Source organism: Triticum urartu, chromosome 7A, assembly GCF_056163025.1.
Source record: "Triticum urartu cultivar PI428250 chromosome 7A, HENAU_Tu73, whole genome shotgun sequence".
Taxonomy (NCBI): Eukaryota; Viridiplantae; Streptophyta; class Magnoliopsida; order Poales; family Poaceae; genus Triticum; species Triticum urartu.
In genome coordinates this window covers 640,206,992-640,279,080 of record NC_141879.1, presented here as the reverse complement: position 1 = coordinate 640,279,080, position 72,089 = coordinate 640,206,992, and positions in this window count along the sequence as shown.

The window sequence follows — 72,089 nt, the reverse complement described above, 5'->3', positions numbered from 1 at the left end:
CTCGGTTCGAGGGGCTCGAATTTCACCATATAGCCCGGGAAAATAATCAGGTGGCAGATGTCCTGGCACGCATCGGCGCAAAACGCGATGTCGTCCCCCCCAACATCTTCTTGGAAAGGCTGTTCAAGCCATCCGTAGTATGGGAAGGGGAGCCGAACAATAACAGCCCGGACCCAACTGCACTGCCCGACACCGAACATTCTGACACAATCGGAGGCTCTGCCAATGAAATAACACCTTCAGCCCACGTAATAATGTCCGTCATCGCCCCATGGACAGAACCATTCCTCGCCTACCTTATTAGGCAGGAACTCCCCGAGGACAAAAATGAGGCACCCTACATCGTGCGGCGATCCAAAGCCTACAAAGTCCACGAGGGAGAACTTTATAAGAAAAGCACTACCGGAGTCCTTCAAAGGTGCATCTCCGAAGAGGAAGGGCAGAACCTCCTAGCTGAAATTCATGCCGGACTCGGCGGTCACCACGCTGCAGCTCAGTCCCTTGTGAGCAAGGCTTTCCGCACAGGCTTTTACTGGCCGACTGCCCGGGCAGACGCTCAGGACTTAGTCCAATGATGCACCGGTTGCTAGCTCTTTGCAAACCAAAGTCGTATGCCACCCACCGCCCTCCAAACTATCCCCATCACTTGGCCCTTCGCGGTCTGGGGGCTTGGCATGGTTGGACCCCTTAAAGGCGGAACCCATAAGCAAAAATACTTACTGGTCATGGTGGATAAGTTCACCAAATGGATAGAAGCCAAGCCTGTTAAGACGGCCGAATCCGGACCTGTGATAGACTTCATATCCGGGGTTGTACACCGTTACGGCGTCCCCCACAGCATCATCACTGATAACGGCACAAACTTTACGGCCGACGAGGTAAAACTCTGGTGCAAAAACATGGGCATCAAGCTCGATTATGCTTCTGTCTACCACCCACAAACTAATGGCCAGGTCGAACGTGCAAATGGTCTTATCATGAGCAGCATTGAACCCATATTAGTGAGGTCCCTCACAGAATCCAACACGCACTGGGTAGAGGAGCTCGACTCCGTACTCTGGGGGCTGCGGACCACGCCGAATCGCACCACCGGATACACACCATTCTTTATGGTGTACGGCGTAGAGGTAGTTTTTCCTTGCGACATAATTCATGACTCACCTCGAGTGCGCATGTACGAAGAAAGAGAAGCCGAGCTCGATCGGCAGGACAGTTTGGACGCATTGGAGGAGGAGCGTGACGTGGCAAAAGCCCGTTCCGCATTCTATCAACAGCAGGCTCGACGATACCAAAGCAGAGAAGTACGGGCCAAAAATTACAATGTTGGCGAATTAGTTCTATGCCTGCCGGACAAGAAAAAGGACAAACTCAAGCCCAAGTGGGAAGGTCCCTTCATAATTGACCAATTTCTGACTGGTGGAGCGTACCGCCTGCGAAATGCATCGGATAACCGACTCGAGCCGAACCCATGGAACGCAGCCCGTCTCCGAAGATTCTATGCCTAGCACCGGACTCTATGTTCGTCTCCTTCCTCTGTCCATTATTTATATACTTTCTGTATTACATTCCTCTTCTTCTCTCTCCATCTCTTATAGCCTTTAAAAGCTCATAAAGTGACGCGCTATCCGCGCTCAATAAACCTGGGGGCTTCTTTAAACAGAAGCTTATTTATACGGGCTTCACGCCCAAAACATGTGTCACACTTCCGCATGTACCTTTTATTCGCCATTATATGCGTCGATATGACTTAAGTTTTGGCCAAGCTGGGTTGCCTGGCTCCTGTGCTTACCCCTACGTTCCCGATTGTTCGGCTAGGTGGTAAAGGGAGCACCTCTGCGATTGTTACTGCCAGGTCAGCCGGACGTGTACCTCAGACTGGGTGAAGCCGAAAGCTAGCGTTCTTAATGGAATATTCGGTCGGTGAACTAAAGATGATCTTTTTTATTTATCTATATGCCCACAGACGTTTTTCCTGCGTTTCTTTTCACAGCATGGACATGCACTTTAGGGCATGCCTCCCAGGGAAAGGAACCCCTAACGGAACTATTCTCCCTGGAAGATGTTTCTTACTAACCATGTAATATAACATAACTAGTCGGGCACTTGTCTGTTCACGCACTAATGACCCCTACGCCTGGTCTCCATGCATTCCTCGGTTTCTATATAACCGCATGAGAATTCGGACACACTCCGGACCGTCAGGTCCCGAGGCTGAAGCAACAGGGTCGGCCATGACAAATGATCTACCATCCGGCTAGAAGGCATCATAAATGTCAATTAAATTACATAGTCATTTTGACTGACTGTATTCCTCTTCAATACCATCTAATAGGCTGTCTAATTTATAGTCCTGCTGGGAATACTTTGCGGCCAACTCTACTTGGTCGTATACTAAGCTTACAGGGATCTCCTTCCCATCGGGTCCTATAGGACCGACCTCGGCCATATGGTTGGGGTCAGCCTTTGAGTACCGCGTCTTCACCATGGCCCAGGCCTCCCTAGCGCCTTGATGGCAGGCTGATATCTTCCACAAGCGGAAGCGCCGCCGTGCTCCATTTAGCTTCTCCGCAAGCTCTCCAAGACCTTCGGGCATGGAGACGGATGGCCACAGGGCCTGGGCGACGCCTTGCATCGCCTGCCGAAGTCGATCGAGCAGTTGCGGGAGCTCGGGAAGAAGGTCACCCATAGAACTGGGCATCTCCTCTGCAGGACGACCTGTTAGCACACCTACAGACATTGCTCTGTTAGTCGACTTCCCCGCCGAACTTTCTTTCAAAGGTTTGTTCAAGAACTTACTAAATATGCCGCGCCGAAGCCGCTGATTCTCCTTCACGGAGTCTGACAGCTGGGCACGAACATCTTTCAGCTCGACGCCCAGCTTGGTGTTGGCATCTTGGAGATCGTTCTTCTCCCCCATCACCTTTATCAGCACCCTCTCACCAGCCTTTAGCTAGCGTAGGAGGTGTTGCCTTTCCGGATTCAATCCGGCGCCATCTGCAATTTCATTTGTCAGATTCGCACCAAAGTCGTGCTTTGCAAAATACTTATCTTTCGAAGTATATATTACCAGAGGGGGTCTCCTTGGGCTCCCCTACCGCGGCTAGTGCGGCCTCAAGTTGGGCTTTGCACTCTTCCAGCTCCTTGGACAGTAGGGAATTCTTTTCCGTAAGAACCTACATCACAAATGATCCTTAAATCAGTTATTCTAACTACTTCAAGTCTCGGCGGCTACTAGTATATACATATAAGTACCAGAATTTTCTTACCCGTATGTCTTTTACATACTGCTCCGTGGCTCTGGCTAGACCATTTTGAGCGGCACGGAGATACGCATCTCCCGAGTTGAAGGCATCTAACGCCCCTTGGGAGAAACAAGCGTCGCGAAGAATTGTCCGGCGACGCCTGTGTTTCATGGCACTCTCCACCTCAGAGTTGGTGGCAGACAACCCGTCCACATCTTCCGTCGGAGGAGCGTCTAGCGCACGCCTTGCGTTCGCCTCCGCCTCCTGACCAGGCTTTGGAGCCTGGCTGGTGGAGGCGTGATTGGCAGCCTCTCCGGATGTAGTCCGGCGAGGTCTCTTTGTCCTGAAAAGAGCGCGAGTGTCAATATGCCTCGAAGGTATAACACCTGGGATAAGGGGGCATGCCATACCTTTGCGCTGACGCCTCGGTCCGAACTGCACTTCTTTTCTGCCCGCGGGGCCCTACGGCCCCTCGTTGGCTTGTCGCCGCAGGTTCGGCCTTCCGCCTTAAATACCTCCCCTGCAAAGTTCGGTTGCAATCAAGAAACTGAACACGAGTGGGAGGATACCTATTCGAGGTACTGGGACTTCGATCTCAGGTACCTGGGGGGTCAGGATTAGCCCTGGGTAATCGGCCGTAATGGCCACCAAGGTGTTGTCCTCGCTCAATTGATGGAACACTCCATCAATCAGCTCCACAGATATGTCTGGATCCTCTTGGGAGGCCGGGTCGAGGGACCGTCCTGGGTCCTCGGGTTGTGGAGGAGGGCTGCTTATTTCCTTACCAGCCCGACGCAGTTCCTACGTTGAAGTCATCAGACTGAATATTTAACAATGGTAATACAAAACGGATGGACAAGTAAATACGGCTGCTTACCCAGCTTGGGGGATTGTGCATGGAGAATCCGCCCTGAGGGTTGACGCGGAGAAATTCCTCCTCTTCTCCCTTATACAAAGTGGACAAGATCTTCAGTAGAGCGGCAGCTGAATCTGGACCCTTACGGCCGTAGCGGGTGGCGTTGTCCTCCCCGTTGAAATCCCACATGGGGTGGCTTCTATACTAAAGCGACTGCACCCCCCGCATAATGCATTCGTCCATAACCCCGATCATGGTTAGTCCGGAATGGGCTAACAATCTTATTCGGCCCATCAGGTAAACGATATCCCTGTCACCTCCCCTCTGAGGACTTCGTGGGCGCCAGCTTAGGCGCTTCTTTAAGGGAGCACTGTTGAATTCAGGAAGGCCGATCCGGACAGGATCCGGCAGCGGGATGTCTTCTATATAAAACCACCCCGAGGGCCAGTCTTCGGATGCCTTCTTTGGGGTTCCGGACAGATATTCGGTCCCGACGATGCGCCATACTTCGCCTCCGCCTACTTGATACATTGACCCCTTCTTGGAACGGGGCACGAGGCAAAATAGCTCCTTCCATAGTCCGAAATGAGCTTCGACACCCAAGAACAGCTCGCAGAGGGCTACAAAGCCCGCGATATGCAGTACTGCGGCAAGCGTGAGATTATGTAGCTGGAGGCCGTAGAACTCTAGCAACCCCCGGAGAAACGGATGGATTGGAAATCCGAGCCCCCTTATTAAGTAAGGGATGAGGCACACCCGCTCTCCTTTGGAGGGATTAGGGGCATTCTCTGCTTGCTCTCCGCCATTGTAGATGGCAAGACCGGCTCGAACCGGGACCATATAGGCCGGGGGGAGAAATCCCTTGGTCTGGAGTGTCACTAGCTCACTATGCGGGATGGAACATCTCTCCCAATATCCAGGCTTAGGGCTGGAAGGGCGAGAGGAGGAGTTGCGACGGCTGGGCATGGTGGAATGGACCTTTGTCGGATGCGCTTTGATGAACACTCGCGAAGGGGAGAAGGTGTGGATTGGATCTAAATCCTCGTCTCCTCAAAAAGGGCAGCTCATTTACGCGGCTAGGGGTGTGAATGTAAAAACACTCAGACTTTTCATATTCGTTTGACACGTGGGAAGTGGCCATTATTGGGCGTAGAAGCCGAGGAGCGCAACATCTACAAGAAACCAGACTTTATTCAAAACAGGTACACGGAATTTGGAGGAGAACCCACCTTGCAATGCCGAAGACAATCTGCGCGCCGGACTCATCATCATTGAAGCCTGGTTCAGGGGCTACTGAGGGAGTCCTGGATTAGGGGGTGTCCGGATAGCCGGACTATATCCTTTGGCCGGACAGTTGGACTATGAAGATACAAGATTGAAGACTCCGTCCCGTGTCCGGAAGGGACTTTCCTTGGCGTGGAAGGCAAGCTTGGCGATACGGATATGTAGATCTCCTACCATTGTAACCGACTCTGTGTAACCCTAACCCCATCCGGTGTCTATATAAACCGGAGGGTTTTAGTCCATACGACAACATAGACAACAACAATCATACCATAGGCTAGCTTCTAGGATTTAGCCTCTCCGATCTCGTGGTAGATCTACTCTTGTACTACCCATATCATCAATATTAATCAAGCAGGACGTAGGGTTTTACCTCCATCGAGAGGGCCCCAACCTGGGTAAAACTTCGTGTCCCTTGCCTCTTGTTACCATCCAGCCTAGACGCACAGTTTGGGACCCCCTACCCGAGATCCGCCGGTTTTGACACCGACAAGGAGTTTACGCAAAACCTGAGAGTTGTGAAGGAATGATAGTTGGTTGCCTGGCTTGCAGAATCTATGGATTCATCCGAACCTTGGTTCGTCGACAAGAGAAATTCTACAATGCTTGTGAGGATTACCGAGTGTTAGAATGCGAGATTCGCTAAACCATGTACAAGGTAATGATTTGGGTGCGGAATTGATTGATCACCATACCGACTTACTCTTATTATTCGCCTTGCTATGTGGGATGGTAAATCTGAGTGACTTACCTATAGTAGAGAGACGACGATGAAAACCCTGTTTAAACCTTAGAATGGTATAGAAAAATTTCCTTGTACAAGGCAGCTTTTTCCAACCGTAGGTTATGCGGTGAGGTTCAGCCCAGACTCATTTCCTGCAGGAGAAACCATAAATTGTTGACCAGCATGAGATATCCATAGTTGTTTAGCATTGGCGCCAGACCCGTCAGCTAAGAAGACCCACTCTCGGAATAACCTTACCAAGATGAAAGGACAGAAGAATTGTGGTAAAGGTTATGCCACTACCGGAAGAGGCCAGAAAAGGGATTATCCTGAAGATCTAAGAAGACCAACACTGTTAACAATAAGGATGGAGTATATGAGTATTGATGGAACCGTATCAATGGTTTTAAGGGTGGTAGCACCCCAGACCCCTGTTTTCGGTGTCAAAACCGGCGGATCTCGGGTAGGGGGTCCCGAACTGTGTGTCTAAGGCGGATGGTAATAGGAGGCAGGGGACATGATGTTTTACCCAGGTTCGGGCCCACTTGATGGAGGTAAAACCCTACGTCCTGCTTGATTTATTCTTGATGATATGGGTATTTCAAGAGTTGATCTACCATGAGATCAGAGAGGCTAAACCCTAGAAGCTAGCCTATGGTATGATTGTATGTATATGATCTATCGACTAGCCTGGCCTCGGTTTATATAATGCACCAGAGGCCTAGGATAACAAGAGTCCTAGCCGAATACGCCGGTGGGAGGAGTCCTTGTCTTGATCACCAAGTCTTGTAGAATCTTCCATGTATGCGGCAGTTGTCTGAACTGGCCCATGAGTATACGGCCATGGGGGTCCTCAGCCCAGTCTAACAGATCGGGAGACGACGTGGTGAGTACCCCCTAGTCCAGGACACCGTCAGTAGCCCCCTGAACTGGTCTTCAAGTTAGTGACGCTCCTCGATTCTACCGAACTATTCTTCATCTTCGGTTGTCGGTCTTGGAAACTGGTTCAACAAATCTACCCATATTCGATCTTGAGGATCGCCGAAATGCATTCGATGAGTTTACATGTCGGGTATCCGAGGAACCCCTTTAAGTTTCCGGCCTTTATCAATGCCTTGTTATCTTTATGCCACACCTCGGGTTTGAAGTTGTTCCCGGGAGGCAGTGTCCTCTTGCGTCCGAGCTCTAACGCCGGACTGCATTCGAGGTATCTTTTGCAGCAGAGCACCAATGTCGGACTGCTTCCGAGCTCTAACACCGAAATGTATCTGAGCTCCAACACCGGACTGTGTCCAAGCTCCAACGTCGGACTATATCCAAGATGTCATAGATCATCTTGGTCCAAAAGAGTTGAAGGAGTTTAGCCAAGCTTAATGCTGGAAATGCCCTCTATGGAGCCATCCACTAGCGCCCGAGCTTTATGCCGGACTACTTCTGAGGTGGTGCACCACCCCGACTGTGGGCCAATTTTTTGTCAATATTTTTGATTGGTGCAATTTATTCTCTGCCAAGATATATAGCTAGTAGCCCTCAAGGTGTGTATCGGTCTAAAACCCGAGATGCACCTAAAGGATGACATAAGACCGCTGATCCCAGTAGCCGCTGAGACTCAGGTTGATTTGCAAAATTGTTCTGAGGATCAACTCCTAGCTCAGCAAAATACTTCAGGATACAAAAAGTAGTGTGCAGAGTCCTCAAGACTCAGGTGGGGTGCTGCCGACCAACCTGAGGATCATAATCTCCTCGAAAACTATATTGCACTTAAATTTTATGCACTGGATTGCCAATGCAGTAGCCCCTGAGACACTGGTCGGGTGGCAGCACCAGATCAGGGGATCGATACGCCCCTTTAAAATTAGTAAGTGATAAGCCTGAAGCCCAGTAGCCCCCGAGCCTTAATGCGGGCACAGGTGGCCGAATTAAGGATCGATATCCAGAGTAAAATCACAAATTATGTGTAATGATTCTATGTATCCAAGTACTTTACATCATTAATGCTCAGATCCACATTGTACAAAACGGTGTTGACCGACCATCGGCTTCCACCTCCTCGGCTAGTAGCCGAGGAGTGTTTGTCCTACTTTATAAAGCCTTTATGAGGGCAAAGATTTACGACAAACAAGGCAATCTGGCCATACGGTTTTATAAACAAAGGTACGCAGAGAGATATGTTATATTACTGTTTAACATAAGAAATGCCTTCCAAAGAAAATAGTCCCGCTTTCGGTTCCTTTCTTTGGGTTGTCATGCTAAGCATGATCATGAAACCTCAGCTCTAATGTAAGAGCAAAATATCAAGGATTTAGTTTGGGAGGCTAGGTAATAGCCCCCGGTAGTGTTCGGCGACAGTCAAGGTCAAGCCGTAAACACGTCGGTCATTGTTATGAGTGGCCCGTCGTTTAACACAGTCATCGGATGGCTGACCAGTTTACGCTTATTGTGACAGTCAGTTTTTGGCTTTCTCCACTGGGGTGATTAACTGTGTGAGCCGGAAGCACAATCGCAGTGGTTCTCCCTTTGCACGCCTAGCCGAACAAAGCGGAACGTAGGAAGCAAGTGCAGGAGCTGGTCAACCCAACTATTGACCGAAGACACAATTCGAAACCGATGCATATATAGCAATATCCGAGAATATTTTTGCTGAATCTATAAAGGTGTCCGGCATTGCACTGCGAGACTTGTGCTGAAAACACACAAATAGTTTAAAAGTGCCATAAGCTTGGAAAACCAAAAAACGTCAGTAAAAACTTGACGTCCGAACAAGATCAAGTGTTCGGTGCCAATCTGAAAATTGGTCTTAGAAAAAAAAAAGTGCTTCTGTCATGCTTTAACATTACACATCCGATCTCAAGACTTCAAGTGGGTCAGCCTACGGCTGCAGCCTCCTATCCCGAAGGCGGAGTGCTTCTCATTAGACCAGTTAGCGAACTAAACTCGAGCAGTCACTGGAGAGAAAATGGGTTATCTAGCTATTGACCACACAGTCATGTTGAAAAAGGAGCGATAGAAAAAGACTTTGCAATGACCAAGAAGAAAACACATTTACTATAAAATAGCTCATATAAATTTTAAGAGCCCCCAAGTGACTTGGGTAAAAGATTTTATGTATAATGATTGTATGTACCGAAGTACTTATATCATATCTTTGTTCAACCGAACTTTAAACGCGTCTTAACCGACCGTCGGCTTCTCCCTCTTCGGTCAAGGACCGAAAAGTGTTATGTACTCCACATGTCGAGAATATCAACAGTGTTTCAGATAACCAGGCAACCGGGCCATAAGGCTGTAACAGACAAAGTGCGCTCAGAGAACTTATGCTATATTACAGACGAAGTGTAAGAAGCATCTTCGAAGAAAATAGTTCTAACACCCTCGATGCGGCTATATCTCCTACGTGTCAAAGCACGACTTAGAGGCATAACCGCATTGAAAGCAATGCTGCAAGTAAGGTAATCTTCACAACAACCCATGTAAATAGATAAAAGGGGAAAGAATACATAGTTGGCTTACACTCGCCACGTCACACAAATACATGAACAACATTACAAACATCCAAAACACTCATGGTCCGACTACGGTACCAAAAAAAAGAGCAACCCCCACATGCGACAAAGTCCCCGATCGCCCCAACTGGGCACCACTACTGATCATCTGGGAAAGACACATAGTAACGACGAGAGTCTTCATCGAACTCCCACTTGACCTCAAGCGCATCGTCTGGAATGGTATCATCGGTCCCTGCATCTGGTTTTGGAAGTAAACTGTGAGTCACGGGGACTCAGCAATCTCACACCCTCACGATCAAGACTATTTAAGCTTATAGGAAAGACAAGGTATGATGTGGAGCTGCAGCAAGCGACTAGCATATATGGTGGCTAACCTATTTGCAAATGAGAGCGAGAAGAGAAGGCAAAGCACGGACGAATAATTATGATCAAGAAGTGATCCTAAAACAACCTACGTCAAGCATTACTCCAACACCGTGTTCATTTCCCGGACTCCGCCGAGAAGAGACCATCACGGTTACACACGCGGTTGATTCATTTTAATTAAGTTAAGTTTCATGTTGTCTACAACCGGACATTAACAAATTCCCATCTGCCCATAACTGCGGGCACGGCTTTCGAAAGTTCAAATCCCTGCAGGGGAGTCCCAACTTAGACCATCACAAGCTCTCACGGTCAACGAAGGATATTCCTTCTCCCGAGACATTCCGATCAGATTCCGCATCCCGGTTACAAGACATCCTCGACAATGGTAAAACAAGTCCAGCAACACCGCCCGAATGTGCCGACAAATCCCGATAGGAGCTGCACATATCTCGTTCTCAGGGCACACTCAGATTGTCTGAACTTCTGGTAGGCCAGCCCGGAGTTGCCCCTGGTGGCCACCGGCGGCTGACGAGATGGACCAACACTCGGAGGAGCACTGGCCCGGGGGGGTTTAAATAAAGATGACCCTCGGGCTCCGGAAACCCAAGGGAAAAAGAGGCTAGGTGGCAAATGGTAAAACCAAGGTTGGGCATTGCTGGAGGAGTTCTATTCAAGGCAAACTGTCAAGGGGTTCCCATTATAACCCAACCGCGTAAGGAACGCAAAATCCGGGAACATAACACCGATATGACGGAAACTAGGGCGGCAAGAGTGGAACAAAACACTAGGCAAAAGGCCGAGCCTTCCACCCTTTACCAAGTATATAGGTGCATTAAGATAACAAGATAATAAGGTGATATCCCAAAAATAAACAATGTTCCAACAAGGAACGATCTCCAATCTTCACCTACAACTAGCAACGCTATAAGAGGGGCTGAGCAAAGCGGTAACATAGCCAATCAACGGTTTGCTAGGACATGGTGGGTTAGAGGTTTGACATGGCAATTTGGGAGGCATGATGAGCAAGTGGTAGGCATCATAGCATAGGCATAGCAAAAGAGTGACCATCTAGCAACCAAAGATAGAAGTGATTTCGAGGGTATGGTCATCTTGCCTGCAAAGTTCTCAGAGTTGACTTGATCCTCGTAAGCGAACTCAACGGGCTCCTCATGTATGAACTCGTCTCCCGGCTCTACCCAAACAAGAGCAACAAGCAAACGGAACACAATCAACCACGTGCAATGCTCAAACAACACGATGCAAACATGGTATGATATGCGGGATGCGGTATGTGATGCTTATGCAACATTTGACAAGGAATGATTGAACCTGGCCTCAACTTGTAAATCCAAGAGTGCCACTGGAAAGGTGAGGTTATTTCGGTTGAAATCGATATAAAGATCACCGGAATCGGATGCACGGTTTGGAAATGGCAAGCAAAACAAATATGGCACCGGTCTGCGATAATCAGCAAGTGACCAACTAAATGCATCAAGATAAATATGCTACAGCACTCCAACATGACAACAAAATAAATGCCAGGGATCCAATCATGATGCTTGACAAAAGATGAACACTGAGCTACGGCTAGTTCATCTTTTAACAGGTTCAAACAAGCATGGAAAAAGTGCAAATGATAACAGGTTTCAGACTTAGTGAAATTAACACAAGTCTGGAATTTATCATCAGGAAGCACACTTTAGAGCATGCAAACTACATGCTACAGGAACTTAACATGGCAAAGCAAGGCATGGAATGAAGCTACTCAAAGCACTTAACAAAAGTCCCTTAGTGATCTTGAGCCAAAAGGGATCAGAAAACACAATTGCAAGCATGTGAACATGGCAAAAATATAAACAGATTTCAGACTTAGTGAAAAACTGGAGCATGCAAATCAGTTAACGAGTAGGCATGTTTACGAGCTCAATGCACTCGCTACAAAGCATGGCATGACAAACTAAGCATACACCCATCAATAATGCATAGCATAGAAGCTAGACATGGCAAGAACAACATCATAGCATGCACGGATCAATAGCAACATCCTCGGCAAAATCGCTAATCACGTCAACAATCTGCCAGGATTCACTTTATAGCAAAAGTAGAGCTCGATTAACTCAAGATGGTTGCTCCATAAATGCAAGAAAAGACATGGATGGATAGAGCACCACAATGTTAACAAAACATCCTTACTGATCATCCTCAAAATAGGCACGAATCACTAAAAAACAACATGAACATATGGCCTAACAATAAAATCCAGACAAGGACTTAGTGAAATTCTAAGTCCCTGAAATCAGCATTACCGATTACACTACTTTGCAAGCTTGTGCTAGTCACCACAAATATCACAAAAATACATGGCAAGCTCCTCTGTAAAGATGGCATGGCATTTAACAAAACACATGTAGAGCTCAGGATCATAGCATGCACACATTAAACATGGCAAAAATGACAAATAGCTATTTGATGCAACAGATCTGACAAATTCACCACATAGCCCTCTTCCAACAGCATTTCGGGTATCAAGATGAGCTCAAATGAAAATGATGCAATGAGATGAAATGATGTACTCATCGAGGCGAACATTTTGATATGCTACACGCATGAATCAGATCTACGATGAGAAAGTTATAGCATGCCAAAGTTTGCAAAATAATTAGGGCTAGAGGGGAAGAAGTCAACCAAGAGGTTTGACCAGATCTGGATCCACTGTAGCAGGTACTGTAGCAGTTCGCCGGCTCGAGGTCGCCGGAGACCTGTTCGCCGGAAGGAGGGAGTTCGCCGGAGGGAGATGTGGCCGGGGTGCTCGCCGGAGTTGCTCACGGCCGGGGAGGGAAGCGGCGGAGGGCGGCGAGCTTCGGTTGGCGGCAGGGCGGTGCCGGCTTCAGTTGGCGGCGGGGCAGCGCCGGCTGTGTGCGGCGGTGCTCGCCGGCGTGGGGCGGCGGCCGGCCCTGTGCGGCGGGCTTCGTCGGGAGGTGGACGGGCGGCGGGCGTCGTCGGGAGGCGGACGGGCGGCGGGGAGATCCGACGGGCTGCGGGGGCTCGTAGCGGGCCGGCGTGGCTGCGGGTGGCGGCGCGCCACATGGCAACCCTCGGTTGGCTGCGGGCGGCGGCGGAGATGTGTCCGGCACGGACCGGACATGTCCGGCGTGCGGATGGATAAAGGACTAGGGTTAGGGGTGGAATTACCCGAAAATTTCGGGGGAGATGCTATTTTATTGGTAGGAGGAGCTAGGAGGCTCCAAATTGAGCACGGTTTTCGGCCACGCGATCGTGATCGAACGATCTAGATGATTGAGAGGGTTTAGGGGGGTTTTGGACCAAATTGGAAGGGTATTGGGCTGCAACATAAACGAGGCCTTCTCGGTCCCTCGGTTAACCGTTGGAGTATCAAACGAAGTCCAAATGGTACGAAACTTGACAAGCGGTCTACCGGTAGTAACCAAAGGCCGCATGGCAAGTCTCGGTCCAATCCGGAAACGTTTAACCCCCACACACGAAAAGAGGTAGAAAGGGGCACCGGAGGAGATAGGAGCGCCAGAATGCAAAACGGACAACGGGGAAAATGCTCGGATGCATGAGACGAACACGTATGCAAATGCAATGCACATGATGACATGATATGAGATGCATGACAAAGGCAACAACACACGGAGACAAAAACCCAACCCCGAGGAAAATAAAATAACTTAGGCCGGAAACGGCAAGAGTTGGAGTACAGATAAGGTAAATTACATCCGAGGTGTTACAACACTCCACCACTATGAAAGGATCTCGTCCCAAGATCTAGGACTGGAAAAACGCCGGGTACTCAGAACGGAGGTGATCCTCACGTTCCCAGGTGGCTTCACGGTCGGAATTGTGTGACCACTTGACTTTGAGGAATTTGATTGACTTGTTGCGAGTCTTGCGCTCAGTTTCTTCAAGAATAGCAAATGGGTGCTCACGATAAGAAAGGTCTTCTTGGAGATCAATGTCTTTGAAGTTGACGGTGCGGTCAGGGGTCTTGAAGCACTTGCGGAGCTGAGAGACATGGAATACGTCGTGCACATTTGCAAAGTTTGAGGGAAGCTCGAGTTGATAGGCGAGATCGCCTCTCTTGCTGACGATCTTTAAAGGAACCACGTATCTGGGGGCAAGCTTCCCTTTGATACCGAAGCGACGAGTACCTTTCATTGGAGATATGCGGAGGTAAACATGGTCTCCGATCTCGAAAGCCAAATCATGATGCTTACTATCATAGTAGCTCTTCTGGCGCTGCTTTGAGGTTATCACGAATGACTTTGCACATTTCCTCTGCCTCTGTGATCAAGTCATTTCCAAGAAGTTGACGTTCACTGGCCTCTGACCAGTTAAGAGGAGTACGGCACTTTCTGCCATAGAGAATTTCAAATGGGGCCTTTCCCGAACTCGCTTGAAGCTGTTGTTGTAGGAGAACTCGGCATATGGAAGACAATCTTCCCACTTCATACCGAAAGAGATAACGCAAGCCCTGAGCATATCTTCAAGAATCTGATTGACACGCTCGACTTGACCGCTAGTTTGAGGATGAAAAGTTGTGCTGAAACGGATGTTGGTGCCCATGGCCTTCTGAAAAGAATCCCAAAACTTGGAGGTAAAGATGCCGCCATGGTCTGAAGAGATCAACTGCGGAATGCCGTGCAGAGAGACAATCCGAGATGTATAAAGCTCTGCCAATTGAGCTGTTGTGATAGACTCTTTGATAGGCAGAAAGTGAGCCACTTTAGTGAGTTTGTCGATGACAACGAATATAGCATCATTGCCATGCTTGGACTTTGGAAATCCCGTCACGAAGTCCATCTCAATGTGGTCAAACTTCCATTCTGGAATGGCAAGAGGTTTGAGGAGACCAGCTGGTCGTTGGTGTTCTACCTTCACTCTTCTACAGACATCACATTCGTTCACGAACTGAGCAATCTCGCGCTTCATTTGAGTCCACCAATACGCCTGCTTGAGGTCCTGGTACATCTTTGTGCTCCCAGGGTGGATGGAGAGGAGTGAATTATGAGCCTCATTCATAATGACTTTACGAAGGTCACCTTTAGGCACAACAATGCGATCCTCGAAGAAGAGAGTATCCTTGTCATCAAGGCGATAGCACTTGTATTTGGGTTGACTCTTGGCAATCCCAATCTTCACCTTCTTCACCATAGCATCAAGAAGCTGAGCCTCGCGAATCTGATCTTCCAAAGTAGGAGAGACTTGGAGGTTGGCCAGGAAACCTTGAGGAACAACTTGCAGATTGAGTTTGCGGAAAGCTTCACAAAGCTCGGGTTGGTAAGGCTTGAGGATCAGACTGTTGCCGTAAGCCTTTCTGCTCAATGCGTCAGCAATTACATTGGCCTTGCCTGGAGTATATTCAATGCTCGGATTATACTCTTGAATCATTTCGACCCAACAAGTCTGCCTGAGGTTGAGATTAGGCTGAGTGAAGATGTACTTGAGACTCTTATGGTCAGTGAAGATGTCCACTTTCCTTCCCAATAAGAGATGTCTCCAAGTCAAAAGAGCATGCACAACTGCCACCAACTCGAGGTCGTGAGTGGGGTAGTTCTTTTCATTGGGCTTCAACTGGCGAGAAGTATAGGCCACAACTTTCTTCTCTTGCATCAACACTGCACCAAGACCTTGAAGAGAGGCATCGCAGAAGACCTCAAACGGTTTGGATTCATCAGGAGGAGTCAGAACTGGAGCAGTGACTAATTTCTCTTTCAGGGTGTTGAAAGCGATGTCACATTCAGGAGACCAAACGTACTTGACATGCTTCTGGAGAAGGTTTGAAAGAGGCTTCGCGATCTTTGAAAAGTTCTCAACGAACCTTCGACAATAGCTTGTGTGACCAAGGAAGCTGCAGAGTTGCTTCACATTCTGAGGTGGTTCCCAATTCACAATTGCAGACACCTTCTCAGGATTCACCGCTATGCCCTTGGCGGAGATGATATGTCCAAGATAGAGAACCTCATCGAGCCAAAACTCGCACTTTGAAAACTTGGCGTAGAACTGATGTTCTCTGAGCTTATCGAGCACCAAACGCAAGTGCTTGGCATGATCTTCCTTGTTCTTGGAAAAGACCAAAATGTCATCGAGGTAGACCAAGACGAAGTCATTTGTGAAGGGGTTGAAGATGAAGTTCATCATGCGAGAGAAAGTCGGAGGAGCGTTGACGAGGCCAAAAGACATGACAGTTTATTCATATGAGCCATAGCTTGTTCTGAAAGCCGTCTTGGGGATATCTTGCTCACGAATTCGAATCTGGTGATAGCCCATACGGAGATCAAGCTTGGAGAATACTTGAGCACCTTTGAGTTGTTCAAACAACTCGTTGATTTTGGGAAGTGGGTACTTGTTCTTTATAGTCTTCTTGTTCAATGGACGGTAGTCAACACAAAGTCGGTCCGTTCCATCCTTATTCTTCACAAAAAGAACTCCACAACCCCACGGAGAAGAACTAGGTCGGATGAGACCCATACGCTCTTGTTCATCGAGTTGTTTCTTCAGCTCCTTCAACTCTTTGGGTCCCAGCTTGTAAGGACATTTGCAAACAGGTTCCGTGCCCGGCTCAAGATCGATGACAAATTCAACTTGCCAGTGCGGAGGCATTCCTGGAAGCTCTTCTGGAAAGACGTCTTGATATTCGCAAACGACTGGAATTTGAGAGATGGCATCCAGTTCATCCTTCTCATTGAGAGAAAACAGACGGATGGTATTATCCCGAGTGGCAAAGACAATTACATCCTTAGACGAAAGAGTCAATTGAATCTGTCTGGCTGCACAATCAAGTTGAGCCTTGTGCTTAGAAAGCTAGTCCAATCCAAGAATAAGATCAATATCCGAGTTACCAAGGACCATTGGAGAAGCCAGAAACTTGAAATCACCCATCATGATAGAAACATCCGGAATCTCGTAGTTTGCGAGCAAACATTTACCCGGTGAGACAACTGCTAACGGTTTATGCAAAACTTGAGAAGACAACTCATGCTTAGATGCAAAAGGTCTTGAGATGAAACAATGTGATGCACCAGTGTCAAAAAGAACTTTTGCAGGAATATCGTTAACAGGAAGGTTACCCATGATGACATCTGATGAGTCCTCTGCCTGAGCTGCATTCATCAAGTTGACCTTGGCGTGCTTGGGGTTAAGCTTGACCACAGCTGTACTTGCAGATCTCACAGGAGGAGGAGGAGAAGGGAGACGCCTCTGATTGAAGCATTTGTTGGCATAGTGACCCTTCTATTGGCACTTGTTGCACATGACCTCCGAGAGCGGACGGTGATAGGAGCACTTGATCTTGGAGCTTGAGACGAAGGCTTGTTCTGAAAGCCTGGGTTGGGCGAGTGGGAAGATCCACTGCCACCTTTTCTCTTCTACTGATAAGGCTGACGGAACGGAGGAGGAGGAAGCCAATACTTCTGCTGCTTAGCTACTTGAGTTGAGGAAGAAGGAGTAGTATCTCTGACTCACTTCTTGGAAGCATCGCACTTCAGTTGAGCAGTCTCTTGCTTCATTGCCATGTTGTAAAACTCATCGTGCCTCTTGGGCTCAAAGAGGACGAGAGAAAGCTGGATTTCTTCTCTGAGACCACCCCTAAACTGGTATATCATGCTCTTCTCATCAGGGACGTCTTGCTTAGCAAAACGGGCGAGCTTCTGAAACATTTTGTTGTACTCGTAAACAGACATAGTGCCTTGCTTCAGGTTGCGGAATTCCTCACGCTTGCTTTCAACCACACTCTGAGGAATATGATGAGCTTTGAAGTCTTGACGGAATTCATCCCAGGTAATCACACGGCCTCCTCTGGAATCTTTGTACTGCTGAAACCATTCTGCAGCTTGGTCTTTGAGTTGGAAGGAGGCGAACTTGACAAAGTCCTCAGGCCTGACGTGACTGCACTTGAAATGCTTGCATATGTCCACGAGCCAATCATCAGCGTCTTTTGCCTCAACACAATTGCTGAAGGTCTTTGGCTGGTTAGCAAGGAACTGGTTGAGTGTAGCAAAGTGGTTCTGATTGTTGCCATGACCCTGGTTCCCTTGGTTGCGCTCTTGAAGAAGTTGCATGATCAGCTGTGTGTTTGCATTGGTAGCAGCCATCACAGCTTGCCATGCCTCCGGAGGTGGAGGTGGTGGTGGCGGATCAGGATTCGGAGTCGTGCGCATTGGAGGAGCCATCCTGAAGAGGTTGACATCCATTAGCACATTGACAAACAAATATTGAAGCTGAATCAAACGGGTTGAAATTGCAACATAAAGTCTTCACATCCGAACAAAATGAACGAATGCATTCCAATTGCAATGGTCACATATCCATAAATTGAGAAGCCACTTACAATTGAGGAAGAAGAATAAAACCAACAAGGTACGGACAAGAACGAATACTCGGTGAGGATCACCCAATCCCAAACCAAATATCCACGGAAGAAGAACTAGAGCTACAAGAATTCCCACCTATGAAACTCCCGAACCTTTCTGGTTATGCAATCAGGTATTGGGGATACAGGGGAAGCATAATATCTCACCCAAATCTAGCAAATCCTACATCCAGCTGTATCCATCCTTCAACACATAACCGAGAAAAACTTCGGAAATCATCTACCTCAACCTTCGAAAAGCATCCGTTATACGAGTTATGGAAATACTGCCGAACTCTCGCCCCAATACTGGGCGACGTCGCGGTTATCTCACCAACAACTGCATAAAAGAGATTTTCGATGTCGGCAAAACTCAGGTATTCTAGAATCTCAACGATAAAATTGTGACGACAACACCTCGGAGCTCAACTCCCCGGGACACTGCCACAACCCCTAAATGACAGGAGGCACCAAGAACAATGTTCTCGTCACAAATCGATTGAAACGATTCCTAGATCCCCGCGTGATCCTAAAAAAAATTTAATGAAATTTGAGAAGAGAAGAGTCAAAACTCTATGTCAGGATGCCTCACCAGAGCGATGAAGGGACTGGGGAGTAAAAAGAATTCCTAAACTCTCCGATATATACTTCCTAAACAACTCAAAACATTTTTCTAGACTCAACAACGCCAACGATTCGATCAAGCAGGGGGCTCCTAAGGTCAGGGAAGGCTCTGATTACCAACTTGTAACGCCCTCGATGCGTCTATATCTCCTACGTGTCGAAGCACGACTTAGAGGCATAACCGCATTGAAAGCAATGCCGCAAGTAAGGTAATCTTCACAACAACCCATGTAAATAGATAAAAGGGGAAAGAATACATAGTTGCCTTACACTCACCACGTCACACAAATACATGAACAACATTACAAACATCCAAAACACTCATGGTCCGACTACGGTACCAAAAAAAGATCAACCCCCACATGCGACAAAGTCCCCGATCACCCCAACTGGGCACCACTACTGATCATCTGGGAAAGACACATAGTAACGACGAGAGTCTTCATCAAACTCCCACTTGAGCTCAAGCGCATCATCTGGAACGGTATCATCGGTCCCTGCATCTGGTTTTGGAAGTAAACTGTGAGTCACGGGGACTCAGCAATCTCACACCCTCGCGATCAAGACTATTTAAGCTTATAGGTAAGACAAGGTATGATGTGGAGCTGCAGCAAGCGACTAGCATATATGGTGGCTAACCTATTTGCAAATGAGAGCGAGAAGAGAAGGCAAAGCATGGACGAATAACTATGATCAAGAAGTGATCCTAAAACAACCTACGTCAAGCATTACTCCAACACCGTGTTCACTTCCCGGACTCCGCCGAGAAGAGACCATCACGGTTACACACGCGGTTGATTCATTTTAATTAAGTTAAGTTTCATGTTGTCTACAACCGGACATTAACAAATTCCCATTTGCCCATACCCGCGGGCACGGCTTTCGTTCAAATCCCTGCAGGGGAGTCCCAACTTAGCCCATCACAAGCTCTCACGGTCAACGAAGGATATTCCTTCTCCCGAGACATTCCGATCAGACTCGGCATCCCGGTTACAAGACATCCTCGACAATGGTAAAACAAGTCCAGCAACACCGCCCGAATGTGCCGACAAATCCCGATAGGAGCTGCACATATCTCGTTCTCAGGGCACACTCAGATTGTCCGACCTTCCACCCTTTACCAAGTATATAGGTGCATTAAGATAACAAGATAATAAGGTGATATCCCAACAATAAACAATGTTCCAACAAGGAACGATCTCCAATCTTCACATGCAACTAGCAACGCTATAAGAGGGGCTGAGCAAAGCGGTAACATAGCCAATCAACAGTTTGCTAGGACATGGTAGGTTAGAAGTTTGACATGGCAATTTGGGAGGCATGATGAGCAAGTGGTAGGCATCATAGCATAGGCATAGCAAAAGAGCAAGCATCTAGCAAGCAAAGATAGAAGTGATTTCGAGGGTATGGTCATCTTGCCTGCAAAGTTGTCAGAGGTGACTTGATACTCGTAAGCGAACTCAACGGGCTCCTTATTTACGAACTCGTCTCCCGGCTCTACCCAAACAAGAGCAACAAGCAAATGGAACACAATCAACCACGTGCAATGCTCAAACAACATGATGCAAACATGGTATGATATGCGGGATGCGGTATGTGATGCATATGCAACATTTGACAAGGAATGATTGAACCTGGCCTCAACTTGGAAATCCAAGAGTGCCACTGGAAAGGTGAGGTGATTTCGGTTGAAATCGATATAAAGATCACCGGAATCGGATGCACGGTTTGGAAATGGCAAGCAAAACAAATATGGCACCGGTCTGCGATAATCAGCAAGTGACCAACTAAATGCATCAAGATAAATATTCTACAGCACTCCAACATGACAACAAAATAAATGGCAGGGATCCACTCATGATGCTTGACAAAAGATGAACACTGAGCTACGGCTAGTTTATCCATTAACAGGTTCAAACAAGCATGGAAAAAGTGCAAATGATAACGGGTTTCAGACTTAGTGAAATTAACACAAATCTGGAATTTATCATCAGGAAGCACACTTTAGAGCATGCAAACTACATGCTACAGGAACTTAACATGGCAAAGCAAGGCATGGAATGAAGCTACTCAAAGCACTTAACAAAAGTCCCTTAGTGATCTTGAGCCAAAAGGGATCAGAAAACACAATTGCAAGCATGTGAACATGGCAAACACATAAACAGATTTCAGACTTAGTGAAAAACTGGAGCATGCAAATCAGTTAACGAGTAGGCATGTTTACGAGCTCGATGCACTCACTACAGAGCATGGCATGACAAACTAAGCATACACCCATCAATAATGCATAGCATAGAAGCTAGAAATGGCAAGAACAAAATCATAGCATGCACGGATCAATAGCAACATCCTCGGCAAAATCGCTAATCACGTCAACAATCTGCCAGGATTCACTTTATAGCAAAAGTAGAGCTCGATTAACTCAAGATGGTTGCTCCATAAATGCAAGCAAAGACATGGATGGATAGAGCACCACAATGTTAACAAAACATCCTTACTGATCATCCTCAAAATAGGCACGAATCACTAAAAAACAACATGAACATATGGCCTAACAATAAAATCCAGACAAGGACTTAGTGAAATTCTAAGTCCCTAAAATCAGCATTACCGATTACACTACTTTGCAAGCTTGTGCTAGTCACCACAAATATCACAAAAATACATGGCAAGCACCTCTGTAAAGATGGCATGGCATTTAACAAAACACATGTAGAGCTCAGGATCATAGCATGCACACATTAAACATGGCAAAAATGACAAATAGCTATTTGATGCAACAGATCTGACAAATTCACCACATACCCCTCTTCCAACAACATTTCAGGCATCAAGATGAGCTCAAATGAAAATGATGCAATGAGATGAAATGATGTACTCGTCGAGGCGAACATTTTGATATGCTACACGCATGAATCAGATCTACGATGAGAAAGTTATAGCATGCCAAAGTTTGCAAAATAATTAGGGCTAGAGGGGAAGAAGTCAACCAAGAGGTTTGACCAGATCTGGATCCACTATAGCGGGTACTGTAGCAGTTCGCCGGCTCGAGGTCGCCGGAGACCTGTTTGCCGGAAGGAGGGAGTTCGCCGGAGGGAGATGTGGCCGGGGTGCTCGCCGGAGTTGCTCACGGCCGGAGAGGGAAGCGGCGGAGGGCGGCGAGCTTCGGTTGGCGGCGGGGCGGCGCCGGCTTCAGCTGGCGGCGGGGCAGTGCCGGCTGGGTGCGGCGGCGCTCACCGGCATGGGGCGGCGGCCGGCCCTGTGCGGCGGGCTTCGTTGGGAGGCTGACGGGCTGCGGGGGCTCGCAGCGAGCCGAGCGGGCCGGCGTGGCTGCGGGTGGCGGCGCGCCATGTGGAAGCCCCTGGTTGGCTGCGGGCGGCGGCGGAGATGTGTCCAGCACGGACCAGACACGTCCGGCGCGCGGATGGATAAAGGACTAGGGTTAGGGGTGGAATGACCCGAAAATTTCGAGGGAGATGCTATTTTATAGGTAGGAGGAGCTAGGAGGCTCCAAATTGAGCACGGTTTTCGGCCACGCGATCATGATCAAACGATCTAGATGATGGAGAGGGTTTAGGTGGGTTTTGGGCCAAATTGGAAGGGTGTTGGGCTGTAACACAAATGAGGCCTTCTCGGTCCCTCGGTTAACCGTTGGAGTATCAAACGAAGTCCAAATGGTACAAAACTTGACAGGCGGTCTACCGGTAGTAACCCAAGGCCGCATGGCAAGTCTCGGTCCAATCTGGAAACGTTTAACCCCCACACACGAAAAGAGGTAGAAAGGGGCACCGGAGGAGATAGGAGCGCCGGAATGCAAAACGGACAACGGGGAAAATGCTCGGATGCATGAGACGAACACGTATGCAAATGCAATGCACATGATGACATGATATGAGATGCATGACAAAGGCAACAACACACGGAGACAAAAACCCGACACCGAGGAAAATAAAATAACTTAGGCCGGAAACGACAAGAGTTGGAGTACAGATAAGGTAAATTACATCCGGGGTGTTACAATAGTACCCCCACCGATACCTTTCTTCGGTGCTCATTATTATTATGAGACTTGTGAAATAGATTTTTTGTACTCATGAGTTCGATTGTGTGCCGACCATGATTGAAAACAATAAGAGCGCTAGCTTTCGGCTTCACCCAGTCTGAGGTTAGAGCTCGGAGGACCCGGTCGTGACAATCGCAGAGGTGCTCCCTTTACTCCCTAGCCGAACAATCGGGAACGTAGGGGTAAGCACAGGAGCCAGGCAACCCAGCTTGCAATACAAGAAACGAAGTGTAATACACGAACAAGGAATGAAGCCGTACCAGTATAATCATATGCAAGAGGAAAAGCTTCATAAAGGAAGCCCTCAAATAAACGGGGTATTTGAATATGCGTGTCACAAACAAAGTTTGGACAAGGAAATTTTTTACAAGCAACCTTTTTCCAAAAAAGTATAATGCTTGGTCGAACCGAACACAAGTTAAAAATTAAAACTTTGAGCATGAAACCGACTTAGCTGGTTAATGTGTTCGGCATTGATGACGCGGTCCGAGCTTGATGCGGGACGAGGTTCCATCCCCCAAGCCGGTCCAGAGGTGGCGGAGTGAAGAGCTCGACACGCCGAAGTGGTGACATAGCACGGTCAATGCGGACCGGCAGAATGATGCCGAAGTCCCCGGATCATTTTCCTGTGCACAAAAAATAGTGCAAATCGGAGATGATAGTAATAATAATGGAAAAAAATCGTTGCATAATAAATAATTTATGCAAAGTGAGTAATAAAAGAAATATGGCCTGGCACCGAAGTCAATGTCAATGCAGAGCGTCGGCGTGATGCGGTAAAGGCGTGGCAAAGCCTGAATTCACAGGTCGGTCCGAGTTCCGGATGCGGCGTTCGCCGGACTATGTACGAAAACTGACCGAACCACCACGCGACCGTCGTTAATGCGGCCATCATTTGATAGACCTGTGTACAGATGATGGACAAACCAGAGTAATAATTCCTTGGGAAAAATAAACCCAAACAAGCAAAAAATACTAGGATTAATAGCACCTGGTTTATTTGTTGTAGCAATCCGAAGAAAGGTGATTCCCAAAATTGGGACTCGATCCGCACACCCATTGCCTGATGGGTGATAAAGCGATGGTATGGCGATGCTGGCCAAGGTTGGCTCACCGAGGCGAAGCCCTCGGTCCAGCTATCATGACGGAGCTGGTCGGCTAGTGACGCCGAAGTCTCCGGAGTAGGTTGATGAAGAGATGGCGAAGCCCCCGGTCCAGCCTCGATGTCGAAACCTCGATGTCAGCCGATGAGTCGAAGTAGGTCGGCGTGATGGACACCAGCTTGAAGAAGCAGTAGTGCGGCCCTGCCGATGCAGGTCGTGACGTGGTCGATGCCAGCTTGATGAAGTGACCGTGCGGCGATGCCGGTATGCCCGCTTCGTGTAATCCGTGGGGCGACAATGTTGGTGATGATTTATCCTTCGCGATGCCGGACTCTTGTTCGGCTTGCCGAGATGATGATCCGAAGAAGTTGAGCTCGACTCAATAAAGTGACTACGTGTCTAGCGCAGGTCGGCAGCCTTGGAGCAATATCGCCGGACTGGTTTGACACCAGCATGATGATGAAGGCGACCTCAGGGGAGGCTTAAAAATTTATGGGCGCGTGTTTAAAAACAACGCACAACACCATAGAAGAGAATTCCTCTAAAAAAGTTGTCCAATGTCACGTTCATAAAGAAACATGAACTCGGGTCGGATCCGTATTCGCGCAGGAAACGGATCCGAAAATTGATCCACTCATCGGAAGCTTTCCAGAGTTTCAACCGTCGGATCAAGCTGAAATTTGGAGGGGTGGTAGATATGGGAATTCCACAGTAGATGAACGGTTGGATCTTCCAACGGACCTCCGAGCTAGGCTCTAGAGACCACGCCCTAAACTCATCCAGATTCCTGTCCAGATTTGACAGGGCTCCGGTATATCGTAGATTGTCGGAGATTCCTCCATCAGAACTCGACGAAATTTTGCATGGTTGTTGTAGACTCAATTCCGCAGAATTCCACAAAAGGGATCATCAAATCGATGCTTTAAGAGGTGATGGCAGCGGATACAAGTTTGTTGTTTAGAAAAACAGCACGGTCGCCCGAGGGCAATGTTGACGTTGAGCCCCCGAGCTCCATGGATGATTCCTCCATGATCTTGATAGAGATCATAGTTGATGTTGATGAAGGCCCTCGTCCGAACATGACGATCGGAGATGGAGCACGGTCCTCGGCCGAGCCAAGGTGACCAGTCAAGCCGGCGACGAAGATGCCGGCACCGCAGTTGACCTACAGACGAGCCATCGATCCTTTTGTCGATCACACAGCGGAACTCTCAATGAAAGAACCAATGTCGGTGTCAAAACCGGCGGATCTCGGGTAGGGGGTCCCGAACTGTGCGTCTAAGGCGGATGGTAACAGGAGGCATGGGACACGATGTTTTACCCAGGTTCGGGCCCTCTTGATGGAGGTAAAACCCTACGTCCTGCTTGATTTATTCTTGACGATATGGGTATTACAAGAGTTGATCTACCACGAGATCGGAGAGGCTAAACCCTAGAAGCTAGCCTATGGTATGATTGTATGTATATGATCTATCGACTAGCCTGGCCTCGGTTTATATAATGCACCAGAGGCCTAGGATAACAAGAGCCCTAGCCGAATACGCCGGTGGGGAGGAGTCCTTGTCTTGATCACCAAGTCTTGTAGAATCTTCCATGTATGCGGCAGTTGTCCGAACTGGCCCATGAGTATACGGCCATGGGGGTCCTTAACCCAATCTAACAGATCGGGAGACGACGTGGTGAGTACCCCCTAGTCCAGGACACCGTCACCTGTGATGATCGATGGAGTTTGAGAAGACCCCAAACCTAACCTATTTCTTGCTAGCCTCTCCGAATCTTGAGGACAAGATTCATTTTAAGGGTGGTAGGTTTGTAACATCCCAAAATTCTAAATTTGAAATGTTATAATAAATAGATAGATTTGATTGTTTGGTTGATTGTGTGAAGTTGAGTGAAATTCGAAACTTTTTGAAATTTAATTGAGAGGGAATAAAAGGACTTTCCCAAACTTTTTTCTTTGCTTTCTGATCTCCATGAATTCAAATTCTTTTCAAATACAAAACCCTTGAGCGAAGATGACATGACTTCCTCCATCTATTTAAATGAAAAGGGTGTTCAAAATATTTGAATTTCATTTGAAAATATTTCAATTTCAAAACTTCAAGCAACTCAATGATTTTCATGAGAGAAGATAAAATGACTTCTTCAAATTATATGAAATATGAGTTGGGAGTTTAATAGGATCAAATTCAAAGTCCTTTTAAAATTATTTTCAATTTGGAGTTATTTGGGTTTTATTCAAATTATTTTTCTCCAAAAATAAAATATATGGAACATAGGGTAACATGATTCCCTACATCAAAAAAATTGGAGAGGAATAAATTTGAATTAATTCTGGTATTTTAAAAATGATTTTTTATTGGATTTTATTGCAACAGTAGCACTCCTTGCTTTATTTGAATTTGTGTGGATTTTATTTGATGTAGAAAAATGTTCACGTTGTAGACAATCTTTTTCTGAAAAATTTGATATATTATATGCCTATATAATATTTTTAGTTATTTCATTTTTATTATTTTAATTGTCTGGAAAATGTTTTTTTAACTTTCCCCGACTGGGCCGGCCTAGCCCAGCGCCAGGCCAGCCCAGCCCGCTCCGCGTCGCCCCCGACCTCCGGACGAACTCCGGCTCCCACACGCCAACCGCCGCCGCCATGGACCCCGTACCGCCTCCGGCCTCCTGTGCCCCCTTCCCCAAGCATCGCCGCCGCCTTCCCCGCCTATATAACCTGAGGACCCGGCCCCTCTCTCTCTCTCTCTCTTTCCCCGCATCGCGCCGTCACCGCGGCCTCTCCTTGCCTCGTTCGCCGCCGCATCGCTGCTCGTGCCGCCCTCAGCCGCGCCTCCTCCCGCCGCACTCAGCCGACGCCCGCGCCTCGCCGTTGTTGCCGCTACACGCCGAGACCGCCGTCGTCTTCGCCGCCCGTAGCCGCGCCCAGAGCCGCCGCCGTTCGCCGCCTCGCCTCGCCGTCGCCGGCAACCGCCGCCGCGGCTGGTTTTCGACGAAAACCGCTACCGACCGGTATAAAACCGACCCCAGACCGATCTGGTTTTTTTAAAGATTCGGTTTTGTTTTTAAAAACGGTTTTATCCATTAGTTAGGTTAATTAGTGAACGTTCGCTAGGTTAGGTCTTAGCAGCGAGCGGTCTCATTCGTTACGTTATGTTAGCGAGCGATCGCTCGATAGGATTTTTCTTTTTCTTTTTAGTTTTTGGTCAGGGACCTATTCGTGATGAATTTTCTTATAGATTAGTCCCTCTACTTCAAACGATCACTACTTTTTACCCGTTTAACCAAATCCAACGAAACCAACGCCCACTTCTTCGTTCTGATCCCCTCTATCCAGTAATCCAACTCAAACATGTTTTTGAAAGTTTAAAATTTTGAATTAGACCAGATTTGAATTCAAACTTCATTTGATCATAACTTGAGTTCCGTAACTCCGTTTGAGTTTATTCTTTTTGCAAAGCGAAGCTCTTGACCTAAACTTTATGATAAGGCCAAATTCACATAATTTTGGTACTGTTAGAAAAAATTTTATGTTGCAAGAGTTATTTGCTTGGTTTTGAAGTTTTCCGAATCGTCTTCTTCGATCGTTCTGATCTTTTGAGTGATTGCTTATGTGTGGTTACTATTGCTTGCTTACGATAGATTGACCGGAGTGTGACGAGTAGAGCTATCAAGAGTTTCGAGTGCGAATCATCTTCATCTACATTGCAGGCAAGTTCACACTTTGATCATATCCCCTTCATACCCAATTTTTATGCATTAGTTCCAATCCTCAAACATTGCATGATTAGGATCTAATTAAATTGTGGGTTGGGAAGTAGATGAGGTAGTACCTATTACCTGTTTTATTATCAAACCCTTGGGAGTTACTTCTACATTTGCCTATATTGCCATGCTATGCTCGTAGACGTGGATTGGGTTTGAGACTATTCATGAAAGATGTGAGATTGTTAATTAATGGTTTGCTTAAGGTGGAAACTTTAACACACATCTGGGTGGATTGAGGCACCTAGGTATTCCAACGATTACCTGTTTAGGCACTTGGGTATTCCAGCGATTGCCTATTTTTTTATGGACCGCCACCCAGACTCAAAGGGATCATGAGATTATTCATACTAGAAACTTCCGTGTGCAGCCACAAGCTATTATGGACTCTAGCATAGTTGATTAAGTTGTGTGAACTCTTACAGTGGTAGACTAGCAGATGTAGGGGTAGTAGGTGGTACGGTCTACCCATCATAAGGTCGAAACGCTTCTGAAAGACTATGTCTCGGTCATCCGTTTCTCAAACACCATGTAGTGCGAGAAATCCAACAGAGGAGATCGAGTCTTGTGGGGAAAGTGTGCAAACCTCTGCAGAGTGTATAAACTAATCATGATTAGTCGTGTCCCCTGTTATGGACGCCTTGAGTATCTAGTACTTGGATTATCATGTGAATCTCATCATCTGACTTTAATTAATCTTGTTGGGTTTTAATGATGATACTTAATTGGTATTGAGAGGGTGTCTACACTCTCAATGTTTAACAACTACCATGATAGTTAAATAAAATTTATTCCTTTGAAGTAGGGAAAAATTGGCTTTTCGCAAAAAACCTTATAACCATATAGCTTTTCCACCAGCCATATGTGCATGTAGTGATAGCCATTGTGCATCATTCTCTATGGTGTGAATTTGCCAGTACATTCAATGTACTGACCCTTTGTGGCTGCAACGTCTCATGTTGCAGGACACCTTTCGACGAGAAAGTGATACGTTAGGGTTACGATTTCTACACTCAACTTTGCCGTTGGTGTTGATGGGAATCCACAACCTTGTTACTTCCGCTATTTTGGATTGAGGTAATAGTTTTACGTTACTTTTACATGTGATTTACCTCTGTTATAAATCCTCGAGTACTGTGTGTGTCAGCATACCGATCCAGGGATGACACTTAAGCACAGAGACTTGACTGTCTGAGGTCGGGTCGCTACACTTAATAAAACCCCAAAAAAATAGTTGTAGCTTTTAGCTAGTTTACTTTCCATGCTTGTAGTAGTAGTAATTAAAAGAAAACCCAAAAAGATTTCTCGTTCTTCTTTTGCTTGTTGGGATCTTTCCTTTGTAAATAGTTCTGTTTCTTTTCTTTTCTGTGGGGGTCGAGAGGAGAAGACCATGATGGAAATGTTGAATGGCTCTCATATGCATTATTGTTGATCTAACCAAGAGCCCATATTACCTTGTCTTATCCATTGTATTAAATGCTTGCAGATTCTAGCTTAGTCCAATACACGTGCACTATTATTATTATCCACACCGTTCGGTCGTGCAAGTGAAAGGCAATAATGACGATATACGATGGACCGATTGAGATGAGAGAAGCTGGTATGAACTCGACCTATCTTGTTTTTGTAAATATGATTAGTTCATCGTTCCTGATTCAGCCTATTATGAATGAAACATGTTTGCAATGACAATTAGAGATTATAGTTGCTCATGCCATGCTTAATTAGCTAGGAGTTTATAATGGTTTACCTTGTGTGCCAACATGCTATTAAAATGGTTGTGATGTGGTATGATAGGGTGGTATCCTCCTTTCAACGATTCGAGTGGCTTGACTTGGCACATGTTCACGCATGTAGTTGAAAAAAAATCAACATAGTGCTACCTCTTGAGCACTGCGTTGGTTTTCCCTTGAAGAGGAAAGGGTGATGCAGCAAAGTAGCGTGAGTATTTCCCTCGGTTTTTGAGAACCAAGGTATCAATCCAGTAGGAGGCCACACGCAAGTCCCTCGTACCTACACAAACAAATAAGAACCTCGCAACCAACGCGATAAAGGGGTTGTCAATCCCTTCACGGTCACTTACGAAAGTGAGATCTGATAGAGATGATAAGATAATATTTTTGGTATTTTTATGATAAAGATTAAAAGTAAAGATTGCAAGATAAAAGGTAATAGAAATAGCTTGTTGACGGAAGATTAACATAATGGAGAATAGACCCAGGGCCATAGGTTTCACTAGTGGCTTCTCACAAAATAGCATAAGTATTACGGTGGGTGAACAAATTACTATCAAGCAATTGATAGAAAATCGAATAATTGTGAGAATATCTAGGCATGATCATGTATATAGGCATCAGGTCCGTGACAAGTAGACCGACTCCTGCGTACATCTACTACTATTACTCCACACATCGACCGCTATCCAGCATGCATCTAGAGTATTAAGTTCATAAGAACAGAGTAACACATTAGGTAAGATGACATGATGTAGAGGGATAAACTCAAGCAATATGATATAAACCCCATCTTTTTATCCTCGATGGCAAGAATACAATACGTGTCGTTTCCCATTCTGTCACTGGGATCGAGCACCGCAAGATTGAACCCAAAGCTAAGCACTTCTCCCGTTGCAAGAAAGATCAATCTAGTAGGCCAACCAAACTGATAATTCAAAGAGACTTGCAAAGATAACCAATCATACATAAAAGATTTCAGAGAAGAATCAAATATTGTTCATAGATAGACTTGATCATAAACCCACAATTCATCGGATCTCGACAAACACACCGCAAAAAGAGTTACATCGAATAGATCTCCAAGAAGATCGAGGAGAGCTTTGTATTGAGATCCAAAGAGAGATAAGAAGCCATCTAGCTAATAACTATGGACCCGAAGGTCTGAAGTAAACTACTCACACTTCATCGGAGGGGCCATGGAGTTGATGTAGAGGCCCTCCACCGGAGCTTCGGAAAAGGCCCCAAGATGGGATCTCTTGGGTACAGAAGGTTGCGGCGGTGGAAATAGGGTTTCGTGGTGCTCCTGGATGTTTTCAGGGTATATGAGTATATATAGGAGGAAGAAGTGGGTCGGTTCAGCCACGAGGGGGAGGGCGCACCCCCTTGCCTCGTGGCGTCCTGATACGTCTCCAATGTATCAATAATTTTTGATTGCTCCATGCTATATTATCTACTATTTTAGACATTATTGGGCTTTATTATCCACTTTTATATTATTTTTGGGACTAACCTATGAAAGATCGTGGATGTCACCTAGAGGGGGGTGAATAGGCGCTTTAAAATAATTACGGTTGAGGCTTGAACAAATGCGGAATAAACCTAGCGGTTAATTTGTCAAGCACAAAACCTACAACAACTAGGCTCACCTATGTGCACCAACAACTTATGATAAGGAAGAAAAACTACTTAGGTGATAGCAAGATATATGACAAGAAACAATATGGCTATCACAAAGTAAAGTGCATAAGTAAAGGGCTCGGGTAAGAGATAACCGAGGCACGCGGAGACGACGATGTATCCCGAAGTTCACACCCTTGCGGATGCTAATCTCCGTTTGGAGCGGTGTGGAGGCACAATGCTCCCCAAGAAGCCACTAGGGCCACCGTAATCTCCTCACGCCCTCGCACAATGCAAGATGTCGTGATTCCACTAAGGGACTCTTGAGGGCGGTCACCGAACCAGTACAAATGGCAACCCTTGGGGGCGGTCACCGAACCCGTACACTTTGGCAACCCTTGGGGGCGGTCACCGGTACCCGTCAAATTGCTCGGGGCGATCTCCACAACCTAATTGGAGACCCCGATGCTTGCCCGGAGCTTTACACCACAATGATTGAGCTCCAAACACCACCAACCGTCTAGGGCGCCCAAGCACCCAAGAGGAACAATCTCAAGGGTACCAAGCACCCAAGAGTAATAAGCTTCTCAACTTGTAACTTCCACGTATCATCGTGGAGAACTCAAACTGATGCACCAAATGCAATGGCAAGGGCACACGGAGTGCCCAAGTTCTTCTCTCTCAAATCCCACCGAAGAAACTAATGCTAGGGAGGAAAATGAGAGGAAGAACAAGAAGGAGAACACCAAGAACTCGAAGATCTAGATCCAAGGGGTTCCCCTCACATAGAGGAGAAAGTGATTGGTGGAAATGTGGATCTAGATGTCCTCTCTCTTTTCCCTCAAAAACTAGCAAGAATCCATGGAGGGATTGAGAGTTAGCAAGCTCGAAGAAGGTCAACAATGGGGGAAGAACACGAGCTCAAAAGATAAGGTTCATTGGGGAAGAAGACCCCCTTTTATAGGTGGGAAAAAATCCAACCATTATGCTCACAGCCCGCACAGAGCGGTACTACCGCTCCAAGGAGCGGTACTACCGCTAGGGCGGTAGTACCCCTTTGAAAAACAACAGCGAGGAGGCAAAAAGGCCAGAAGAACCGTCGGAGCGGTAGTACCGCTTGACCTCACTGTACTACCGCTAGGGGTAGCGGTACTACTGCTAAGGGTAGCGGTACTACTGCTTGCGAGCGGTACTAAAAAATTACATCCGGGCCTACCACCGCAGGACTTGGGATGAGTTTTTGGTCTGGAGCGGTACTACCGCTGTAGGAGCCACGGTAGTACCGCTCTGGAGCGGTAGTAAAAAATTACATCCGCTCCAATTCGTGGTAGTACCGCTGCAGCCTTTTCAGAACACCAAAACTGCCACAACTTTTGCAAACGGACTCCGAATTCGATGAAACCAAGTTTGTTGGAAAGATAGCGACAAGGGCTAACACAATCTTGAAAGAAATATCAATAAGAAGCAAATTAGAAAAGGCCCATAAGAAAATGGTGAGAACCCTTCCTCGGATAAGACCGGTAAAACCTCCAACATCGAAAACATCATAGAAGACGCATGTGAACTCTGTTTTCGATGAACTCAAGCTTGTCATCAAGATGACCATAAGCTCTAAGACTCACAAAGAGAACCAAACAAGAACCAAGAAACATGATGCAAGGATGCAATGGTTTGAGCTCTCTACTAACAATACGATCAAGCCACCAACTTGAGAGCCCCCTTGATAGTATGGCAAACGATCCTATAACCCGGTCTTCCAACTACCACCACAAGACCGGTAAAATAGAAAGCCTATCAAGGGCAAACCTTTGCCTTGCACATGGTCCACTTGAGCTAGATGATGACGATCTTGACTCCCTCAAGTTGGACCACCTTTCTTGATTGCGTTGGCTCGATGAAGACTAGATGATTGCTCCCCCATACTCCACTATGGGTAAGCCACTCTTCGGCACATCTTCACAAGTCCATTGACACCACAATGGATGGGAAGCTTTAAGAACTTGATCTCTTCGTGGTGCTCCACCTGAACTTGCACACGACAATCTTGATGACGCTCACCACTTGATGTCATCCTTTCCATGGGTTGTATGATATCTTCCTCTTGACGCAAGCCCATGGACACGTACCTAACCCCACATAGAACTCTCACATAGACCATGGGTTAGTACGCAAAGTGCAATGGACAATGCTTACCATACCATGGGATCACTTGATCCCTCTCGGTACATCTTTTACGCTTTGTGAGTTGATCAACTTGATTCACTCTTGACATAGTCTTGATCAACCTAGAATATTTCCAACTCTCTTCGTTTGGATGATGTCATGAAGGTAAACATGAATGATCACACAATCTTCTTCTTCAAGACATGCTTGCAATAAGCTTAACACTCACATGACCAATCTTTGGATAATTCCTTAATAGCACCTTGGTTAACACATAAACTCCTTGAAACCAACACATGGACTTAAAGAAATGCCTATGGACAAATCCTTCAGATACAACTCAATGCAACCATTAGTCCATAGAGAATGTCATCAATTACCAAAACCACACATGGGGGCACCGCATGTCCTTTCAACCTATTAACCTAAGGCCCAGCCCAGAATTGCTGTTTTTTGCCTATTTTAGGGTTTCGAAGAAAAGGAATATCAAACGGAGTCCAAACGGAATGAAACTTTAGGGAACGTGATTTTCTCAACGAACAAGACCCGGGAGACTTGGACCCTACGTCAAGAAATAAAAGAGGAGGCCACGAGGTAGGGGGGCGCGCCCACCCCCACCAGGAGCGCCCTCCACCCTCGTGGGCTCCCTGTTGCTCCACCAACGTACTCCTTCCTCCTACATATATCCACGTACCCCCAAACGATCAGATGAGGAGACAAAACCCTAATTCCACCGCCGTAACTTTCTGTATCCACGAGATCCCATCTTGGGGCCTATTCCGGAGCTCCGCCGGAGGGGGCATCGATCACGGAGGGCTTCTACATCAACACCATAGCCCCTCCGATGAAGTGTGAGTAGTTCACCTCAAACCTACGGGTCCATAGTTAGTAGCTAGATGGCTTCTTCTCTCTTTTTGGATCTCAATACAATGTTCTCCCCCTCTCTTGTGGAGATCTATTCGATGTAATCTTCTTTTTGCGGTGTGTTTGTTGAGACCGATGAATTGTGGGTTTATGATCAAGTCTATCTATGAATAATATTTGAATCTTCTCTGAATTCTTTTATGTATGATTGGTTATCTTTGCAAGTCTCTTCGAATTATCAGTTTTGTTTGGCCTACTAAATTGATCTTTCTTGCAATGGGAGAAGTGCTTAGCTTTGGGTTCAATCTTGCGGTGTCCTTTCCCGGTGACAGTAAGGGCAGCAAGGCACGTATTGTATTGTTGCCATTGAGGATAACAAGATGGAGTTTTCTTCATATTGCATGAGTCTATCCCTCTACATCATGTCATCTTGCTTAAGGCGTTACTCTGTTTTTAACTTAATACTCTAGATGCATGCTGGATAGCGGTCGATGAGTGGAGTAATAGTAGTAGATGTAGGCAGGAGTCGGTCTACTTGTCTCGGACGTGATGCCTATATACATGATCATACCTAGATATTCTCATAACTATGCTCAATTCTGTCAATTGCTCAACAGTAATTTGTTCACCCACCGTAGAATACTTATGCTCTCGAGAGAAGCCACTAGTGAAACCTATGGCCCCAGGGTCTATCTTTATCATATTGATCTCCTACTACTTAGTTATTTCCTTTGTTATTTACTTTCCCTTTATTTTACTTGGCATCTTTATCATAAAAGTACCAAAAATATTATCTTATCATATCTATCAGATCTCACTCTCGTAAGTGGCCCTATAGGGATTGACAACCCCTATTTGTGTTGGTTGCGAGGATTTATTTGTTTTGTGCAGGTGCGAGGGACTCGCGCGTAGCCTCCTACTGGATTGATACCTTGGTTCTCAAAAACTGAGGGAAATACTTACGCTACTTTGCTGCATCATCCCTTCCTCTTTGGGGAAAACCAACGAAGTGCTCAAGAGGTAGCAAGAAGGATTTCTGGCGCCGTTGCCTGGGAGGTCTACGCAAAAGTCAACATACCAAGTACCCATCACATACCCTTATCTCCCGCATTACATTATTTGCCATTTGCATCTCGTTTTCCTCTCCCCCCCACTTCACCTTTGCCGTTTTATTCGCCCTCTCTCTCTATCCTCCCTCTCTATTTGCCTCTTTTTGCCCGCTTGCTTTTTGTTTGCTTGTGTGTTAGTTTGCTTGGTTGTCACGATGGCTCAAGATAATACCAAATTGTGTGACTTCACCAATACCAAGGACAATGATTTTATTAGCACTCCGATTGCTCCTCTTACCGATGCTGAATCTTGTGAAATTAATACCGCTTTGCTGAATCTTGTCATGAAAGATCCGTTTTTCGGCCTTCCTAGTGAAGATGCCGCTACCCATTTAAATAGCTTCGTTGATTTGTGTGACAAGCAAAAGAAGAAAGATGTGGATAATGATATTGTTAAATTGAAGCTATTTCCTTTTTTGCTTAGAGATCGTGCTAAAGCTTGGTTTTCTCTTTGCCTAAAAATAGTATTGATTCATGGAACAAGTGCAAAGATGCTTTTATCTCTAAGTATTTTCCTCCCGGTAAGATCATCTCTCTTAGAAACGATATTATGAATTTTAAGCAACTTAATCATGAACATGTTGCACAAGCTTGGGAGAGAATGAAATTAATGATACGTAATTGCCCTACTCATGGTTTAAATTTGTGGATGATTATACAAAACTTTTATGTCGGATTGAATTTTGCTTCTAGAAATCTTTTAGATTCGGCCGCCGGAGGCACTTTTATGGAAATCACTTTAGGAGAAGCTACTAAACTCCTAGATAATATTATGGTTAATTATTCTCAATGGCACACTGAAAGATCTACTAATAAAAAGGTGCATGCGATAGAAGAAATTAATGTTTTGAGTGGAAAGATGGATGAACTTATGAAATTATTTGCTAATAAGAGTGTTTCTTCTGATCCTAATGATATGCCCTTGTCTACTTTGATTGAGAATAATAATGAATCTATGGATGTGAATTTTGTTGGTAGGAACAATTTTGGTAACAACGCGTATAGAGAAAATTTCAATCCTAGGCCTTACCCTAGTAATCCCTCTAATAATTATGGTAATTCCTACAACAATTCTTATGGAAATTATAATAAGATTCCCTCTAATTTTTAATCTAATATTAAAGAATTTATTACTTCGCAAAAGAATTTTAATGCTACGATTGAAGAAAAATTGCTTAAGATTGATGATTTGGCTAGGAACGTTGATAGAATTGCTCTTGATGTTGATTCTTTGAAACTTAGATCTATTACACCTAAGCATGATATCAATGAGTCTCTCAAAGCCATGAGAATTTCCATTGATGAGTGCAAAGAAAGAACCGCTAGGATGCGTGCTAAGAAAGATGCCTTTATAAGAGCGTGTTCTTCTAGTTGCTATGAAAATAAAGATGAAGATCTAAAAGTTATTGATGTGTCCCCTATTAAATCTTTGTTTTGAAATATGAATCTTGATAATGATGGGACTGAATATGATCCACCTTTACCTAGAAGGCGTTCCAAGAATCCGGAATTTGTTGATCTTGATGGTAAATTTGATAAAAGTGGGATTGAAGAAATTAAAACCCTAGATGTTGCTAAACCCACCATTATGGATTTCAAGGAATTTAACTATGAAAATTGCTCTCTTATTGAGTGTATTTCCTTGTTGCAATCCGTGATAAATTCTCCTCATGCTTATAGTCAAAATAAAGCGTTTACTAAACATATCGTTGATGCCTTGATGCAATCTTATGAAGAAAAACTTGAATTGGAAGTTTCTATACCTAGAAAACTTTATGATGAGTGGGAACCAACTATTAAAATTAAAATTAAAGATCATGAATGCTATGCTTTATGTGCTTTGGGTGCTAGTGTTTCCACGATTCCAAAGACTTTGTGTGATTTGTTAGGTTTCCGTGATTTTGATGATCACTCTCTAAACTTGCACCATGCGGATTCCACTATTAATAAACCTATGGGAAGAATTAATGATGTTCTTATTGTTGCAAATAGGAATTATGTGCCCGTAGATTTTATTGTTCTTGACATAGATTGCAATCCTTCATGTCCTATTATTCTTGGTAGACCTTTCCTTAGAACGATTGGTGCAATTATTGATATGAAGGAAGGAAATATTAGATTCCAATTTCCATTAAGTAAAGGCATGGAACACTTTCCTAGAAATAAGATTAAATTACCTTATAAATCTATTATGAGAGCCACATATGGATTGCCTAGATCTATTGTTGCTTGTTATGCCTAGCTAGGGGCGTTAAACGATAGCGCTTGTTGGGAGGCAACCCAATTTTATTTGTATTACTTGATTTTTTCTCCTTTTTAGTAATAAATAATTTATCTAACCTCTGTTTTGGTTGTGTTTTTTGTGTTTAATTAGTGTTTGTGCCAAGTAGAACCGTTGGGAAGACTTGGGGAAAATCTTGTTGAACTTGCTGTAAAAAACAGAAACTTTAGCGCTCACGAGAACTGATGTCATTTTTATTTGGAGATTGATAGTTTGTTAATTATTTTTTATATGATTAATAGATAAATTCCTCACGTCCAGCAATTTATTTTATAATTTTTTGGGTTCCAGATCTTGCGCTAGCTACAGATTACTACAGACTATTTTGTTTTTGACAGATTCTGTTTTTCATGTGTTGTTTGCTTATTTTGATGAATCTATGGCTAGTAAAATAGTTTATAAACCATAGAGAAGTTGGAATACAATAGGTATAACACCAATATAAATAAAGAATAAGTTCACTACAGTACCTTGAAGTGATCTTTTATTTTCTTTCGCTAACGGAGCTCACGAGATTTTCTACTTTAAGTTTTGTCTTGTGAAGTTTTCAAGTTTTGGGTAAAGATTTGATGGATTATGGAAGAAGGAGTGGCAAGAGACTAAGCTTGGGGATGCCCATGGCACCCTCAAGATAATATAAGGACACCTAAAAGCCAAAGCTTGGGGATGCCCCGGAAGGCATCCCCTCTTTCGTCTACTTCTATCGGTAACTTTACTTGGAGCTATATTTTTATTCGCCACATGATATGTGTTTTGCTTGGAGCGTCTTGTATGATTTGAGCCTTTTCTTGTTAGTTTACCACAATCATCCTTGCTGTACACACCTTTTGAGAGAGTCATACATGATTTGGAATTTGTTAGAATACTCTATGTGCTTTGCTTATATCTTTTGAGTTATATAATTTTGCTCTAGTACTTCACTTATATCTTTTAGAGCACGGTGGTGGATTTGTTTTATAGAAACTACTGATCTCTCATGCTTCACTTAGATTATTTTGAGAGTCTTAATAGAATGGTAATTTGCTTAAAATCCTAATACGCTAGGTATTCAAGATTAGTAAAAATTTCTTAAGAGTGTTTTGAATACTAAGAGAAGTTTGATGCTTGATGATTGTTTTGAGATATGGCGGTAATAATATCAAAGTCGTGCTAGTTGAGTAGTTGTGAAATTGAGAAATGCTTGTGTTGAAGTTTGCAAGTCCCGTAGCATGCACGTATGGTAAACGTTATGCAACAAATTTGAAACATGAGGTGTTATTTGATTGTCTTCCTTATGAGTGGCGGTCGGGGACGAGCGATGGTCTATTCCTACCAATCTATCCCCCTAGGAGCATGCGCGTAGTACCGAGGTTTTTGATGACTTGTAGATTTTTGCAATAAGTATGTGAGTTCTTTATGACTAATGTTGAGTCCATGGATTATACGCACTCTCACCCTTCCATCCTTGCTAGCCTCTTCGGTACCGTGCATTGCCCTTTCTCACCTTGAGAGTTGGTGCAAACTTCGCCGGTGCATCCAAACCCCGTGATATGATACGCTCTATCACACATAAGCCTCCTTATATCTTCCTCAAAACAGCCACCATACCTACCTATTATGGCATTTCCATAGCCATTCCGAGATATATTGCCGTGCAACTTTCCACCATTCCGTTCATCATGACACATTCATCATTGTCATATTGCTTAGCATGATCATGTAGTTGACATAGTATTTGTGGCAAAGCCACCATTCATAATTCTTTCATACATGTCACTCTTGGTCCATTGCATATCCCGGTACACCTCCGGAGGCATTCATATAGAGTCATCTTTTGTTCCAGTATCGAGTTGTAATCATTGAGTTGTAAATAAATAGAAGTGTGATGATCATCATTTTCTAGAGCATTGTCCCAAGTGAGGAATTATAAAAAAAAAGGCCATAAAAAACAGAAAGGCCATAAAAAAGAGAAGAGAAGGCCCAAAAAATGAGAGAAAAAGAGAGAAGGGACAATGTTACTATCCTTTGCCACACTTGTGCTTCAAAGTAGCACCATAATCTTCATGTTAGAGAGTCTCTTGTTTTGTCACTTTCATATACTAGTGGGAATTTTCATTATAGAACTTGTCTTGTATATTCCAACAATGGGCCTCCTCAAGTGCCCTAGGTCTTCATGAGCAAGCAAGTTGGATGCACACCCACTAGTTTCTTTTGTTGAGCTTTCATACATTTATAGCTCTAGTGCATCCGTTGCATGGCAATCCCTACTCCTTGCATTAACATCAATCGGTGGGCATATCCATAGCCCATTGATTAGCCTCGTTGATGTGAGACTTTCTCCTCTTTTGTCTTCTCCACATAACCCCCCTCATTATATTCTATTCCACCTATAGTGCTATGTCCATGGCTTCCATGGCTCGCGCTCATATATTGTGTCAAAGTTTATAGGCTTGAGATTACTAAAGTATGAAACAATTTCTTGGCTTGTCATCGGGGTTGTGCATGATGAGAGCATTCTTGTGTGATGAAAATGAAACATGACTAAACCATATGATTTTGTAGGGATGAACTTTCTTTGGCCATGTTATTTTGAGAAGACATAATTGCTTTGTTAGCATGCTTGAAGTATTATTATTTTTATGTCAATATGAACTTTTGTCTTGAATCTTTCGGATCTGAATATTCATACCACAATTAAGAAGAATTACATTAAAATTATGCCAAGTAGCACTCCGCATCAAAAAATCTGTTTTATCATTTACCTACTCGAGGATGAGCAGGAATTAAGCTTGGGGATGCTTGATACGTCTCCAACGTATCTATAATTTTTTATTGCTCCATGTTATATTATCTACTGTTTTGGACATTATTGAGCTTTATTATCTACTCTTATATTATTTTGGGGACTAACCTATTAACCGGAGGCCCAGCCTAGAATTGATGTTTTTTGCATGTTTTAGGGTTTCGAAGAAACGGAATATCAAACAGAGTCCAAACGGAATGAAACCTTCGGGAACGTGATTTTCTCAACGAACAAGACCCGGGAGACTTGGACCCTATGTCAAGAAACAAAAGAGGAGGCCACGAGGTAGGGGGGCACGCCCACCCCCACCAGGCGCGCCCTCCACCCTCATGGGCCCCCTATTGCTCCACCGACGTACTCCATCCTCCTATATATATCCACGTAGCCCCAAACGATCAGATGAGGAGCCAAAACCCTAATTCCACCACCGTAACTTTCTGTATCACTGAGATCCCATCTTGGGGCCTGTACCGGAGCTCCACCGGAGGGGGCATCGATCACGGAGGGCTTCTACATCAACACCATAGCCCCTCCGATGAAGTGTGAGTAGTTCACCTCAGACCTACGGGTCCATAGTTAGTAGCTAGATGGCTTCTTCTCTCTTTTTGGATCTCAATACAATGTTCTCCCCCTCTCTTGTGGAGATCTATTCGATGTAATCTTCTTTTTGCGGTGTGTTTGTTGAGACCGATGAATTGTGGGTTTATGATCAAGTCTATCTATGAATAATATTTGAATCTTCTCTGAATTCTTTTATGTATGATTGGTTATCTTTGCAAGTCTCTTCGAATTATCAGTTTGGTTTGGCCTACTAGATTGATCTTTCTTGCAATGGGAGAAGTGCTTAGCTTTGGGTTCAATCTTGCGGTATCCTTTCCCGATGACAGTAAGGGCAGCAAGGCACGTATTGTATTGTTGCCATCGAGGATAACAAGATGGGGTTTTCTTCATATTGCATGAGTCTATCCCTCTACATCATGTCATCTTGCTTAAGGTGTTACTTTGTTTTTAACTTAATACTCTAGATGCATGCTGGATAGCGGTCGATGAGTGGAGTAATAGTAGTAGATGCAGGCAGGAGTCAGTCTACTTGTCTCAGACGTGAGCCTATATACATGATCATACCTAGATATTCTCATAACTATGCTCAATTCTGTCAATTGCTCAACAGTAATGTGTTCACCCACCGTAGAATACTTATGCTCTCGAGAGAAGCCACTAGTGAAACCTATGGCCCCCGGGTCTATCTTTATCATATTGATCTCCTACTACTTAGTTATTTCCTTTGTTATTTACTTTGCCTTTATTTTACTTTGCATCTTTATCATAAAAATACCAAAAATATTATCTTATCATATATATCAGATCTCACTCTCGTAAGTGGCCTTATAGGGATTGACAACCCCTATTTGCGTTGGTTGCGAGGATTTATTTGTTTTGTGCAGGTGCGAGGGACTCGCGTGTAGCCTCCTACTCGATTGATACCTTGGTTCTCAAAAACTGAGGGAAATACTTATGCTACTTTGCTGCATCATCCCTTCCTCTTCGGGGAAAACCAACGCAGTGCTCAAGAGGTAGCACCTCCTCGGTTGTTTCTTGAAGTCCACTCCAAGTCCTCTGGATCACGTTTGTTCCAAAAATCACGTTCCCGAAGGTTTCATTCCGTTTGGACTCCATTTGATATCCCTTTTCTGTGAAACACTGAAATAGGCAAAAAAAAACAGCAATTTGCACTGGGTCTTGGGTTAATAGGTTAGTCCCAAAAATAATATAGAAGTGTATAATAAAGCCCATTAAACATCCAAAACAAAATATATAATAGCATGGAACAATCAAAAATTATAGATACGTTGGAGACGTATCAAGCATCCCCAAGCTTAATTCCTGCTCGTCCTCGAGTAGGTAAATGAGAAAAACAGAATTTTTGATGTGGAATGCTTTCTAGTGTATTCTTCAATGTAATTTTCTTTATTGTGGCATGAATGTTCAGATCTGAAAGATTCAATATAAAAGTTTAATGTTGACATAAAAATAATAACACTCCAAGTATGCTAACCAAGCAATTATGTCTTATCAAAATAACATAGCCAAAGAAAGATTATCCCTACAAAATCATATAGTTTGGCCATGCTTCATTTTCATCACACAAAATGCTCTCATCATGAACAACCCTGATAACAAGCCAAGCAATTGTTTCATACTTAGCCTTTTCAAACTCTTTCAACTTTTACGCAATATATGAGCGCGAGCCATGGACATAGCACTATGGGTGGAATAGAATATAATGATTGAGGTTGTGTGAGAAGACAAAAAGGGAGGAAGTCTCACATTGACGCGACTAATCAATGGGCTATGGAGATGCCCACCGATTTACGTCAATGCAAGGAGTAGGGATTGCCATGCGACGGATGCACTAGAGCTATAAATATATGAAAGCTCATCAAAGAGACTAAGTGGGTGTGCATCCAACTTGCTTGCTCATGAAGACCTAGGGCATTTGAGGAAGCCCATCATTGGAATATACAAGCCAAGTTCTATAATGAAAAATTCCCACTAGTATATGAAATTGACAAAATAAGAGACTCTCTATCATGAAGATCATGGTGCTACTTTGAAGAAAAAGTGTGGAAAAAGGATAGTAACATTGTCCCTTCTCTCATTTTTTTTATTTGGGCCTTTTTTTTATGGCCTCATTTTTTTCGTCCGGAGTCTCATCCCGACTTGTGGGGGAATCATAGTCTCCATCATCCTTTCCTCACATGGGACAATGCTCTAATGATGATCATCACACTTTTATTTACTTACAACTCAAGAATTACAACTTGATACTTAGAACAAAATATGACTCTATCTGAATGCCTTCGGCGGTGTAACGGGATTGCGATGAATCAAGAGTGACATGTATGAAAAATTAAGCATGGTGTTTTTGCCACAAATACGATGTCAACTACATGATCATGCAAGGCAATATGACAATGATGATGTGTGTCATAATAAATGGAACGATGGAAAGTTGCATGGCAATATATCTCGGAATGGCTATGGAAATGCCATAATAGGTAGGTATGGTGGCTGTTTTGAGGAAGATATAAGGAGGCTTATGTGTGATATAGCGTATCATATCACGGGGTTTGGATGCACCAGTGAAGTTTGCACCGACTCTCAAGGTGAGAAAGGGCAATGCACGGTACCGAAGAGGCTAGCAATGATGGAAGGGTGAGAGTGTGTATAATCCATGGACTCAACATTAGTCATAAAGAACTCACATACTTATTGCAAAAATCTACAAGTGATCAAAACCAAGCACTACGTGCATGCTCCTAGGGGGGTAGATTGGTAGGAAAGACCATCGCTCGTCCCGGACCGCCACTCATAAGGAAGACAATCAAAGAACACCTCATGCTTCAAATTTGTCACGCAATGTTTACCATACGTGCATGCTACGGGACTTGCAAGCTTCAACTCAAGTATTTCTCAATTTCACAATTACTCAACTAGCACACCTCTAATATTACCACCTTTATATCTCAAAACAACTATCAAGCATCCAACTTCTCTTAGTATTTAAAGTTTATAACCAAAGCAAATTACCATGCTGTTCTAAAGGACTATCAAAATAATATAAGTTAAGCATGATAGATCAATTATTATAAAATAGAACCACCGCCGTGCTCCAAAAGATATAAGCGAAGCACTAGAGCAAAATTATCTAGCTCAAAAAATATAAGTGAAGCACATAGAGTATTCTAATAAATTCCAATTCATGTGTGTGTCTCCAAAAAGGTGTGTACAGCAAGGATGATTGTGGTAAACTAAAAATCAAAGACTCAAATCATACAAGAAGCTCCAAGCAAAACACATATCATGTGGTGAATAAAAATATAGCTCCAAGTAAAGTTACCGATGGACGAAGACGAAAGAGGGGATGCCTTCCGGGGCATCCCCAAGCTTAGGCTTTTGGTTGTCCTTGGATTTTACCTTGGGGTGCCTTGGGCATCCCCAAGCTTAGGCTCTTGCCTCTCCTTGTTCCATAATCCATCAAATCTTTACCCAAAACTTGAAAACTTCACAACACAAAACTTAAAAGAAAATCTCGTGAGCTCTGTTAGTAAAAGAAAACAAACCACCACTTCAAGGTACTGTAATGAACTCATTCTTTATTTATATTGGTGTTAAACCTACTGTATTACAACTTTTGTATGGTTCATAAACTCTATTACTAGCCATAGATTCATCAAAATAAGAAAACAACACACACAAAATAGAGTCTGTCAAAAACAGAACAGTCTGTAGTAATCTGTAGGTTTCGAATACTTTTGGAACCCCAAAAATTCTAAAATGAACTGTTGGACGTGAGGAATTTATCTATTAATCATCTGAAAAAATAATTAACTAAATAGCACTCTCCAGTAAAAAATGGCAGAAAATCTCGTGAGCGCTAAAGTTTCTGTTTTTTACAGCAAGATCGCAAAGACTTTCCCCAAGTCTTCCCAAAGGTTCTACTTGGCACAAACACTAATTAAAAGCATAAAACCACATCTAAACAGAGGCTATATGAATTATTTATTACTAAACAGAATCAAAAAGCAAGAAACAAAAATAAAATTGGGTTGCCTCCCAACAAGCGCTATCGTTTAACGCCCCTAGCTAGGCATAAAAGCAAGGATAGATCTAGGTATTATCATCTTTGGTATGCAATCCATAAGTGGCTCTCATAATAGATTCATAAGGTAATTTAATTTTCTTTCTAGGAAAGTGTTACATGCCCTTCCTTAACGGAAATTGGAATCTAATATTCCCTTCCTTCATATCAATAATTGCACCAATCGTTCTGAGGAAAGGTCTACCAACAATAATAGGACATGTAGGATTGCAATCTATATCAAGGACAATGAAATCTACGGGCACATGATTCCTATTTGCAACAATAAGAACATCATTAATTCTTCCCATAGGTTTCTTAATGGTGGAATCCGCAAGATGCAAGTTTAAAGAACAATCATCAAATTCACGGTAACCTAGCAAATCACACAAAGTTTTAGGAATCATGGAAACACTAGCACCCAAATCACACAAAGCATAGCATTCATGATCTTTAATTTTAATTTTAATAGTAGGTTCCCACTCATCATAAAGTTTTCTAGGGATAGAAACTTTCAATTCAAGCTTTCCTTCATAAGATTGCATTAAAGCATCAACAATATGTTTAGTAAATGCTTTATTTTGACTATAAGCATGCGTAGAATTTATCATGGATTGCAAGAAGGAAATACAATCTATTAAAGAGCAATTATCATAATTAAATTCCTTGAAATCCAAGATAGTGGGTTCATTGCTATTTAAAGTTTTGACCTCTCTAATCCCACTTTTATCAATTTTTGCTTCAAGATCTAAAAACTCCGAAATGATGCCTTCTAACTAAAGTTGACTCATCTCCAGTCCCATCATTATCAAGATTCATATTGCAAAACAAAGATTTAATAGGGGGAGCATCAATAACTTTTAGATATTCATCCTTATTATCATCAAGTTCTTCCGGTTTGGCGGCCATCTTATTAAGTAAGGTGGCCGGCTTATCCGAAATTTAGGCTATTAAGTTTTCAAGATGAGCGAACTGAGATTTCAAACCATAAAATTCTTTAGACATATCATCGAGCTCCTTATTCATGTACCCTATAAAACTTTTTTGTTCCTTAAGCTCGTTTCTGAAGAAATTATTATGCTCAAACTGCAAGGACATAAAACTTCTAACGTTGTTTTCAATTTCTTCCAACCTTCTAAGGTGAGGATCAAAACTTTTTGGTAAGGCCATTGCAGCAAACAATCCAACACACAAGCAAGCAAAAGGCAAACAAAAAGTGGTGAACTAGAAAAGAGAAGGGGGATGGAAAAAGAGGGTGAATAAAACGGCAAGGGTGAAGTGGGGGAGAGGAAAACGAGAGGCAAATGGCAAATAATGTAATGTGAAGGATAAGAGTTTGTGATGGGTACTTGGTATGTCTTGACTTGTGCGTAGACTCCCCGGCAACGGCGCCAGAAATCCTTCTTGCTACCTCTTGAGCACTGTGTTGGTTTTCCCTTAAAGAGGAAAGGGTGATGCAGCAAAGTAGCGTAAGTATTTCCCTCGGTTTTTGAGAACCAAGGTATCAATCCAGTAGGAGGCCACACGCAAGTCCCTCGTACCTACACAAACAAATAAGAACCTCGCAACCAATGCGATAAAGGGGTTGTCAATCCCTTCACGGTCACTTACGAGAGTGAGATCTGATAGAGATGATGAGATAATATTTTTGGTATTTTTATGATAAAGATTAAAAGTAAAGATTGCAAGATAAAAGGTAATAGAAATAGCTTGTTGACGGGTGATTAATATAATGGAGAATAGACCCGGGGGCCATAGGTTTCACTAGTGGCTTCTCTCAAAATAGCATAAGTATTACGGTGGGTGAACAAATTACTGTCGAGCAATTGATAGAAAAGCAAATAATTATGAGAATATCTAGGCATGATCATGTATATAGGCATCAGGTCTATGACAAGTAGACCGACTCCTGCCTGCATCTACTACTATTACTCCAAACATGGACCGCTATCCAGCATGCATCAAGAGTATTAAGTTCATAAGAACAGAGTAACGCATTAGGTAAGATGACATGATGTAGAGGGATAAACTCAAGCAATATGATATAAACCGCATCTTTTTATCCTCGATGGCAACAATACAATACGTGTCGTTTCCCTTTCTGTCACTGGGATCGAGCATCGCAAGATTGAACCCAAAGCTAAGCACTTCTCCCATTGCAAGAAAGATCAATCTAGTAGGCCAAACCAAACTGATAATTCGAAGAGACTTGCAAAGATAACCAATCATACATAAAAGATTTCAGAGAAGAATCAAATATTGTTCATAGATAGACTTGATCATAAACCCACAATTCATCGAATCTCGACAAACACACCGCAAAAGGAGTTACATCGAATAGATCTCCAAGAAGATCGAGGAGAACTTTGTATTGAGATCCAAAGAGTGAGAAGAAGCCATCTAGCTAATAACTATGGACCCGAAGGTCTGAAGTAAACTACTCACACATCATCGGAGGGGCCATGGAGTTGATGTAGAGGCCCTCCGTGATCGATGCCCCCTCCGGCGGAGCTCCGGCAAAGGCCCCAAGATGGGATCTCTTGGGTACAGAAGGTTGTGGCGGTGGAAATAGGGTTTCGTGGTGCTCCTGGATGTTTTCGGGGTATATGAGTATATATAGGAGGAGGAAGTAGGTTGGTTGAGCCACGAGGGGGAGGGCGCGCCCAGGGGGTAGGCGCGTCCCCTGCCTCGTGTTCTCCTCGGTTGTTTCTTGACGTACACTCCAAGTCCTCTGGATCACGTTTGTTCCAAAAATCACGTTCCCGAAGGTTTCATTCCGTTTGGACTCCATTTGATATTCCTTTTCTGCGGAACACTGAAATAGGCAAAAAAACAGCAATTTGCACTGGGCCTTGGGTTAATAGGTTAGTCCCAAAATAATATAGAAGTGTATAATAAAGCCCATTAAACATCCAAAACAGAATATATAATAGCATGGAACAATCAAAAATTATAGATACGTTGGAGACGTATCACATAGCCTCCATGATATTTATGTTCATGGTGAATTATATCCTACTCATGCTTGCACCCATTGTTGATTAATTTTAATGCATGTTCATGATTATTGTCGCTCTCTAGTTGGTCGCTTCCCAGTCTTTTTCTAGCCTTCACTTGTACTAAGCGGGAATACTGCTTGTGCATCCACTTCCATAAACCCCAAAGTTATTCCATATGAGTCCACCACACCTTCCTATAAGCGGTATCTACCTACCGTTCCAAGTAAATTTGTATGTGCCAAACTCTAAACCTTCAAATGAAATTCTGTTTTGTATGCTCGAATAGCTCATGTATCAACTAGGGTTGTCTATTGATACATCCATTTTGCATCATGCTTTTATATCGATATTTATTGCATTATGGGTTGTTATTTCATATTATGTCACAATACTTATGGCTATTCTCTCTTATTTTACAAGGTTTACATAAGGAGGGAGAATGCCGGCAGCTGGAATTCTGGGCTGGAAAAGGATCAAATATTATAGACCTATTCTGCACAACTCCAAAAGTCCTGAAACTCCACGGAATACCTTATAATAAATAATGAAAAATCCTCGTCAAAGATGAAGACCAGGGGGGCCACACCCTTTCCACGAGGGTGGGGGGCGCCCCCCCTAGGGTGCACCCCCCTACCTCATGGGCCCCCTGGTGGCTCTCTGATGACCATCTTCTCCTATATGAAGTCTTTTGTCGAGAAAAAAATAAGAAGCAACCTTTCAGGACGAAACTCCACCGCCACGAGGCGGAACCTTGGCGGAATCAATCTAGGGCTCCGGCAGAGCTGTTCTGCTGGGGAAACTTCCCTCCCGGAGGGGGAAATCATCGTCATCGTCATCACCAACGCTCCTCTCATCAGGAGAGGGCAATCTCCATCAACATCTTCATCAGCACCATCTCATCTCAAAACCCTAGTTCATCTCTTGTATCCAATTCTTGTCTCCAAGTCCGGGATTGGTGCTAGTAGGTTGCTAGTAGTGTTAATTACTCCTTGTAGTTGATGCTAGTTGGTTTAATTGGTGGAATATCATATGTTCAGATCCTTTATGCATATTATTACCCCTCTTATTATGAACATGAATATGCTTTGTGAGTAGTTACGTTTGTTCCTGAGGACAAGGGAGAAGTCTTGTTATTAGTAGTCATGTGAATTTGGTATTCGTTCGATATTTTGATGAGATGTATGTTGTCTAGCCTCTAGTGGTGTTATGTGAACGTCGACTACATAACACTTCACCATTATTTGGGCCTAGAGGAAGGCATTGGGAAGTAATAAGTAGATGATGGGTTGCTAGAGTGACAAAAGCTTAAACCCTAGCTTATGCGTTGCTTCTTAAGGGGCTGATTTGGATACATATGTTTCATGCTATGGTTAGGTTTACCTTAATACTTTTGTTGTAGTTGCGGATGCTTGCAATAGAGGTTAATCATAAGTGGGATGATTGTTCAAGTAAGGACAGCACCCAAGCACCGGTCCACCCACATGTCAAATTATCAAAGTACCAAACACGAATCATATGAACGTGATGAAAACTAGCTTGACGATATTCCCATGTGTCCTCGGGAGCGATTTTCCTTATATAAGAGTTTGTCTAGGCTTGTCCTTTGCTACAAAAAGGATTGGGCCACCTAGCTGCACTTTATTTAATTTTGTTACTTGTTGCTCGTTACAAATTATCTTATCACAAAACTATCTGTTACCACTTATTTCAGTACTTGCAGAGAATACCTTGCTGAAAACCGCTTATCATTTCCTTCTGCTCCTCGTTGGGTTCGACACTCTTACTTATCGAAAGGACTACGATAGATCCCCTATACTTGTGGGTCATCAAGACTCTTTTCTGGCACCGTTGCCGGGGAGTGAGGCGCCTTTGGTAGGTGGAATTTGGTAAGAAAAAAATTTATATAGTGTGCTGAAATTTACTGTCACTTGTTACTATGGAAAGTAATCCTCTGAGGGGCTTGTTCAGGGTGTCTTCACCCCAACCGGTAGAGCAAAGAGTTGCTCCTCAACCTACTGAACCTATTGAAAATGAAATTCCTTATGAGTATCCTTCGGGTATGATAGAAAAACTGCTAGCTAATCCTTTTACAGGAGATGGAACAAAGCATCCTGATGAAGACCTAATATATGTGGATGAAGTTTGTGGATTATTTAAGCTTGCAGGTATACCCGATGATGTTGCTAAGAAGAAGGTCTTCCCTTTATCTTTGAAGGGAGACACATTGATATGGTATAGGCTATGTGAGATACGAGATCATGGAACTATAAAAGATTGAAATTGGAATTTCATCAAAAGTATTACCCTATGCATCTTGTTCATCGTGGCCGCAATTATATATATAATTTTTGGCCTCGCGAAGGAGAAAGCATCGCTCAAGCTTGGGGGAGGCTTAAATCAATGTTATATTCATGCCCCAATCATGAGCTCCCAAGGGAAACAATTCTTCAAAAAAATTATGCTCGGCTTTCTGAAAATAATCGCACCATGCTCGATACTTCTTGTGCTGGCTCTTTTATGATGAAGACTATTGGATTTAGATGGGATTAATTGGATAGAATTAAACGCAACTCTGAAGATTGCGATCTCGACAAAGGTAAGGAGTCAGGTATGACACCTAAGTTTGATTGTGTTAAATCTTTTATGGATACCGATATTTTCCGTAAGTTTAGCACTAAATATGGACTCGATTATGAGATAGTAGCTTCTTTCTGTGAATCTTTTGCTACTTATGTTGATCTCCCTAAGGAGAAGTGGTTTAAATATCATCCTCCCATAGAAGTAAAGTAGCTGCACCCATTAAAGTTGAAGAAAAGACTGTCACTCATAATGATCCTATTATTCCTACTTGTTATGTTGAGAAACCACCTTTCCCTGTTAGGATAAAGGATCATGCTAAAGCTTCAACTGTGGTTCATAAAAGCAATATTAAAACATATACCCCTCCTGAGCAAGTTAAAGTAGAACCTAATATTGCTATTGTTAAAGATCTCTTGTCTGATAATATTGATGGGCATGTTATTCAGTTCTGCGGTGAAACTGCTAGAATTGCTAAACCTTGTGCTAAAGATAAACATAGACCTGTGGTAGGCGTGCCTGTTATTTCTGTTAAAATAGGAGAACATTGTTATCATAGCTTATGTGATATGGGTGCTAGTGCTAGTGTTATACCTTATGACTTGTATAAAGAAATCAAGCATGAAATTGCACCTGCTGAGTTAGAAGATATTGATGTCACAATTAAACTTGCTAATAGAGATACTATTTCAGCAGTGGGAATTGTTAGAGATGTTGAAGTATTGTGCGGGAAAACTAAATATCCTGCTGATTTTCTTGTTCTTAGTTCCCCACAAGATAGCTTTTGTCCCATTATATTTGGTAGACCCTTCTTGAACACTGTTAATGCTAAGATAGACTGTGAAAAGAATGTTGTTACTATTGGCTTGGATGATATGACTCATGAATTTAATTTCTCTAAATTTAGTAAAGCCGTGAAGAAGAATTGCCTGGTAAGGATGAAATTATTGGTCTTGCTTCTATTGTCGTACCTCCTAGTGATCCTTTAGAACAATATTTGCTAGACCATGAGGATGATATGTTTATGAATGAAAGAAGGGAAATAGATGAAGTATTCTTTAAACAGGAACCTATGCTGAAACACAATTTTCCTGTTGAAATCCTAGGGGATCCTCCTCCACCTAAGGGTGATCCCGTGTTTGAGCTTAAACCGTTGTGTGATAATCTTAAATATACTTATCTTGATGAAAAGAAGATATATCCTGTTATTATTAGTGCTAACCTTTCAAAGCATGAAGAAGAAAGATTATTGAAAACTCTGAAGAAACACCATGCTGCTATTGGATATACTCTTGATGATCTTAAGGGCATTAGTCCCACTCTATGTCAACATAAAATAAATTTAGAAGCAGATGTCAAACCAGTTCGTGATCCTCAACGACGTCTGAATCCTAAAATGAAAGAACTGGTAAGAAAAGAAATACTAAAGCTTCTGGAGGCAGGTATAATTTATCCCGTTGCTGATAGTCAGTGGGTAAGTCATGTTCATTGTGTCCCTAAGAAGGGAGGTATTACTCTTGTTCCTAATGATAAAGATGAATTGATTCCACAAAGAATTATTACAGGTTATAGGATGGTAATTGATTTCCGAAAATTAAATAAGGCTACTAAGAAAGATCATTACCCCTTACCTTTTATCGATCAAATTCTAGAAAGATTATGCAAACATACACATTACTGCTTTCTAGATGGTTATTCTGGTTTCTCTCAAATACCTGTGTCGGCTAAAGATCAATCAAAGACTACTTTTACATGCCCTTTTGGTACTTTTGCTTATAGACGTATGCCTTTTGGTTTATGCAATGCACCTGCTACCTTTCAAAGATGCATGATGGCTATATTCTCTGACTTTTGTGAAAATATTTGTGAGGTTTTCATGGACGACGTTTCCGTCTATGGATCTTCTTTTGATGATTGCTTGAGCAATCTTGATCGAGTTTTGCAGAGATGTGAAGAAACTAATCTTGTCTTGAATTGGGAAAAGTGCCACTTTATGGTTAATGAAGGTATTGTTTTGGGGCATAAAGTTTCTGAAAGAAGTATTGAAGTTGATAAAGCCAAGGTTGATGCTATTGAAAAGATGCCATGTCCCAAGGACATCAAAGGTATAAGAAGTTTCCTTGGTCACGCCGGATTTTATAGGAGGTTCATTAAGGACTTCTCAAAAATTTCTCGGCCTCTGACTAATTTATTACAAAAAGATATACCATTTGTCCTTGATGATGATTGTGTACAAGCATTTGAAATACTTAAGAAAGAATTAGTCTCTGCACCTATTGTTCAGCCACCTGATTGGAATTTACCCTTTGAAATTATGTGTGATGCTAGTGATTATGCCGTAGGTGCTGTTCTAGGGCAAAGAGTTGATAAGAAATTAAATGTTATCCATTATGCTAGTAAGACTCTAGACAATGCTCAAAGAAATTATGCTACTACTGAAAAAGAACTTTTAGCAGTTGTATTTGCTTGTGATAAGTTCAGACCTTATATTGTTGATTCTAAAGTAACTATCCACACTGATCATGCTGCTATTAAATATCTTATGGAGAAGAAAGATGCTAAACCTAGACTTATTAGATGGGTTCTCTTGCTACAAGAATTTGATTTGCATATTGTTGATAGAAAAGGAGCTGAGATGTAACACCCCGGATGTAACTTTTCCAATTAGTACTCCAACTCTTGCCATTTCCGGCGTTAAGTTATTTTATTTTCTCGGGTTCGGGTTTTTTGTCTCTGTGTGTTGTTGTCGTTGTCATGCATCTCATATCATGTCATCATGTGCATTGCATTTGCATACGTGTTTGTCTCATGCATTCGAGCATTTTCCCCATTGTCCGTTTTGCATTCCGGCGCTTCGTTCTCCTCCAGTGGTCATTTCTAGATTTTCTTCGTGTGTGGGGATTAAACATTTCCGGATTGGGCCGAGACTTGCCAAGAGGCCTTGGTTTACTACCGGTAGACCGCCTGTCAAGTTTCGTATCATTTGGACTTAGTTTGATACTCCAACGGTTAACCGAGGGACCAAAAATGCCTCGTGTGTGTTGCAGCCAAACACCCCTCCAATTTGGCCCAAAACCCACCTAACACTTCTCCATCATCTAGATCGTTCGATCACGATCGCGTGGCCGAAAACCGCACCTCATTTGGACTCTCCTAGCTCCCTCTATGCCTATTTAAAGACCACCCCCGAAATTCCCCTTCTCCTCCCCCCGAAACCCTAGCCTCCCTCCATCCGGCGCGCCGGACACGTCCGGGCCGCACCGGACAAATCGCCGCCGCCGCCCGCAGCCAGTGGCATGGTGCCACGTGTGGCGCCGCCACCCGCGCCCGCACAGGCCCGCTCGCCCCGGGGAGAGCCCCCGCGGGCCCGACGCCGGCCGCCGCCTCCTCTGCAACCCCGCCGCCGTCCTCCTCTAGCCCGGCCGCCCGAGCCGCCGCCCGCCGCCTCGCCCGCTCCGTCGCCTCGCCGGCCGCCGCGCCGCCTCGCCCGCCGCCGCGCCGGCGCCGTGCCGCCGCCGACACCGGCCGGCCTCCTCTCCCTCCTACTCCGGCGACGAACTCCGGCGACGATCCGGCCGCCTCGTTTTGCGTTCCACCGAAACCCTAGATCCGGAGGTTGATTTTTTCTACCAAGTCCTCGGAATTTTCAGATCCATATGCCCATGTTCATAGCTCCGTAACTTTGCATCCGTAGCTCCGTTTTTGGCATATAGCATATCAAAATGTTCATCTCAGAGAGTACATCACTTCATTCCATTGCATCATTTTCATTTGAGTTCATCTTGATGCCTGAAATGCTGTTAGAAGAGGGCTACTTGAGATAATTGTCAGATCTGCTGCTCCATTTAGCTTTTTGTCATTTTTGCCATGATTATTGTGTGCATGATATGCCCTGATGCTCTACATATGTTTTGTTAAGGGTTTTGTCATCTTTTCAGAGGTGCAACCCATGTATTTTTGTGATGTGTGTGGTGACTAGCACAAGCTTGCAAAGTGGTGCACTTGGTAATTCTGATTTCAGGGACTTAGCAATTCCACTAAGTCCTTGAGCTGTTTATCTCATATGGCCATATGTTCATGTTGTTTCCTAGTGATCCATGCCTCTTTTGAGGATGATCAGTAAGGATGTTTTGTTAATCTTGTAGTGCTCTATCCATCCATGTCTTTGTTTGCATTTATGGAGCACCCTAGCTTGAGTCAATCGAGCTCTACTTTTGCTACTTTGTGAATCTGGGCAGATTGTCAACTTGTTTGCAATTTTGCCGATGATGTTGTAGTTGATCCGTGCATGTTATGCTATTGTTCTTGCCATGTCTAGCTTGCATTTTGTGTGTTATTGATATATGTATGCTTAGTTGGTCATGACTTGCACCGTAGTGAGCGCATCGAGCTCGTAAACATGCCTACTTGAGTTATGTTTCAGCATGTGCCAGTTTTCACTAAGTCTGAAAACTGATTATGTTTTTGCCATGTTCACATGCTTGCAATTGTATTTTCTGATCCCTTTTGGCTCAAGGTCACTAAGGGACTTTTGTTAAGCTCTTTGAGTAGCTCCATGTCATGCTTTACTTTGCCATGTTCAGGTCCTGTAGCATGTAGTTTTGATGCTCCGAAGAGTGCTACCTGATCTGAAATTCCAGACAAGTGTTAATTTCACTAAGTCTGAGATCTGTTTGCCATATTCATTTTTTCCATGCTTGTTTGAACCTGTTAATGGATGAATTGGCCGTAGCTCAGTGCTAGACTTTTGTTAAGCATCTTGAATGCATCCCTGCCATGTATTTTTTTGTCATGTTTGGGTGCTTTAGCATGTTCATCTCATTGCATTTGGATGGCTACTTGCTGCAAATCGCAGACCGGTGTCATATTTGAATCGCTTGCCATTTCCAAACCGTAACTCCGATTCCGACGTTCTTTATATCGTTTTCAAGCGATTTCATCTCATCTTTCCAGTGGCACACTTGGATTTCCAAGTTGAGCCCAGGTTCTTGCATTTCCTGTCACATCTTGCATATGCATCCCGCATCGCATCCCGCATAGCATATCATCTTTGCATCATGTTGTTTGAGTTGCACGTGGTTCATTGTGTCCTTGTTGCTTGTTGTCTTGTTTGGGTAGAGCTGGGAGACGAGTTCGCTAATGAGGAGCCCGTTGAGTTTGCTTTCGAGGATCCAGTCAACTCTGACAACTGCGCAGGCAAGATGATCATACCCTTGAAATCACTACTATCTTTGCTATGCTAGATTGCTCGCTCTTTTGCTATGCCATTGCTACGATGCCTACCACTTGCTTTCAAGCCTCCCAAATTGCCATGTCAACCTCTAACCCATCATGTCCTAGCAAACCGTTGTTTGGCTATGTTACCGCTTTGCTCGGCCCCTCTTATAGCGTTGCTAGTTGCAGGTGAAGATTGGAGACCGTTCCTTGTTGGAACTTTTATTTACTTGTTGGGATATCATTATATTGCCATGTTATCTTAATGCATCTATATACTTGGTGAAGGGTGGAAGGCTTGGCCTCTCGCCTAGTGTTTTGTTCCACTCTTTGCCGCCCTAGTTTCCGTCATATCGGTGTTATGTTCCCGGATTTTGCGTTCCTTACGCGGTTGGGTTATAATGGGAACCCCTTGATAGTTCGCCTTGATTAAAGCTTTTCCAGCAATGCCCAACCTTGGTTTTACCATTTGCCACCTAGCCTCTTTTCCCTTGGGTTTCCGGAGCCCGAGGGTCATCTTATTTTAAACACCCCCCCCCCCCCCCGGGCCAGTGCTCCTCTGAGTGTTGGTCCAAACTGTCAGCCGCCGGTGGCTACCAGGGGCAACTCTGGGCTGGTCTATCGGAAGTTTGGACAATCTGAGTGTGCCCTGAGAAAGAGATATGTGCAGCTCCTATCCGGATTTGTCGGCACATTTGGGCGGTGTTGCTGGTCTTGTTTTAACCTGTCGAAGTGTCTTGAAGAACTGAGATACCGAGTCTGATCAGAACGTCTTGGGAGGAGGTCTATTCCTTCGTTGACCGTGAGAGCTTGTCATGGGCTAAGTTGGGACTCCCCTGCAGGGATTTGAACTTTCGAAAGCCGTGCCTGCGGTTATGGGCAGATGGGAATTTGTTAATGTCCGGTTGTAGATAACTTGAACCTTAATTTAATTAAAATGAATCAACTGAGTGTGTTACCGTGATGGCCTCTTCTCGGCGGAGTTCGGGAAGTGGACACGGTGTTGGAGTAATGCTTGCGCAGGTTGTTCTCTAGTTTCTCGCTCGCGCTTTGCCTCCTATTCTCGCTCTCTTTTGCGAATAAGTTAGCCACCATATTTTTGCTAGTCGCTTGCTGCAGCTCCACATATATTTTACATTGCCATACCTATAAGCTTAAATAGTCTTGATCGCGAGGGTGCGAGATTGCTGAGTCCCTGTGGCTCACAGATTACTATTACACCAGATGTAGGGCCTGATGATTCCGCTCCAGGAGACGCGCTTGAGCTCAAGTGGGAGTTCGACGAAGACTCTCAACGTTACTATGTCTCCTTTCCTGATGATCAGTAGTGGTGCCCAGTTGGGGGTGATTGGGACCGTGTCGCTTGTTGGGTTTATCTTTTATTTTGGCACCGTAGCCGGGCCATGAGTGTTTGGATGATGTAATGTTATTTATGTACTTGATTGACGTGGCGAGTGTAAGCCAACTATGTTATCTCCCCTTTTATTATCTATATTACATGGGATGTTGTGAAGATTGCCTAACTTGCGACATATGCCTTCAATGCGATTATGCCTCTAAGTCGTGCCTCGACACGTGGAAGATATAGTCGCATCGAGGGTGTTACAAGTTGGTATCAGAGCAGTCCCCGACCTTAGGAGCCCCATTGCTTGATCGTTATTAGCAGCCGAGTTGTGTCTAGAAAAATGTTTTGAGTCATTTAGGAATTATATATCGGAGAGTTTAGGAATTCTTTTTACTTCCCAGTCTCGTCATCGCTCTGGTAAGGCATCCTGACGTAGAGTTTTGACTCTTCTCTTATCAAATTTCACAAAAAAAAAATTAGGATCACGCAGGTATCTTGGAATCGTTCCGATGGTTTTATGATGAGAACATTGTCTTGGTGCCTCCTGTCAGGGGTTTAGTGGAAGTGTCCCGGGGAGTTGAGCTCTGAGGTGTTGTCGTCATAATTTTATCGTTGCAGTTCTGGAATGCCTGAGTTTAGTACGCCGACATCGAAAATCTCTTTTATGCAGTTCGTTGGTGAGATAACCTCGACGCCACCCAGTACTGGGGCAGGAGTTCGGGAGTATCGCCATAACTTGTATAACGGATGCTTTTCGAAGGTTGAGGTAGATGGTTTCCGAAGTTTTTCTTGGTTATGTGTTGAAGGATGGATACAGCTGGATGTAGGATTTGCTAGTTTGGGTGAGATATTATGCTTCCCCTGTATCCCCAACACCTAATTGCATAACCGGAAAGGTTCGGGAGTTTCATAGGTGGGAATTCTAGTAGCTCTAGTTCTTCTTCCACGGATATTGGTTTGAGATTGGGATTTCTTATCGATTATTCGTTCTTGATCCGTACCTTGCTGATTTATTTCTCTACCTTAATTCTAAGTGGCTTCTCAATTTACGGATATGTGACCATTCCAAGAGGAATGCATTCGTTCATTTTGTTCGGATGTGAAGACTATATGTTGCAATTTTCATTCTGTTGGATTCAGCTTCAATATTTGTCTATCAATGTGCTAATGGTGGTCAACCTCTTCAGGATGGCTCCTCCAACGCGCACGACTCCGAATCTTGATCCGCCACCACCTCCACCTCCTCCGGAGGCATGGCAAGCTGTGATGGCCGCAACCAATGCAAACACACAGTTGATCATGCAAATTCTTCAAGAGCGCAATCAAGGTCACCAAGGGAATCAAGGCAACAATCAGAATCACTTTGCTACACTCAACCAGTTCCTTGCTAACGGGCCAAAGACTTTCAGCAATTGTGTTGAGGCAACCGATGCTGACGATTGGCTTGTGGATCTGTGCAAGCATTTCAAGTGCAGTAAAGTCAGGCCTGAGGACTTTGTTAAGTTCGCTTCCTTCCAACTCAAAGATCAAGCTGCAGAATGGTTCCAGCAGTACAAGGACTCCAGAGGTGGACGTGTTATCACTTGGGATGATTTTCGTCGAGATTTCCGAGCTCATCATATCCCTCAGAGCGTGGTTGAAAGCAAGCGTGAGGAATTCCGCAACCTGAAGCAAGGCTCGTTGTCTGTCTATGACTACAACAAGTTGTTCCAGAAGCTCGCCTGCTTTGCCAAGCAGGACGTCCCTGATGAGAAGAGCATGATATACCAGTTCAGGGGTGGTCTCAGAGAAGAAATTCAGCTAGCTCTTGTTCTCTTTGAGCCCTTGAGATACGATGAGTTCTACAACATGGCACTGAAGCAAGAGGCTGCTCAGTTGAGGTGTGATGCTTCCAAGAAGCGAGTCAGAGATGTTACTCCTTCTTCCTCTACTCAAGTGGCCAAGCAGCAGAAGTATTGGCTTCCTCCTCCCCCGTTCCGTCAGCCGTATCAGCAGAAGAGCAAAGGTGGCAGTGGTTCTTCCCACCCACCCAACCCTGGCTTTCAGAACAAGACTTCGTCTCAAGCTCCAAGATCGAGTGCTCCGTATCACCGTCCGCTTTCAGAGGTCACGTGCAACAAGTGCCAACAGAAGGGTCACTATGCCAACAAGTGTCTCAACCAGAGGCGTCTTCCCCCTCCTCCTCCTGTGAGATCGGCTAGTTCAGCTGTGGTCAAGCATAACCCCAAGCACGCCAAGGTCAACTTGATGAATGCAGCTCAGGCAGAGGATTCGTCAGATGTCATCATGGGTAACCTTCCTGTTAATGATATTCCAGCTAAAGTTCTTTTTGACACTGGTGCATCTCATTGTTTTATCTCGAGACCGTTTACATCTAGGCATGAATTGGTTTCGCAAGTTTTGCCTAGTCCATTAGCAGTTGTCTCTCCTGGTAAGCGCATGCATGCTAACTCCATCGTTCTGGATGTTACTATCACCTTGGGTGACTACAAGTTTCTGGCTTCTCCAACGGTTCTTGGTGACTCAGACATTGATCTTATTCTCGGGATGGATTGGCTTTCTAAGCACAAGGCTCAGCTTGATTGTGCAGCCAGGCAGATTCAATTGACTCATTCGTCTGAGGATGTAATTGTCTTTGCCGCTCGTGATGATACCATCCGTCTGTTTTCTCTCAATGAGAAGGGTGAATTGGATGCCATCTCTCAAATTCCAGTCATTTGCGAATATCAAGATGTCTTTCCAGAAGAGCTTCCAGGAATGCCTCCGCACCGGCCAGTTGAATTCGTTATTGATCTTGAGCCCGGCACGGAACCTGTGTGCAAACGTCCTTACAAGCTCGGACCTGAAGAGTTGAAGGAGCTGAAGAAGCAACTCGATATTCAAGAGAAAATGGGTCTCATCCGGCCTAGTTCTTCTCCGTGGGGTTGTGGTTTCTTTTTGTGAAGAAGAAGGATGGAACGGACCGAGTTTGTGTTGATTACCGTCCATTGAACAAGAAGACCATCAAGAACAAATACCCACTTCCCAACATCAACGAGCTGTTCGAACAACTCAAAGGTGCTCAAGTATTCTCCAAGCTTGATCTTCGTATGGGTTATCATCAGATTCGAATCCGTGAGCAAGATATTCCCAAGACGGCTTTCAGGACAAGCTATGGTTCATATGAATACATTGTCATGTCTTTTGGCCTCGTCAACGCTCCTCCGACGTTCTCTCGCATGATGAACTTCATCTTCAACGCCTACACCAATGACTTCGTTTTGGTCTATCTCGACGACATTCTGGTTTTCTCGAAGAACAAGGAAGATCATGCCAAACACTTGCGTTTGGTGCTTGATAAGCTCAGAGAACATCAGTTCTACGCCAAGTTCTCCAAGTGTGAATTTTGGCTCGATGAGGTTCTTTATCTTGGTCATATCATCTCTGCCAAGGGCATTGCCGTGAATCCTGAGAAGGTGTCTGCAATTGTGAATTGGGAACCTCCTCAGAACGTGAAGCAACTCCGTAGATTCCTCGGCCTCGCAACTATTGCCGAAGATTCGTTGAAAACTTTTCTAAGATCGCGAAGCCTCTCTCGAATCTTCTCCAGAAGCATGTCAAGTACGTTTGGTCTCCGGAGTGTGACATTGCTTTCAACACTTTGAAAGAGAAATTGATCACTGCTCCAGTTCTGACTCCGCCTGATGAATCCAAGCCATACGAGGTCTTTTGTGATGCCTCTCTCCAAGGTCTTGGCGCAGTATTGATGCAAGAGAAGAAAGTTGTTGCTTATACCTCTCGCCAGTTGAAGCCTAATAAGAAGAACTACCCCACTCATGATCTCGAGTTGGCGGCAGTTGTGCATGCTCTTTTGACTTGGAGACATCTCTTATTGGGAAGAAAAGTGGACATTTTCACTGATCACAAGAGTCTCAAGTACATCTTCACTCAGCCGAATCTCAACCTCAGGCAAACTCGATGGGTCGAAATGATTCAAGAGTATAATCCGAGTATCGAGTATACTCCAGGAAAGGCCAATGTGATTGCTGACGCATTGAGCAGAAAGGCTTATTGCAACAGTCTGATTCTCAAGCCTTATCAACCCGAGCTTTGTGAAGCTTTCTGCAAGCTTAATCTGCAAGTTGTTACTCAAGGTTTCCTCGCCAACCTTCAAATCTCTCCTACCTTGGAAGACCAGATTCGCCAAGCCCAGCTTCTTGATGCTATGGTGAAAAAGGTGAAGATTGGGATTGCCAAGAGTCAACCCAAGTACAAGTGCTACCGCCTCGATGACAAGGATACTCTCTTCTTCGAAGATCGTATTGTTGTGCCCAAAGGTGAACTTCATAAAGTGATCATGAACAAGGCTCACAATTCTCTCCTCTCCATCCACCCTGGGAGCACGAAGATGTATCAGGACCTCAAGCAGGCTTATTGGTGGACTCGAATGAAGCGCGAGATTGCTCAATTCGTGAATGAATGTGATGTCTGCAGAAGAGTGAAGGCAGAACACCAAAGGCCAGCGGGTCTCCTCCAACCTCTTGCCATTCCAGAGTGGAAGTTTGACCACATTGAGATGGACTTCATGACTGGGTTTCCAAAGTCCAAGCGTGGCAATGATGCTATATTCGTTGTCATCGACAAACTCACCAAAGTGTCTCACTTTCTGCCTATCAAAGAGTCGGTCACTGCAGCTCAATTGGCAGAACTCTATACCTCTCGGATTGTCTCTCTGCACGGTATTCCACAAGTGATCTCTTCATACTGTGGCAGCATCTTTACATCCAAGTTTTGGGATTCTTTTCAGAAGGCCATGGGCACCAACATCCACTTCAGCACAGCTTTCCATCCTCAAACTAGCGGTCAAGTCGAGCATGTCAACCAGATTCTTGAAGATATGCTCAGGGCTTGTGTGATCTCCTTCGGCACGAAATGGGAGGATTGTCTTCCTTATGCTGAATTCTCCTACAACAACAGTTTTCAAGCAAGTTCGGGCAAGGCCCCATTTGAAATTCTGTATGGCAGGAAGTGTCGTACCCCTCTCAACTGGTCTCAAACCGGCGAACGTCAGCTTTTGGGTAATGACTTAATCACAGAGGCAGAGGAAATGTGCAAAGTCATTCGAGATAACCTCAAAGCAGCCCAATCCCGTCAGAAGAGCTACTATGATAGTAAGCACCGTGATTTGGCTTTCGAGATCGGAGATCATGTGTACCTCCGTGTCTCTCCTATGAAAGGTACTCGTCGCTTCAGTATCAAAGGGAAGCTTGCCCCTAGATACGTGGGACCTTTCAAGATTGTCAGCAAGAGAGGCGACCTCACTTATCAACTTGAGCTTCCTTCAAACTTTGCAAATGTTCATGACGTGTTCCATGTCTCTCAGCTTCGAAAGTGCTTCAAGACTCCTGACCGCACCGCAACTTCGAGGACATTGAGCTCCAAGAAGATCTCTCCTATCGTGAGCACCCAGTTGCTATTCTTGAATAGACTGAACGCAAGACTCGCAATAAGTCAATCAAATTTCTCAAAGTCAAGTGGTCACACCATTCCGACCGTGAAGCTACCTGGGAACGCGAGGATCACCTCCGTTCTGAGTACCCAGCGTTCTTTCAGTCCTAGATCTCGGGACGAGATCCTTTCGTAGTGGTGCAGTGTTGTAACACCCCGGATGTAACTTTCCCAATTTGTACTCCAACTCTTGCCGTTTCTGGCGTTAAGTTATTTTATTTTCTCGGGTTCGGGTTTTTTGTCTCCATGTGTTGTTTTCGTTGTCATGCATCTCATATCATGTCATCATGTGCATTGCATTTGCATACGTGTTCGTCTCATGCATTCGAGCATTTTCCCCGTTGTCCGTTTTGCATTCCGGCGCTTCGTTCTCCTCCGATGGTCATTTCTAGCTTTCTTTCGTGTGTGGGGATTAAACATTTCCGGATTGGGCCGAGACTTGCCAAGCAGCCTTGGTTTACTACCGGTAGACCGCCTGTCAAGTTTCATATCATTTGGACTTCGTTTGATACTCCAACGGTTAACCGAGGGACCGAAAAGGCCTCGTGTGTGTTGCAGCCAAACACCCCTCCAATTTGGCCCAAAACCCACCTAAGCCTTCTCCATCATCTAGATCGTTCGATCACGATCGCGTGGCCGAAAACCGCACCTCATTTGGACTCTCCTAGCTCCCTCTATGCCTATTTCAAGACCACCCCCGAAATTCCCCTTCTCCTCCCCCCCCCCCCCCCCGAAACCCTAGCCTCCCTCCATCCGGCGCGCCGGACACGTCCGGGCCGCACCGGACAAATCGCCGCCGCCGCCCGCAGCCAGTGGCGTGGTGCCACGTGGCGCGCCGCCACCCGCGCCCGCACCGGCCCGCTCGGCCCGGGGAGAGCCCCCGCAGGCCCGACGCCGGTCGCCGCCTCCTCCGCAACCCCGCCGCCGTCCTCCTCCAGCCCGGCCGCCCGAGCCGCCGCCCGCCGCCTCGCCCGCTCCGCCGCAGCGCCGGCGCCGTGCCGCCGCCGACACCGGTCGGCCTCCTCTCCCTCCTACTCCGGCGACGAACTCCGGCGACGATCCGGCCGCCTCGTTTTGCGTGCCACCGAAACCCTAGATCCGGAGGTTGATTTTTTCTACCAAGTCCTCGGAATTTTCAGATCCATATCCCCATGTTCATAGCTCCGTAACTTTGCATCCATAGCTCCGTTTTTGGCATATAGCATATCAAAATGTTCATCTCAGAGAGTACATCATTTCATTCCATTGCATCATTTTCATTTGAGTTCATCTTGATGCCCGAAATGCTGTTAGAAGAGGGCTACTTGATATAATTGTCAGATCTGCTGCTCCATTTAGCTTTTTGTCATTTTTGCCATGATTATTGTGTGCATGATATGCCCTGATGCTCTACATATGTTTTGTTAAGGGTTTTGTCATCTTTTCAGAGGTGCAACCCATGTATTTTTGTGATGTGTGTGGTGACTAGCACAAGCTTGCAAAATGGTGCACTTGGTAATTCTGATTTCAGGGACTTAGCAATTCCACTAAGTCCTTGAGCTGTTTATCTCATATGGCCATATGTTCATGTTGTTTCCTAGTGATCCGTGCCTCTTTTGAGGATGATCAGTAAGGATTTTTTGTTAATCTTGTAGTTATATATCCATCCATGTCTTTGTTTGCATTTATGGAGCACCCTAGCTTGAGTCAATCGAGCTCTACTTTTGCTACTTTGTGAATCTGGGCAGATTGTCAACTTGTTTGCAATTTTGCCGATGATGTTGCAGTTGATCCGTGCATGCTATGCTATTGTTCTTGCCATGTCTAGCTTGCATTTTGTGTGTTCTTGATAGATGTATGCTTAGTTGGTCATGACTTGCACCGTAGTGAGCGCATCGAGCTCGTAAACATGCCTACTTGAGTTATGTTTCAGCATGTGCCAGTTTTCACTAAGTCTGAAAACTGATTATGTTTTTGCCATGTTAACATGCTTGCAATTGTATTTTCCGATCCCTTTTGGCTCAAGGTCACTAAGGGACTTTTGTTAAGCTCTTTGAGTAGCTCCATGTCATGCTTTACTTTGCCATGTTCAGGTCCTGTAGCATGTAGTTTTGATGCTCCGAAGAGTGCTACCTGATCTGAAATTCTAGACAAGTGTTAATTTCACGAAGTCTGAGATCTGTTTGCCATATGTATTTTTTCCATGCTTGTTTGAACCTGTTAATGGATGAATTGGCCGTAGCTCAGTGCTAGACTTTTGTTAAGCATCTTGAATGCATCCCTGCCATGTATTTTTTTGTCATGTTTGGGTGCTGTAGCATGTTCATCACATTGCATTTGGATGGCTACTTGCTGCAAATCACAGACCGGTGTCATATTTGAATCGCTTGCCATTTCCAAACCGTAACTCCGATTCTGACGTTCTTTATATCATTTTCAAGCGATTTCATCTCATATTTCCAGTGGCACACTTGGATTTCCAAGTTGAGGCCAGGTTCTTGCATTTCCTGTCACATCTTACATATGCATCCCGCATCGCATCCCGCATAGCATATCATCTTTGCATCATGTTGTTTGAGTTGCACGTGGTTGATTGTGTCCTTGTTGCTTGTTATCTTGTTTGGGTAGAGCCGGGAGACGAGTTTGCTAACGAGGAGCCCGTTGAGTTTGCTTTCGAGGATCCAGTCAACTCTGACAACTGCGCAGGCAAGATGATCATACCCTCGAAATCACTACTATCTTTGCTATGCTAGATTGCTCGCTCTTTTGCTATGCCATTGCTACGATGCCTACCACTTGCTTTCAAGCCTCCCAAATTGCCATGTCAGCCTCTAACCCACCATGTCCTAGCAAACCGTTGTTTGGCTATGTTACCGCTTTGCTCAGCCCCTCTTATAGCGTTGCTAGTTGCAGGTGAAGATTGGAGACCGTTCCTTGTTGGAACTTTTATTTACTTGTTGGGATATCATTATATTGCCATGTTATCTTAATGCATCTATATACTTGGTGAAGGGTGGAAGGCTCGGCCTCTCGCCTAGTGTTTTGTTCCACTCTTGCTGCCCTAGTTTCCGTCATATCGGTGTTATGTTCCCGGATTTTGCGTTCCTTACGCGGTTGGGTTATAATGGGAACCCCTTGATAGTTCGCCTTGATTAAAGCTTTTCCAGCAATGCCCAACCTTGGTTTTACCATTTGCCACCTAGCCTCTTTTCCCTTGGGTTTCCGGAGCCCGAGGGTCATCTTATTTTAAACCCCCCCCCCCCGGGCCAGTGCTCCTCTGAGTGTTGGTCCAAACTGTCAGCCGCCGGTGGCTACCAGGGGCAACTCTGGGCTGGCCTATCGGAAGTTTGGACAATCTGAGTGTGCCCTGAGAAAGAGATATGTGCAGCTCCTATCGGGATTTGTCGGCACATTTGGGTGGTGTTGCTGGTCTTGTTTTAACCTGTCGAAGTGTCTTGAAGAACCGAGATACCGAGTCTGATCGGAACGTCTTGGGAGGAGGTCTATTCCTTTGTTGACCGTGAGAGCTTGTCATGGGCTAAGTTGGGACTCCCCTGCAGGGATTTGAACTTTCGAAAGCCGTGCCCGCGGTTATGGGCAGATGGGAATTTGTTAATGTCCGGTTGTAGATAACTTGAACCTTAATTTAATTAAAATGAATCAACTGAGTGTGTTACCTGATGGCCTCTTCTCGGCGGAGTTCGGGAAGTGGACACGGTGTTGGAGTAATGCTTGCGCAGGTTGTTCTCTAGTTTCTCGCTCGCGCTTTGCCTCCTCTTCTCGCTCTCTTTTGCGAATAAGTTAGCCACCATATTTTTGCTAGTCGCTTGCTGCAGCTCCACATATATTTTACCTTGCCATACCTATAAACTTAAATAGTCTTGATCGCGAGGGTGCGAGATTGCTGAGTCCCTGTGGCTCACAGATTACTATTACACCAGATGCAGGGCCTGATGATTCTGCTCCAGGAGACGCGCTTGAGCTCAAGTGGGAGTTCGACGAAGACTCTCAACGTTACTATGTCTCCTTTCCTGATGATCAGTAGTGGTGCCCAGTTGGGGGTGATTGGGACCGTGTCGCTTGTTGGGTTTATCTTTTATTTTGGCGCCGTAGCCGGGCCATGAGTGTTTGGATGATGTAATGTTATTTATGTACTTGATTGGCGTGGCGAGTGTAAGCCAACTATGTTATCTCCCCTTTTATTATCTATATTACATGGGATGTTGTGAAGATTGCCTAACTTGCGACATATGCCTTCAATGCGATTATGCCTCTAAGTCGTGCCTCGACACGTGGGAGATATAGTCGCATCGAGGGTGTTACAAGTGAGAACCCCATTGCAGACAACTTATCTAGGTTAGAGAATGTTCTTGATGACCCACTACCTATTGATGATAGATTTCCTGATGAACAATTAAATGTCATAAGTACTTCTCGTAGTACCCCTTGGTATGCTGATTATGCTAATTACATAGTTGCTAAATTTATACCACCTAGCTTCACATACCAACAAAAGAAAAGGTTATTCTATGATTTGAGACATTACTTTTGGGATGACCCACATCTTTATAAAGAAGGAGTAGATGGTGTTATTAGATGTTGTGTACCTGAGCATGAACAGGAACAGATCCTACGCAAGTGCCACTCCGAAACTTATGGAGGACACCACGCGGGAGATAGAACTGCACAAAAGGTATTGCAATCCGGTTTTTATTGGCCTACTCTCTTCAAGGATGCCCGTAAGTTTGTCCTATCTTGTGATGAATGTCAAAGAATTGGTAATATTAGTAGACGTCAAGAAATGCCTATGAACTATTCACTTGTTATTGAACCATTTGATGTTTGGGGCTTTGATTATATGGGACCTTTTCCTGCCTCTAATGGATATACACATATTTTAGTTGCTGTTGATTATGTTACTAAGTGGGTAGAAGCTATTCCAACTAGTAGTGCTGATCATAACACTTTTATTACAATGCTTAAATAAGTTATTTTTCTGAGGTTTGGAGTCCCTAGATATTTAATGACTGATGGTGGTTCACATTTTATTCATGGTGCTTTCCGTAAAATGCTTGCTAAATATGACGTCAATCATAGAATTGCATCTCCATATCACCCACAGTCTAGTGGTCAAGTAGAATTGAGTAATAGAGAACTAAAATTAATTTTGCAAAAGACTGTCAATAGGTCTAGAAAGAATTGGTCCAAGAAACTTGATGATGCATTATGGTCCTATAGAACTGCATATAAAAATCCTATGGGTATGTCTCTGAATAAAATGGTATATGGAAAAGCATGTCACTTACCTCTCGAACTAGAACACAAGGCATATTGGGCTATTAAAGAGCTCAACTATGATTTTAAACTTGCCGGTGAATAGAGGTTATTTGATATTAGCTCACTTGATGAATGGAGAACCCAAGCTTATGAAAATGCCAAGTTGTTTAAAGAAAAGGTTAAAAGATGGCATGACAAAAGAATACAAAAGCGTGAGTTTAATGTAGGTGATTATGTATTGCTATAAAACTCTCGTTTAAGATTTTTTGCAAGGAAACTTCTCTCTAAATGGGAAGGCCCCTATGTTATCGAGGAGGTCTATCGTTCCGGTGCCATAAAAATCAACAACTTCGAAGGCACAAATCCGAAGGTGGTAAACGGTCAAAGAATTAAACATTATATCTCAGGTAATCCCATAAATATTGAAACCAATATTATTGAAACCGTAACACCGGAGGAATACATAAGGGACACTTTCCAGAACGTTTCAGACTCCGAAAAGGAATAGGTATGTGGTATGGTAAGTAAACCGACTCGAAAACAATTTTTAAGGCAATATTTCTCCGTTTTGGAATATTTAGAAAAATAGAAAATTAAGTAGCAGTCCGGGAAGGACACGAGGGCCCCACGAGGGTGGAGGGCGCGTCCTACCCCCCTGGGCGTGCCTCCCTACCTCGTGAGCACCTCATGTGCCTTCCGGACTCTGTTTTCTTGCACGATACGTATTTTGGTCAGTAAAAATTCACTATATATATTCTCCCGAAGGTTTTGACTCCCGTATCACGCAAATATTCTCTGTTCTTGTTTCGAGCTATTTTTATGACAGATCTAGGTTATCATGACGTCCCCAAGTGCTTCCAAGGACAAGTTCTTCGAGAAGGTCATCAACCCTTACCTCGCGGAGGTGCTGCGACACCCTCAAACCATTGAGATGCATGATGGGTTGCTGCACATCCGCGATGCTGAGGGACCAAAGGGAACCGGAAGCGTGGAGACGAGGCTCGAAGTAATGGAGCAACAAGTTTTCAAGTGCCATGGTATGGTGGAGCGTGGAATCAACGCTAGCCACATGATGCTCGCAGAGTTTACTAACAACTACAAGCCGGATGCCAAGAACACCGAGGAGGCCATCTTCAAGCTACATGAGAAGATCGAGCACCTCCAAGCCCAAATCTATGACCTACAAAACCAAAATTGTGAGTATGAATATAGATTCAAAAGAATGAGTTTGGCTGCAGATTGGAGGATTCCGGAGACTCGATCATCCTTCTATGATGGTGAACCTATGCCTTGGAAGATGGATGACAAGCCCGCATCATCAACAACACCTCCACCTTCTTCACCAACCAAGGAGATATAATCACATGGGTATGGGCACTCCCCTTGGCAACCGCCAAGCTTGGGGGAGGTGCCCCGGTATCGTATCATAATCACAACTCCTATCTTTGCCGTTTTCATTAGTTCAATCCTATTAGTAGTATTTTGATCTAGTAGAATAAAGTTTATGGCATGATCTAGTTTTAAGTTTTGCTTTATGATCTCTCTATGTAATCGAGTCCGTGAGCTATATAATAAAGATTAGTGTTGAGTCAAGGGCTTGATTTTCTTGCTATGATCTTGGGTGAATAAAAGAAAAGAGAAAAAGAATAAGAAGAAACAAAAGTTCATATTGATCTTATTGATAGTAATGACTTCACATAGAAAGAGTGTGATGATTAAAAGTTATTGGAAGTTGGCAGACATAGCTTTGGTCATCGTTGCAATTAATAGGAAGTAATAAGGAAAGAAAGGTTTCACATATAAATATACTATTATTGACATCTTTTATTATTGGGAGCACTCATCAAAATATGACATGATAAGGAGTTGATGTTGGACAAGGAAGACAATGTAATGGATTATGTTTTCTTATATCTGAGATAAAGTATGTTGTCATGGATCATCCAACATGTTGAGCTTGCCTTTCCCCTTCATGCTAGCCAAATTCTCAGCACCAAGTAGAGATACTACTTGTGCTTCCAAATACCCTTAAACCAGTTTTGCCATGAGAGTCCACCATATCTACCTATGGATTGAATAAGATCATTCAAGTAAGTTATCATCGGTGCAAAGCAATAAAAATTGCTCTAAATATGTATGAGTAGTGTGGGAGAAATAAGCTTTATACGATCTTGTGATGTGGAAGTAATAAAAGCGACGGACTACATAATAAAAGTTCATATCACAAGGGGCAATATAAAGTGACGTTCTTTCGCATTAAGATTTTGTGCATCCAACCATAAAAGCGCATGGCAACCTCTGCTTCCCTCTGCGAAGGGCCTATCTTTTATTATTATCTTCTACCTTATGCAAGTGTCATGGTGATCTTCACCTCTCCCTTTTTCATTTTATCCTTTGGCAAGCCCAGCATGTTGGAAAGAACCTGGTATATATATATCTAATTGGATGTAGGGGGGGCATGAGTTACTATTGTTGACGTTACCCTCGAGGTAAAAGGTTGTGGGGCGAAACTATACGCCCCTATCTTTCTCTGTGTCCGATTAAAACTCCGTAACCACAAGTATTGCATGAGTGTTAGCAATTATGAAGGACTAGATGATAGTTGAGTATGTGGACTTGCTTTTTAGCTCTGACATAGACTCTTTCTGATGTTATGATAAATTGCAATTGCTTCAATGACTGAGGTTATAGTTTGTTGGTTCTCAATAAGGTTTCTGATTCATACTTTTTCATTGTGAATAGATCATCACTTGAACATAAGTAATCATATGACAATATCTATGTATGTTGCTGTTATGAGAATAATCATGATGCCCTCATGTCCGTATTTTATTTTTATCGACACATCTACCTCTAAACATGGGGACATATTTATTATTACCGGCTTTCTCTTGAGGACAAGCGAGGTCTAAGCTTCGGGGAGTTGATACGTCCATTTTGCATCATGCTTTTATATCGATATTTATTGCATTATGGGATGTTATTTCACATTATGTCACAATACTTATGGCTATTCTCTCTTATTTTACAAGGTTTACATAAGGAGGGAGAATGCCGGCAGCTGGAATTCTGGGCTGGAAAAGGAGCAAATATTAGAGACCTATTCTGCACAACTCCAAAAGTCCTGAAACTCCACGGAATACCTTATAATAAATAATGAAAAATCCTCGCCAAAGATGAAGACCAGGGGGCCCACACCCTTTCCACGAGGTGGGGGGCGCCCCCTACCTCATGGGCCCCCTGGTGGCTCTCCATGACCATCTTCTCCTATATGAAGTCTTTCATCGAGAAAAAAATAAGAAGCAACCTTTCGGGACGAAACTCCGCCGCCACGAGGCGGAACCTTGGCGGAATCAATCTAGGGCTCTGGCAAAGCTGTTCTGCCAAGGAAACTTCCCTCCCGGAGGGGGAAATCATCGCCATCGTCATCACCAACGCTCCTCTCATCAGGAGAGGGCAATCTCCATCAACGTCTTCATCAGCACCATCTCATCTCAAAACCCAAGTTCATCTCTTGTATCCAATTCTTGTCTCCAAGTCCGGGATTGGTGCTAGTAGTGTTAATTACTCCTTGTAGTTGATGCTAGTTGGTTTAATTGGTGGAAGATCATATGTTCAGATCCTTTATGCATATTATTACCCCTCTGATTATGAACATGAATATGCTTTGTGAGTAGTTACGTTTGTTCCTGAGGACAAGGGAGAAGTCTTGTTATTAGTAGTCATGTGAATTTGATATTCGTTTGATATTTTGATGAGATGTATGTTGTCTAGCCTCTAGTGGTGTTATGTGAACGTCGACTACATAACACTTCACAATTATTTGGGCCTAGAGGAAGTCATTGGGAAGTAATAAGTAGATGATGGGTTGCTAGAGTGACAAAAGCTTAAACCCTAGTTTATGCGTTGCTTCTGGAGGGGCTGATTTGGATCCATATGTTTCATGCTATGGTTAGGTTTACCTTAATACTTTTGTTGTAGTTGCGGATGCTTGCAATAGAGGTTAATCATAAGTGGGATGCTTGTTCAAGTAAGAATAGCACCCAACCACCGGTTCACCCACATGTCAAATTATCAAAGTACCAAACGCGAATCATATGAACA